The sequence below is a fragment of the Anomaloglossus baeobatrachus genome, chromosome 11, assembly GCF_048569485.1.
Source record: "Anomaloglossus baeobatrachus isolate aAnoBae1 chromosome 11, aAnoBae1.hap1, whole genome shotgun sequence".
In the NCBI taxonomy this organism is placed as follows: Eukaryota; Metazoa; Chordata; class Amphibia; order Anura; family Aromobatidae; genus Anomaloglossus; species Anomaloglossus baeobatrachus.
The window spans coordinates 88,789,696-88,861,784 of NC_134363.1; the positions used below are offsets into that span (position 1 = coordinate 88,789,696).

General features: G+C 48.5%; 2 pseudogenes; one reads left to right on the plus strand and one right to left on the minus strand.

The window, feature by feature from the left end:
* Positions 1-39,504: 39,504 nt before the first annotated feature.
* Positions 39,505-39,711, minus strand: LOC142257314 (U2 spliceosomal RNA; annotated as a pseudogene).
* Positions 39,712-56,311: 16,600 nt separating this feature from the next.
* On the plus strand, positions 56,312-56,486 carry LOC142257319 (U2 spliceosomal RNA; annotated as a pseudogene).
* The last annotated feature ends 15,603 nt before the right edge of the window (positions 56,487-72,089 follow it).

The following is a 72,089-nucleotide window of genomic DNA, read 5'->3' on the forward strand; positions in this document are numbered from 1 at the left end:
CTTCTTTTCCGCTTCAGCACTACATCCCCAGGTTGGAAGGAACCGGCAGGCGCCTTCTTGTTGAAGCACTGCTCCTGTTGTCCCCGACTCCGGCACAAGTTCTTTTCAACATACTCCTGGACCTGTCGGTACTGTGTCCTCCGCCGAGTGTCCCATTCAGCTGTCGACAGGAGTGCTTCTGAAGCTTCCAAGCCCATTTCCAGATCCACTGGTAGCCGGCCGGGACGAGCTCTCATCAGGTATGCTGGAGTGCATTTCGTAGAGCTGGAAGGGATGTTGTTGTACATATCGACCAGGTCAGGTAGCTTCTCCAGCCACAGGTTCCGCTCTTCCAGTGGTAACGTCTTGAGGAGGCCCAGGACCAAGTGGTTCATCTTTTCACAAATGCCATTGGTTTGGGCGTGGTAAGGCGTGGTCCGGATTTTCTTGCAGCCGTACAACTGGCAGAATTCCTGGAATACCTCTGCTTCAAAGGCCGGACCCTGGTCGGTAAGCACCCTCTCCGGGTACCAATGCGGTCAACAGAAATAAGCCTGGAAAGCCTTAGCAGCGGTGCGGCCGGTTAAGTCCTTAACTGGGACAACCACCAGGAACCTCGAGTAGTGGTCTACGATGGTCAGAGCGTAGGTGTACCCACTTCGGCTGGGGGTGAGCTTTACATGGTCAAGGGCAACCAGCTCCAGCGGTTGGTGTGTAATGATCGGGTGTAGGGGTGCCTTCTGGCTGGCCTCGTCCTTCCTTCTCAATGCGCAAGGGCCACATTCTCGGCACCAGGCCTCCACAGATTCCCGCATTCCACTCCAATAGAACCGCTCTCTTAACAACATCTCTAGCTTCTTCCACCCGAAGTGCACTGCACCATCATGGTATGCTTGCAGGACGGTGGGCACGTTAGCCTGGGGAATCACCAGCTGGCGGATCTTCTCGTGAGTCTTTGGATTAATCAGCTCGCGATACAACTTCCCCTGGTGTAGGTATAGCCGGGTCCGTTCTTGCCACAGACGTTGGGCTTCGGCAGGGGCAGCAGGGTCTATCCCAGCAGAACCCTGTTCCACTAGAGTCTTGACCAGGCGGACAGCAGGTGCCTGGTCCTGAGCTTCCTGCCAGTCCTGTCGGGGCAGCGGATCCAGGTTCACCCGTTGTTGGTAGACGTGCACCTTCTCAGTGAATGGCCGGTGAAATGCAGGCAACTCGATCTCTTCGAGGTCATCATCCTCTGGCCCCTCTTCCGACAGGTGGGGCATCCGGGAGAGTGCATTGGCATTGACGTTGGTACGGCCGGCCCGGTACTTGATGGTGAAATCGTAGTTGGCTAACCTGGTCACCCACCGCTGCTCCAACGCGCCCAGCTTGGCCGTATCTAGATGGGTCAGCAGGTTATTGTCTGTGTACGCGGTGAACTTGGCTGCTGCCAGGTAATGGCGGAACCGCTCGGTGATAGCCCACACCAGTGCCAAGAGCTCAAGCTTGAAGGAGATGTAGTTCTCAGGGTTCCTCTCAGTCGGTCGGAGTTTTCGGCTAGCATAAGCTATTACCTTTTCCCTTCTGTCTTGGACCTGGGATAGAACAGCCCCCAAGCCCACATTGCTGGCGTCGGTGTAGAGGATGAATGGGCGGCTGTAGTCAGGGTACGGTAGGATTTCCTCTCCGGTCAGGGCTGTTCTCAGCTGGCGGAAGGATTCCTCATGCTTTTCTTCCCACACCAATGGGGCTACTAGGGATCTACCACCCTTGGTCTGTCCTACGAGGAGGTCTTGCATGGGGGCAGCCATCTTTGTGTACCCCTTAATGAAGCGACGGTAATATCCCACCAGGCCCAGAAACTGCCTCACTTCCCTCACTGTGGTCGGTCTCGGCCAGTCTTGGATGGCGGTGATCTTCTCGGGGTTGGGGGCGACACCTTCCGCACCAACCACATGTCCTAGGTACTGCACTCTGGGTTTCAGCAGATGACACTTTGAGGGCTTCAACTTCATCCCATACTTGGCAAGGGACGCGAACACCTCGGCTAGGTGCTCCAGGTGGGCTTCATACGTCTGTGAGTACACAATCACATCATCCAAGTACAGCAAAACGGTTCCATAGGCAGTCTTCTCTCGGTCTTCCGGTGCCACGGCCACCTGCCAGTACCCGCTGGTGAGGTCAAGGGTGGAGAAGTAGTTAGCGGTTCTCAGCGAGGCCAGGGACTCTTTGATGCGGGGCAGAGGGTAAGCATCCTTATGCGTTATCTGGTTAATCTTCCGGTAATCCACACACATCCGCATGGTGCCATCCTTCTTCTTAACCAGCACCAACGGAGCGGCCCAGGGACTACAGCTGTCCCTAATAACCCCTGCCTCCTTCATGTTCCTCAACATGTCTTTGGCGCATTGGTAGTGCGCAGGGGGAATAGGCCTGTATCTCTCTTTAATAGGGGAGTGTGTACCGGTAGGGATGTGGTGTTGAACCCCTTTAATCTGCCCAAAATCTAGAGGGTGCTTGCTAAAAACCCGCTCATACTCCTGTACCACCCGGTATACCCCTTCCTTGTGGTGTATGGGGGTATCATCAGTGCCGACATGTAGCTCTCGATACCACTCGCCTAACTCCCCCAGGGATGAGTGGGAACCGGCAGCAGGCGGTGTGACCGGGGGAACGGCTTCATGGATCGTGTGGGGATCTAGAGTGAGCAATTTGGCAAGGGTAGCGTACCGGGTGGTGCATGAATGCACACATATTGGTTTTATAATCTTATTGTATTACTTTATATTCTTATTTCACTTGTGCATATCTCCACCATAATCCTGGCTAAGAAATATAGCTTTTTTTGGGGTACACAGGTAGTAAGGTCTTCTTTCTATTTCTTTAGGGGTGATATAGCCTGGTGGAACTCTAGACCTCTAACATTATATATGCACCCTTTTTCTTTATGGTTCTTGGACACCTTATAACATTCTTCCATACATATATATCTTTCTCATAAATTATAAATAATTAGGCATTTTTATATATTTTATTTACATTTTCATAAATAACTTTTTACAAAGCATGGGGGACATTCTCACATACATATAATTTTCATGTACGCATTCTGAAAATTGACGCATAAACCGTACACACTCCTTTTTGTAACAATTTCTATAACTCATTCGCTGAACTCTCATCCCGGATATTCATTCTTACACCGAATTTCCTGTTATAACACAACATTCATGATTTTTATTCAATTTATTTTTATTTTTTAGGTTTATTAGTAGTGATGAGCGAGTACTAAAAAGCTCGGGTGCTCGAAGCTCGGGCCGAGACTCCCAAGATACTCGTGTACTCGGCCCGAGCACCGAGCCCAATGTTATCCTATGGGAGACCCGAGTATTTTTGTGAAATGACCACCGGCAGCATGTAGAAACCCTAAAAATGGCACAAAAGTCTCCGAAGAGTGCTCAAATGACATGGCAACAGCATGGGGAAGACCCCTTGAAGCATTTATCACTCAAAAGTCACAGCTGTGAATAATTTTGTCCGCGTTTTACGCCATTTTTACGGACTCACCAGAAAACCTTCCAAAATGACACCAAAATGATTTTTCATAGCGGAAATGTTAAGGGCACATACCCAATAGTGAGATAGAGCTAATGTATGTTACTTTTTGAGATCAATACATGAAAGATTTTACGTAAAACATTGTGTGGCACTCCGATGTCCCTGAGAAGAGATGTACATAAAGGCCTCTGAGTCTAATGTGCCCATTTTGAGGAACTGAGTCTTTGTAGTATTTTCCTTTGCCAGGGCAGTCCAAAATTGTGAGGTTCACCAATACCCCTGCATACAGACGTGCATGATGGCCTGTAAACCTGAAGTGCCCATTGTAAGGAAGTGGGTCTATTGTAGTATAGCCCTTAGGCAGGGCAGCCAAAAATTGGGAGGCTCCACGTTGTCCCTGGATAGAGACGTGCATGAGGGCCTCAAAACATTAAGTGTCCAGTGTCAGGAAGTGGGTGTATTATAGTATAGCCCTTAGGCAGGGCAGCCAAAAATTGGGAGGCTCCACGTTGTCCCTGGATAGAGACGTGCATGAGGGCCTGTAAACCTGAAGTGCCCATTGGAAGGAAGTGGGTCTTTTGTAGTATAGCCCTTTGGCAGGGCAGCCAAAAATTGGGAGGCTCCACGTTGTCCCTGGATAAAGACGTGCATGAGGGCCTCAAAACATTAAGTGTCCATTGTCAGGAAGTGGGTGTATTATAGTATAGCCCTTAGGCAGGGCAGCCAAAAATTGGGAGGCTCCACGTTGTCCCTGGATAGAGACGTGCATGAGGGCCTGTAAACCTGAAGTGCCCATTGGAAGGAAGTGGGTCTTTTGTAGTATAGCCCTTTGGCAGGGCAGCCAAAAATTGGGAGGCTCCACGTTGTCCCTGGATAGAGACGTGCATGAGGGCCTCAAAACATTAAGTGTCCATTGTCAGGAAGTGGGTGTATTATAGTATAGCCCTTTGGCAGGGCAGCCAAAAATTGGGAGGCTCCACGTTGTCCCTGGATAGAGACGTGCATGAGGGCCTCAAAACATTAAGTGTCCATTGTCAGGAAGTGGGTGTATTATAGTATAGCCCTTAGGCAGGGCAGCCAAAAATTGGGAGGCTCCACGTTGTCCCTGGATAGAGACGTGCATGAGGGCCTCAAAACATTAAGTGTCCATTGTCAGGAAGTGGGTCTTTTGTAGTATAGCCCTTTGGCAGGGCAGCCAAAAATTGGGAGGCTCCACGTTGTCCCTGGATAGAGACGTGCATGAGGGCCTCAAAACATTAAGTGTCCATTGTCAGGAAGTGGGTGTATTATAGTATAGCCCTTAGGCAGGGCAGCCAAAAATTGGGAGGCTCCACGTTGTCCCTGGATAGAGACGTGCATGAGGGCCTCAAAACATTAAGTGTCCATTGTCAGGAAGTGGGTCTTTTGTAGTATAGCCCTTTGGCAGGGCAGCCAAAAATTGGGAGGCTCCACGTTGTCCCTGGATAGAGACGTGCATGAGGGCCTCAAAACATTAAGTGTCCATTGTCAGGAAGTGGGTGTATTATAGTATAGCCCTTTGGCAGGGCAGCCAAAAATTGGGAGGCTCCACGTTGTCCCTGCATAGAGACGTGCATGAGGGCCTCAAAACATTGTTCCCATTGCAAAGGAGCGGGTCTCCTGTCGTTGTAATGTCCATTCTGCAAAGAATGGGCGAAAAAATTTACCACTGGGGGTATACCTGAAACAAAGGCCTAACTCTTGTAACGGTCATCATGGTGGCGCATGAGGAGAAGGAGGAGCAGTCCAGCGATTATCCAAAGTCCAGAAGTGTGTACCCATGGGTGACTGGAGGTACATGGCAAATTCCCGTTACAAACTTTAAATTCCGCTCTCATTTGCTGGTGGTGTGGTGAAGTCCGGCCCAATCCAACCCTTGTTCGTCTTGATCAGAGTCAGCCTGTCAGCATTTTCAGTTGACAGGCGGGTGCGTTTATCTGTAATGATTCCACCTGCGGCACTAAAAACACGCTCTGACAAAACGCTAGCGGCAGGGCAGGCCAGGACTTCCAAGGCGTAGAGAGCCAATTCATGCCACGTGTCCACCTTGGATACCCAATAATTGTAAGGCACAGAGGAATGTCGGAGTACAGTTGTTCGATCTGCAAGGTACTCCTTGAGCATCTGGGCAAACTTAGGATTTCTTGTGGCACTACCCCGCACCTCAGGGGCTGTGGTACGTGAGGGGCTGAGAAAACTGTCCCACATCTTAAAGACTGTTCCCCTACCTCTGGCGGATTGGACTTGTGCCTCTCTCGGCTGTACGCCTTGGTTGTCCACTGATTCCTGACCTATGCCGCTAGCGTTTTGTGAGGGGAATGCTTTGCCTACTTCCGTGACTATGGCCTTCCGGAACTGCTGCATTTTGGTTGACCTCTCCGCCTCGGGAATAAGAGACATAAAGTTCTCCTTGTAGCGTGGGTCTAACAGTGTTACCAACCAGTAATGATTGTCGGCCAAGATGTTCTTAACGCGAGGGTCACGAGACAGGCAGCTTACCATAAAGTCAGCCATGTGCGCCAGACTCTTAACAGCCAGGACTTCAGTAGCCTGACCAACACGTTGACTGAACATGCTGTCCTCCTCCTCCTCCTCCTCCTCCTCCTCATCTACCCTGTCCTCTGGCCAGCCACGCTGAACCGAGGATATGACTGGTGTGCATGTCATATCCTCAATTTGGCCGGAGATTTGCTCCATGTCTTCATCCTCCTCCTCGTCATAGTCCTCCACTGCACGTTGTGATGAGACGAGGCTGGGCTGTGTGTTATCACCCACACCCACTACTGTTTCTTGCTGCAACTCATCGCGCTCCGCCTGCAATGCATCATGTTTGGTTTTGAGCAGAGACCGTTTTAGAAGGCAGAGTAGCGGTATGGTGACGCTAATAATGGCGTCATCACCACTCACCATCTTGGTGGAGTCCTCAAAGTTTTGGAGGATGGTACATAGGTCGGACATCCATCTCCACTCCTCAGGTGTTATGTGTGGAGTTTGACCCATTTCCCGACGGCTTAGGTGATGCAGGTACTCAACAACTGCCCTCTTCTGCTCACATATCCTGACCAACATGTGCAGAGTTGAATTCCAACGCGTGGGGACATCACACACCAGTCTGTGAGCCGGAAGATGCAAACTGCGCTGAAAGCCGGCAAGGCCGGCTGAAGCAGTAGGTGACTTTCGAAAATGTGAAGACAGGCGGCGAACTTTTACCAGCAGATCAGACAGCTCTGGGTATGACTTTAGAAACCGCTGAACCACGAGGTTGAGCACATGGGCCACGCATGGAACATGTGTCAGCTGGCCTCGCCTCAAAGCCGCCACCAGGTTCCGGCCATTGTCACACACGACCTTTCCTGGCTTTAGGTTCAGAGGTGTGAGCCAGTGATCTGCCTGCTGTTTCAGAGCTGTCCACAGCTCTTCTGCATTGTGGGGTTTGTCACCTATGCAGATTAGCTTCAGCACAGCCTGTTGCCGCTTCGCCGAGGCAGTGCTGCAGTGCTTCCAGCTTGGGACTGGTGTGGAGGGTACAGTGGATGAGGATGCGCAGGAGGAGGAGGAGGCTGAAGAGCATGACATTCCGGAGCTGTAGAGTGTGGGTGAAACACTGACTGAGGTAGGGCCTGCAAACCTTGGTGTGGGAAGGACGTGTTCCGTCCCTCGCTCAGACTGGGTCCCAGCTTCCACAATATTAACCCAGTGTGCCGTCAACGAGATGTAGCGGCCTTGCCCACAAGCACTTGTCCACGTGTCTGTGGTTAGGTGGACTTTGGGTGAAACAGCGTTGTTCAGGGCACGTGTGATGTTTTGTGACACGTGGTTATGCAACGCGGGGACGGCACACCGGGAGAAATAGTGGCGGCTGGGGACCGAGTAACGTGGGACAGCTGCCGCCATCAGGCCGCGGAATGCTTCTGTCTCCACCAGCCTAAAAGGCAACATTTCCAGCGCAAGCAGTCGCGAAATGTTAGCATTTAGAACTGTGGCATGTGGGGTGTTGGCAGTGTATTTGCGCCTGCGTTCAAAGGTTTGCTGAATGGATAACTGAACGCTGCGCTGGGACAAGGACGTGCTTGATGATGGTGTTATTTCTGAGTAGGCAACTGCAGGTGCAGGACCGGAGGAGGCTTGTTCGCAGGCAGCATGGACAGGGGATTGGCTCGCATGCACAACCAGCGAAGACGTAGCAGTGACATTAGCAAGCACTGCTCCTCGACTCTGTTGTACTTCCCACAGAGTCGGGTGCTTGGCTGACATGTGCCTGATCATGCTGGTGGTGGTCAGGCTGCTAGTTTTGGTACCCCTGCTGATGCTGGCACGCCAGGTGTTGCAAATGGCCTTTTTAGAATCATCTGGATCCAACTTAAAAAACTGCCAGACTCGGGAAGACCTAACATTTGTACAGGCACCTTGTGTCGTGTTGTTGTTCCGGGGAACGGTTGCCTGACTTCTGCCTGGAGCCACCACCCTGCTTCTTACTGCCTGTTGGGATGCTACGCCTCCCTCCCCCTGTGCACTGCTGTCCTCGCTCTGCATATCCTCCTGCCAGGTTGGGTCAGTTACTGGATCATCCACCACGTCGTCTTCCTCTTCCGCACCCTGCTCCTCCTCCTGACTTCCTGACAATTGTGTCTCATCATCGTCCACCCCTTGTTGAGACACGTTGCCAACTTCATGAGAACGTGGCTGCTCAAATATTTGGCCATCTGTACATACGATCTCCTCATGACCCACTTCAACATGAGCTGGCGAGAGGCCAGAATGTGCGAATGGAAACGTGAACAGCTCTTCCGAGTGTCCAAGTGTGGGATCATTAATGTCCGAGGACGTGTACTCAGCCTTGTGGTAGGAAGGAGGATCAGGTTCTGAAATGTGCGGTGCAGTATCACGGCTACTGACACTTGACCGTGTGGAAGACAGAGTGTTTGTGGTGGTGCCAATCTGACTGGAAGCATTATCCGCTATCCAACTAACAACCTGTTGACACTGGTCTTGGTTCAAGAGCGGTGTACTGCTGCGGTCCCCAAGAATTTGGGACAGGACGTGCGAGCGACTAGATGTGGCCCTTTGTTGTGGCAAAATTAGAGCTTGCCCACGACCTCGGCCTCTGCCTGCACCACCATCACGTCCACTTCCTTGTTCCTTGCCAACGCCCTTGCGCATTTTGCAATGCTGTGCTGACGTGTATTCACTAGACTTGGGCGTTATATCAAAGTTTGTGCAAATTGTGCACCTGTACGCTGCCACCGACAGGCACACACGTGCGGTTTTTAAATGCAAGCACGGACGCACTAAGAACCTAACAGGTTTTAGGAGCAAAAATTAATGACGAGAACTCTGACACTATCAGCCACTGCTGACTGACGTGTATTATACACTACACTTGTGCGTTATATAATAGTTTGGTAAAAACGCACACAAGTGCACCTGTACGCTGCCACCGACAGGCACACACGTGCGGTTTTTAAATGCAAGCACGGACGCACTAAGAACCTAACACAGGTTTTAGGAGCAAAAATTAATGACGAGAACTCTGACACTATCAGCCACTGCTGACTGACGTGTATTATACACTACACTTGTGCGTTATATAATAGTTTGGTAAAAACGCACACAAGTGCACCTGTACGCTGCCACCGACAGGCACACACGTGCGGTTTTTAAATGCAAGCACGGACGCACTAAGAACCTAACACAGGTTTTAGGAGCAAAAATTAATGACGAGAACTCTGACACTATCAGCCACTGCTGACTGACGTGTATTATACACTACACTTGTGCGTTATATAATAGTTTGGTAAAAACGCACACAAGTGCACCTGTACGCTGCCACCGACAGGCACACACGTGCGGTTTTTAAATGCAAGCACGGACGCACTAAGAACCTAACACAGGTTTTAGGAGCAAAAATTAATGACGAGAACTCTGACACTATCAGCCACTGCTGACTGACGTGTATTATACACTACACTTGTGCGTTATATAATAGTTTGGTAAAAACGCACACAAGTGCACCTGTACGCTGCCACCGACAGGCACACACGTGCGGTTTTTAAATGCAAGCACGGACGCACTAAGAACCTAACACAGGTTTTAGGAGCAAAAATTAATGACGAGAACTCTGACACTATCAGCCACTGCTGACTGACGTGTATTATACACTACACTTGTGCGTTATATAATAGTTTGGTAAAAACGCACACAAGTGCACCTGTACGCTGCCACCGACAGGCACACACGTGCGGTTTTTAAATGCAAGCACGGACGCACTAAGAACCTAACACAGGTTTTAGGAGCAAAAATTAATGACGAGAACTCTGACACTATCAGCCACTGCTGACTGACGTGTATTATACACTACACTTGTGCGTTATATAATAGTTTGGTAAAAACGCACACAAGTGCACCTGTACGCTGCCACCGACAGGCACACACGTGCGGTTTTTAAATGCAAGCACGGACGCACTAAGAACCTAACACAGGTTTTAGGAGCAAAAATTAATGACGAGAACTCTGACACTATCAGCCACTGCTGACTGACGTGTGTTATACACTACACTTGTGCGTTATATAATAGTTTGGTAAAAACGCACACAAGTGCACCTGTACGCTGCCACCGACAGGCACACACGTGCGGTTTTTAAATGCAAGCACTGACGCACTAAGAACCTAACACAGGTTTTAGGAGCAAAAATTAATGACGAGAACTCTGACACTATCAGCCACTGCTGACTGACGTGTATTATACACTACACTTGTGCGTTATATAATAGTTTGGTAAAAACGCACACAAGTGCACCTGTACGCTGTCACCGACAGGCACACACGTGCGGTTTTTAAATGCAAGCACGGACGCACTAAGAACCTAACAGGTTTTAGGAGCGACAATTGCTGAGAAGTCTGACACTATCAGGACTGTTTTAGACTGTGTACACCAGCCCCAGATATGATGAAGGCTGGTATACGGTCACCACTAGGAATGGCTATATACCCTGCCTGCCTGCCTGCCTGCCTGTATACTGCTACAATAGTCCTGACAAGGACTCTTTTGGTCACTAGCCTGTATTCCAACCTGGCTATACCCTGCCTGTATACAGCAACAATAGTCCTGAGAAGGACTCTGCTACTGTACTCTGACCTGGCTATACCCTGCCTGCCTGTATACAACTAGAATAGTCCTGAGAAGGACTTTTGGTCACACTGTTTGCAGCCCTGCTACGGAAATAGCTATAAAGGGCCGCAAACCTTTCCCTGAAGCAGCGACCCTCTCCCTGCACTGACTGTCTGGATAGCTGTGAGCAGAGCACAGCGCGCCCGCCGGTATAAAGGCTCGGTCACGCTGTGCAGGCCGGCCAATCACTGCAATTCCACAACTAACAGGGCTGTGGCATTGCAGTGGTCTGCCAGCCAATCCCTGCATGAGGGCTGGCTCTCAAAAGAGCGCCAACATGCAGGGATGAAGACCACGAGTACAGCACGAGTATCGCGAGATTACTCGGTCCCCGTCGAGTAGACCGAGTACAGTGATACTCGTGCGAGTACCGAGTAGTAACAAGCATGCTCGCTCATCACTATTTATTAGTAAAATGGCTTACACTCCCCTTTTTTCCACTTTTTTCTTCACTACTTTTATAAAGAAATTTTTCCTTTCTTTATTCTTAATGCAATTTTATATAGCAACACCACCATTTTTTGCCACGAACATAATTTTTCTTGTCCGTCATCCCGTTCACCCTTACAGGGTTGTGGACAGATGCACTTGTCACTACACTTCTAAGACTCAATACAGGGTCTGGAGCTCAATGCTCCCTTTTTGTTTTTTTTTTCTTCTTTTTTTTCTTTTTTTCATTTTGTCCTTCTTCTTCTTTTTCTGATTTTTGTCTCAAAAAGCTGATGAAATTTGAAACACTATACCCCAGTGATTTTATAAATGTTTCTCAGTTGAGAACTTTTATGGCCGGTATTGTAACAGTTGACCATCCCGGCAGTATTTGAAATACAGCAGTCAGTCCTCTGACGTAGCTCCATATGTGTATATATAGAGGTTCTTCCTCCTTTGATTGCATACTGTTCTTTTTTTGCCCTGATGAAGGAGACAGTGATCTCTGAAACACATTGACCGGAAAAAAGAATAAAGAGATGAAATAATTAACATCAGTTTCCTTTGGTGACAGCGCGGCACGCACCCGATTTTCCTCCTATACGTTATTGCTCTTCTACTAGGGGCTGCGGCTGTCGCCATTTGTAACGTGCATTTAGGGGTTGTGACTGGCACAACCTTAATAGGTGAGTGCAACTACTATTAATTATTTGTTACCTTACCAGGTAAGACCCTAATTTGTGCGTCTGCTCCAGAGTTATTTCCCTGATTATTAATATCTGACAGGCAGTGATTGATCCTGCATTCTCACCTTCCTCTCTGTTGCACATTCTTATTGTTCCTATATGCTCTCTATTTCCATCAGACTTTTTTTGCCCTTCGGTGGGGCTCTAACATATGTGCACCATTTATTATTTATTTTTATGGATTCCTTTCTTTTTTCATGCTAGCGTTCATTATGCAGTAGTCATTCATGATATATCTTATATTTGTGAATCCATTAGGGCTCTATATGTCTGGTGCATCACATTGGGTCTTTTCAGTGCACAATAGGCACCTTTTTTCTGTTATGCTCTGCTGCCACCTTATGGACATCCTATCAGTGATGCCAGAAAAAAATGGACATGTCTCCGTGCAGCAATCACGGACACGCGGGTACGCCGCACGGAGACACGTGCAGTGAAAAATCACTGATGTGTGAGCAGACCCATTCATTATAATGGATCTGCGTATCTCAGTGATTCTGTTATGTTTATGTGAAGCCCCGCTAGCATGTGTCGGTGCATTACCTTCAGGGACTCCACGTGGATGGAACAGTCTGGTCACAGGTAGGGAACCTTCTTTTAGGATTGTCGTGACGCCACTCTCAGAATTGCGGTCAGCGGGGACCGCCACTGCAGATTAAGGGATGCCTGGGGCTGATGGTGGGTGCAGTCAGTATATTAGCCCCCTGAGAGTGAGGCAAGCCCCAGGCCCCGGTGTATGTGTGTGGGACCACAGGTCGCAGAATGACTCAAACACAGTCCAAGAAGTCTTTCAACGTGTTTACTCACTGTTTGGAGGTCACGGTGAGATGCCCGGGCGACACTGTGATAACCAGGGTGAACCAGGAATTCCAGGAGGCCGTTCTGAGGGTAGCTGTCCACTCGCCTTCCTTGCACTCTTTCTGTTTTAGGAGGATCCTTTGCTTGAAGCGTGGTAGGACCCCTCCAGGGAAGCTGTTACCACCCTGCTCCCCTCTCTCTGGCTCGTCTGTCGGCAGCGTGGCCTTGGTGGGATGGCTTCTGGCCCTGTCCCCTTATGGGCCTGGTGATTGCTGCTTGGCTCGAGCTCTGTGTAGTCGTGGTGAGGGCATGAAGTACCCCCCCCCCACCTGTAGGTTAAGCAGCTCTGGATGATCTGCTGCCTGTACTGGGGATCTAGTTCCCCTTTTGTGCTCGGATACCGGGATCTCCGTACTCAGCCACCCTTCTCTCTGGATGATTTTCAGGCCGACCCACGGTACTCCTTTCTCCCCCGCTTTCAGCTACTGCACTCCTCAGGACCTGTCTGACACGAGAGCCCTCTGCTCCCTTCCACACACTTCAACTTCTTCCTCTAGACTCCCCTCCTCCTCTCTCTCTCTCTCTGGCCTGCTTCCTAGCAACCAGCCCCTGAACACACCCCCAGCTGGGAATTGAAAGTTAACCCCTTCTGGCTACCCAAGGGTCCCCTCTGGTGATGTGGGAGACCTGGTCACTATATGTTTGTGTGTGCACCTCATCCTGGCCTTTGGAGATTACCTGGAAGCATTGTTCCCGCATGGGTGCAATACTCTGTGGTGCCTGACCAGGTCAGGGGCGCCACATTCCCCCTTAGTTATCATCAGCACGTCCTCGGGCTGCAAAGACAAGGGAAAGAAAAAGGTAAATACAAACTTTTCCCACACAGGGGCAATTATTTACATTTAAACATGCCAGGTACCATTCCACCACCAACCACCCACATGTCCGAACCCCACCCAAAAACCTCCAGGAGGTAGGTCGCCGGTCCTTTTGGTGACCAGGTCTGGGCCATCACATTCCCCAGACCTTTCCTCCAATCTTCCTCTCCTGAGGAGGGTGGTGTAAGGTAGGCCCCATAAACAGGCGTACCCGCTTCCGAGTGTTGGAGGGCAGGCCCCATAAACAGGCGTGCCCCCTTGTTGGTGCAGAGCCATGCCCCTCAACAGGCAGACTCTGGGGTTGATACCAAGGAGGCAACTTTTTACAATGCAAAGTTTGTGGTTAAAGCCAGTTCATAACCAGTGGTCTAACATTTTAAGGAGGTCTCACAATAGTCCTTGTGGGCACATTTCGCTTAAACGTTACTTAACTATAACAGGTTAAACATTACATTTCATACCGTCACTTTGAACTAAACTGTACTTTCTCTATAGCGTAATGGGAGCTGACCAAAGTTGCTGCGGGTTGATCTACGCAGTACTATACTGTCATCTATCTGAGGTTGTGCCCTCCCACCCGATGTATGTGTCTCAATGTGAATAATAGGTGTACTATGTATTGATGCCAGTGCATGGTCTTCTGCTTCAGCTACATTTGGCTCTTCCAGGTTCTGAACAGGTTCTTCTGGGTCTCTTACTTCTCCAGATTGAGGGAATGTAATAACCGGAATAACTACTGCTCCATTGTATTGAGGCCAACTTGCTGGAAAATCTCCAAGTACAGTATGGATCATCTTTTCTTTTGGTTCTTGAACTGGCAAAGGGTTGGGAATTTCTTCAGGGATTCTTAGTTGTTCAGGACATTTCTTTAAGCGATCCCTAGAAACGACAGCTGTTGTTTTTCCTCCATCTTTGCTGATAAGGCATGTCTTTTCATTGCTAAGCGTCGATGGTAACACAGTATAGGGTTCTTCTTCCCAGTGATTGTCAAGTTTATGACGTCTTCTCTTTCTTTTGAGAACTATATCTCCTGGCATCAAAGGAACAGCAGGTGCTTTTCGATTGTAGGCCTTTTCTTGTTTCTCACGCTGCTGAGTCAGGCTTCGCTCCACACACTCTTGTACTTTCTTGTATTGGGCTTGGCGGTTGGAATCCCAATCAGCACCTTGTAGATGGTCTTCAGGGGTTTCAACTCCCATTTCCAGATCTACTGGCAATCTCCCTGGTCTGGCCCTCATCAGATATGCCGGTGTACAGTTCGTGGAACTCACAGGGATGTTGTTATACATGTCCACTAGATCGGGCAGTTTTTCCGGCCACTGACTTCGTTCTTCTAGTGGGAGCGTCTTCAGGAGATCGAGAATGATGTGGTTCATCTTCTCACACATGCCATTGGTCTGGGGATGGTAAGGCGTAGTACGGATCTTCTGGCAGCCGTACAGGTTACAAAACTCCTTAAACACTTCAGCTTCAAAGGCTGGTCCTTGGTCAGTGAGCACTTGATCTGGATAGCCATGTGGTCGACAGAAGTGTGTCTGGAAAGCTTTGGCTGCAGTTTGACCTGTCAAGTCCTTGACTGGTACTACCACCAGGAATCTGGAGTAGTGGTCAACCATAGTGAGAGCGTAGTTGTAGCCTTGTCTGCTGGGTGCCAACTTTACATGGTCCAGGGCCACGATCTCCAGGGGCCGTTTAGTTTGGATTGGCTGGAGGGGTGCTCTCTGGCTGTGCTGGTCCTTTCTTCTAAGATTGCAGGGCCCGCAGTTTCGACACCACTTCTCTAGGGCAGATCTCATGCCCACCCAGTAGAATCTTACTTTAAGTAGGGCCTCCAGTTTCTTCCAACCAAAGTGGCCTGCACCATTGTGATAGGCTTCTAGCACCATCCTCGTATCCTTCTGTGGTACAATCACTTGCCACACCTTCTCATGCGTCCTCGGGTCAATGATGCTCCTGTAAAGTTTGTCTTGATAGATGAATAATCGACCCCTCTCCTTCCATAGGTACTGTGCCTCAGGTGGGGCTCCTTTGTCAAGGCTGGCGCCAGGCTGGCTGATCAGTTTCTTTACCAAGCCTACCGCTGGATCATTTTCCTGGGTCTCCTTCCAGTTGTAGTGAGGTAGTGGGTTCAGGGTCACCTCTTGGCGGTTGGCACGCGACTGCCGACACTGTTTTGCTCCATGGCGATGGAACGCTGGCAGCTCAATCTCTTCAAGATCATCTACATCTTCACCCTCGTCTGCTAGGTGAGGCATCCTGGACAGAGCATCTGCGTTGCCGTTCTTGCGGCCAGCTCGATACTTGACAGTAAAGTCATAATTCGCCAGTCGGGCTACCCAACGCTGCTCCATGGCACCCAACTTAGCAGTATCCAAGTGGGTCAGGGGGTTGTTGTCCGTGAAGACAGTGAATTTGGTGGCTGCCAGGTAGTGCTTGAACCGCTCTGTGATAGCCCATACCATGGCCAGGAACTCTAGCTTGAATGAGCTATAATTTTCTGGGTTTCTTTCAGTAGGCCTGAGCTTCCTGCTGGCGTAAGCAATCACACGCTCTTTGCCTCCCTGCACCTGTGAAAGCACTGCTCCCAGTCCCACATTACTGGCATCTGTGTACAGTACGAATGGCAGACCGTAGTCAGGGTAGGCTAGGATCTCTTCACCCGTCAAGGCCCCTTTCATTTGTCTGAAGGAGTGTTCTTCTGCTTCTCCCCAGTGAAATGGCGGGCCGGAGATCTTTCCTTTCTTCTTTGGGTGGCCTACCAGGAGCTCTTGCAAAGGCGCTGCCATTTTCGTGTAGCCCTTGATGAACCTTCTGTAGTAGCCTACCAAGCCAAGGAACTGACGTACCTCCCGAACGGTAGTAGGTGTGGGCCATTCCTGGATGACTGTGACCTTCTCTGGGTCCGGCGCTACTCCTTCTGCACTGACCACGTGACCTAGGTACTGGACCTTTGGCTTCAGTAAATGGCACTTGGATGGTTTCAGCTTCATTCCATATCGGGATAGTGCTTCAAAGACTTCAGCCAGGTGTTTCAGGTGGTCCTCGTAGGTCTTGGAGTACACGATGACATCATCCAGGTAGAGCAGGACGGTCTCAAAGTTGAGGTGCCCTAGGCAGCATTCCATAAGCCTCTGGAAGGTCCCGGGGGCATTGCAGAGTCCAAATGGCATGCTGTTGAACTCACAGAGGCCCATTGGGGTGGTGAAGGCCGTCTTCTCCCGATCTTCCTCTGCTACAGATACTTGCCAGTAGCCACTAGTAAGATCTAGGGTAGAAAAGTAGTTGGAGGTTTTTAAGGCAGCGAGGGATTCCTCTATCCTTGGCAAAGGGTAGGCATCCTTGTGTGTTATCTGATTTATCCGTCTGTAATCCACACACATCCTCATCGTGCCATCCTTCTTTCTCACCAGGACCAGGGGAGCTGCCCAGGGGCTGCAACTGTCCCTTATGACGCCTGCCTCCTTCATGTCCTTCAGCATGTCCTTTGTGCGCTGGTAATGGGCTGGTGGAATAGGCCTATGTCTTTCCTTAATGGGAGGATGACTGCCTGTGGGTATGTGATGTTGCACCCCTTTGATCCTACCAAAGTCTAGTGGGTTCTTACTAAAGACCTGCTCGTATTCCTGCACGACCCTGTAAACCCCATGTTTCTGGTAGTCGGGTGTAGAGTCAGTCCCCACGTGTAGTTTCTGGCACCAATCCTCTAACTGCTTTTGGGAGGTCTCGCCCTCTTTTGAGTCAGCTTGTGTCAGGGGACCTACAGGTGTTATGGCGTCATCTGAGCATGTAAACAGTTTGGCTATGGTAGCGTACCTTGGTAGTCTGGCTTCCTCCTCCCCACAGTTCAACACTCGTACAGGCACTCGTCCCTTGTGTACATCAACTACCCCCCTGGCTGTCAGAATCGTGGGCCAGTGGTCTGAATGAGTGGGCTCTAGTACAGCCTGGTAATCCTGTCCTCTGAGACCTACCGCTGCTCTACACCACATCATCATTTCACTCCGTGGGGGTATCACAATGGGGTTAGCATCCATCACCCGTACACTACCAATCTCACCGCCAGTCTGTTTTACCTGTTGCTTCCTCAGAATGATTCGGATCTCCTTTTGCAAGGCTCTTTGCGACCTGCCCTCAGCACCCTCAACAATCTGGTGAAGCAACAACAACACTTCCCCTAGGCAATTTTCTATGACATTAGTGCCTAAAATCATTTGCGGGTTCCTTTCTCTAATATCAGTGTCCACAACAATCAGTCCTTGTCCCTTCATTTCCTGCCTTCCCACCTTTATGGTTACCTCTTTGACCCCGATCTGGTCTATAGGTTGTCCGTTGGCAGCATAGATGGTGAGGGAGGGGTCCGGTGGTCGGAGATCGTCGTCCGACCAGAACCTACGATAAAGGACATACGGGATCGTGGTGACCTGAGAGCCGGTGTCCAATAATGCCGGGGTAGGGATCCCGTCCAGGACGATGGACAGGACAGGACGTCCACCCACGTACTGATCACAGCAGCGACCTGGGCCTGATCTTCTTAATCCTGAGGACTGGCCCCCGGCCCCAGGTTTGGCTCGTTTAAAGGACAGGCCCTTGCATAGTGTCCTGCCTCCTGGCAACGACGACAGATGGGTTGTCCAGATGAGTCATAGCGATCACTGCTCCTGCCTCGGGTTGGGGGACCTCTTCTCCTCCGCATCCAAGGGACGTCCTCTGGGTTGTCAGCTAGCAGGATCCGATGAGGGACTTTGGTCTCTGAGGGCAACTGCATTGCTTTCAGGATTTGTGCGACGTCCTTAGTGAGCTGTTGCACCTGGGAGGATAGCGTACTTATGGTCTCTGCTGGCGCGTTGAGTCCTTTTGCAGTTATTAGGGTCTGCGAGGAGGATTCCGCTCCTGCAGCCGTGGAACTGGCAGGCCATGCTGGTGCGACGGGGTCTGTGTCCACAGGAGGTTGGAGTGCTTTCACTGCCCTGTCTTTCAGAATGGCAAAGTCCACATCAGGGTGTTCCAGGGACCACAGCTTCATCTGCTTCCCATCCTCAGGAGAGCGCAGGCCCCGCAAGAATTGTTCCTTCATCATCCGGTTTCCTTCCTGATCACTGACAGGGTCCACCAGCTTGAGAGCCCGTAGTGCAGCCTGCAGCCTGAGGGCATAGGCTCTTATGCTATCTTGGGGCTTCTGCCGGCAGTTATAGAAGTCCGTCCTCAGCTCTCCCTCGGTGCGGTGTTCAAAAGCGGCTGCTAGTTTGGCAAAGATGGTCTCAACAGAGCTCCGGTCATCATTGGTCCAGGACTCAGCTTCCAATTCTGCTGCTTCAGTCAATTGTCCCAGCACCACAGCGGCCCTCTGCTTACCAGTCATCGCATGCATGTCTAGCAGGGTGTTGATCTTCTTCTTAAACCCGGTCAGCGTGTCTATCTTACCGGCGTATTGGGGCAGCCATTGCGCTCCTGGGACATACAGCAAGGAAACTGGCATTATGGGGGAGATTTCGGCCGGCGCAGCTGCGACCGCGGCACCGGCACCAGGCGCTGCTGCGTCCAGCGCGACGGGGGCTGGGATCGCTTGGGCTGCGTCGCCCTGACCAGGGGCATTACCTCCTGCAGCGTCCATTTTTCTTCAGAAAATCTGCGCGCTCTCTTTCCACTTCCTGGGTCAGTACGCTCTCCGAATTGTGGGGATTCTGGGGCGGCCACACCTCTTCGTGGGCGGTGCTCTTCTCCCTCGCGCGGGCTGCAGCGCGCGCTTTTGAAGATGGCAATATGGCGGCGGTTCAATTTTTGCGGTCGGACCTCTGAGGCACACGGTCACCTGTCTGAACAGGTCTAGTCCTTATCCTGTTCGTGACGCCAGAAGTTGTGAAGCCCCGCTAGCATGTGTCGGTGCATTACCTTCAGGGACTCCACGTGGATGGAACAGTCTGGTCACAGGTAGGGAACCTTCTTTTAGGATTGTCGTGACGCCACTCTCAGAATTGCGGTCAGCGGGGACCGCCACTGCAGATTAAGGGATGCCTGGGGCTGATGGTGGGTGCAGTCAGTATATTAGCCCCCTGAGAGTGAGGCAAGCCCCAGGCCCCGGTGTATGTGTGTGGGACCACAGGTCGCAGAATGACTCAAACACAGTCCAAGAAGTCTTTCAACGTGTTTACTCACTGTTTGGAGGTCACGGTGAGATGCCCGGGCGACACTGTGATAACCAGGGTGAACCAGGAATTCCAGGAGGCCGTTCTGCGGGTAGCTGTCCACTCGCCTTCCTTGCACTCTTTCTGTTTTAGGAGGATCCTTTGCTTGAAGCGTGGTAGGACCCCTCCAGGGAAGCTGTTACCACCCTGCTCCCCTCTCTCTGGCTCGTCTGTCGGCAGCGTGGCCTTGGTGGGATGGCTTCTGGCCCTGTCCCCTTATGGGCCTGGTGATTGCTGCTTGGCTCGAGCTCTGTGTAGTCGTGGTGAGGGCATGAAGTACCCCCCCCCACCTGTAGGTTAAGCAGCTCTGGATGATCTGCTGCCTGTACTGGGGATCTAGTTCCCCTTTTGTGCTCGGATACCGGGATCTCCGTACTCAGCCACCCTTCTCTCTGGATGATTTTCAGGCCGACCCACGGTACTCCTTTCTCCCCCGCTTTCAGCTACTGCACTCCTCAGGACCTGTCTGACACGAGAGCCCTCTGCTCCCTTCCACACACTTCAACTTCTTCCTCTAGACTCCCCTCCTCCTCTCTCTCTCTCTCTGGCCTGCTTCCTAGCAACCAGCCCCTGAACACACCCCCAGCTGGGAATTGAAAGTTAACCCCTTCTGGCTACCCAAGGGTCCCCTCTGGTGATGTGGGAGACCTGGTCACTATATGTTTGTGTGTGCACCTCATCCTGGCCTTTGGAGATTACCTGGAAGCATTGTTCCCGCATGGGTGCAATACTCTGTGGTGCCTGACCAGGTCAGGGGCGCCACATTTAAAAAAAAGCACAAACGTACCAGAATCACTGACGTGTGAAACAGGCCTTATAGTGTTTTGATTTATGTATGTATTATACAACTTCTGTGGATCTTGTATGAGTGACTTTTCTTCATTTTATTGGATTGTTTTAAAATATTGAAATAAAGTCACGCTTCCTATGCATCCTTTTGTATTCTGATTGGCTACTATAATACAGTTTTTAGGCACTGAGATCGATACCAGAGGCATGGTCTTCCGCTTACCAGAGGATAAGCTCAAAAGGCTAAGGGACATAATAGAAGGGTTTAGTGCTGTTAATAAGGTGGCATTAAGATAAATGAAATATATCTTCTCGGTCTTCTCGTTTTCTTGCTGAGTTGTGCCAATGGACAGAGTTTTTTCTAGACATTTGCTATTGGAAACTCAGGGAACCAAAGCTCCTGGATAGAGTTGAGCGCGGTTCGTGGTTCGTGGTTCTCCAGTTCTAGGCTCGAGTGATTTTGGGGCATGTTCTAGATCGAACTAGAACTCGAGCTTTTTGCAAAAGCTCGATAGTTCTAGAAACGTTCGAGAACGGTTCTAGCAGCCAAAAAACAGCTAAATCATAGCTTGGTTTCTGCTGTAATAGTGTAAGTCACTCTGTGAATCAAACTATTATCACATTTCAGTGTATAGTGTGCGTGAACAGCGCCTTCAGATCACTGCTGTTTCTATAATGGCGATCGCCATTTTTTTTTTTTTTTCTTGTCTTCCTTCCCTAAGTGCGCGCGTCTTGTGGGGCGGGCCAGCATGTCAGCCAATCACAGACACACACACAGCTAAGTTGACTTTGAGCCAGAGAAGCAACGGCATGTGTGATAGGATCTGCATGTCACATGTCCCTGCATTATAAAACCGGACATTTTCTTCACGGACGCCATTATCTGCCTTCTGCGTCTTTGGTGTCAGACATCACTGTCGCAGCTCCGTCCTCCTGAGTCCTATAGCCGATACAGCTGTATGCGCTGCATACACAGCGTTAGACAGCATAGGGAGAGCACTTTATAGCAGTCCTTTTAAGGGCTCAAACCGGCAGGGTCAGAGAGCCATAGGTGACAGGTCCTGCAAACAGCAACAGCATCTGTGTAGCCAAGGTCAGGGATTTCCTCCCTGCATTTCACCATTAGGAGGGAATAGAAAGGCAGGCTTCCATTCCTCTACCCAGAGCACCACAATCCTGCCACTGTACCCTCCTGTCCTCTGCACACTCCAACTCATTATAACTAAGCCATTATACTAGCAAACACTCAGTGTACCTAGTGGCATCCTATCTGTGGCTATTGGACTTTGCTATAGTCCCACTAGTGCAAAGACATTTGCAGAGCACGTCTGCCTGCATTGCACACTCCAACTTTTTTAAACTAAGCAATTTTACTAGCAAACACTCAGTGTACCTAGTGGCATCCTATACGTGGCTATTGGACTTTGCTATAGTCCGACTAGTGCCAAGACATTTGCAGAGCGCATCTGCCTGCGTTGCACACTCCAACTAATTTTAACTTAGCCATTATACTAGCAAACACTCAGTGTACCTAGTGGCATCCTATACGTGGCTATTGGACTTTGCTATAGTCCCACTAGTGCCAAGACATTTGCAGAGCGCATCTGCCTGCGTTGCACACTCCAACTAATTATAAGTAAGCCATTATACTAGCAAACACTCAGTGTACCTAGTGGCATCCTATCTGTGGCTATTGGACTTTGCTATAGTCCCACTAGTGCAAAGACATTTGCAGAGCATGTCTGCCTGCATTGCACACTCCAACTTTTTTAAACTAAGCAATTTTACTAGCAAACACTCAGTGTACCTAGTGGCATCCTATACGTGGCTATTGGACTTTGCCATAGTCCCACTAGTGCCAAGACATTTGCAGAGCGCATCTGCCTGCGTTGCACACTCCAACTAATTATAAGTAAGCCATTATACTAGCAAACACTCAGTGTACCTAGTGGCATCCTATCTGTGGCTATTGGACTTTGCTATAGTCCCACTAGTGCAAAGACATTTGCAGAGCACGTCTGCCTGCATTGCACACTCCAACTTTTTTAAACTAAGCAATTTTACTAGCAAACACTCAGTGTACCTAGTGGCATCCTATACGTGGCTATTGGACTTTGCTATAGTCCCACTAGTGCCAAGACATTTGCAGAGCGCATCTGCCTGCGTTGCACACTCCAACTAATTATAAGTAAGCCATTATACTAGCAAACACTCAGTGTACCTAGTGGCATCCTATACGTGGCTATTGGACTTTGCCATAGTCCCACTAGTGCCAAGACATTTGCAGAGCGCATCTGCCTGCGTTGCACACTCCAACTAATTATAAGTAAGCCATTATACTAGCAAACACTCAGTGTACCTAGTGGCATCCTATCTGTGGCTATTGGACTTTGCTATAGTCCCACTAGTGCCAAGACATTTGCAGAGCGCATCTGCCTGCGTTGCACACTCCAACTAATTATAAGTAAGCCATTATACTAGCAAACACTCAGTGTACCTAGTGGCATCCTATCTGTGGCTATTGGACCTTGCTATAGTCCCACTAGTGCCAAGACATTTGCAGAGCGCATCTGCCTGCGTTGCACACTCCAACTAATTATAAGTAAGCCATTATACTAGCAAACACTCAGTGTACCTAGTGGCATCCTATACGTGGCTATTGGACCTTGCTATAGTCCCACTAGTGCCAAGACATTTGCAGAGCGCATCTGCCTGCGTTGCACACTCCAACTAATTATAAGTAAGCCATTATACTAGCAAACACTCAGTGTACCTAGTGGCATCCTATACGTGGCTATTGGACCTTGCTATAGTCCCACTAGTGCCAAGACATTTGCAGAGCGCATCTGCCTGCGTTGCACACTCCAACTAATTATAAGTAAGCCATTATACTAGCAAAAACTCAGTGTACCTAGTGGCATCCTATCTGTGGCTATTGGACTTTGCTATAGTCCCACTAGTGCAAAGACATTTGCAGAGCACGTCTGCCTGCATGCCTGCATTGCACACTCCAACTTTTTTAAACTAAGCAATTTTACTAGCAAACACTCAGTGTACCTAGTGGCATCCTATACGTGGCTATTGGACTTTGCTATAGTCCCACTAGTGCCAAGACATTTGCAGAGCGCATCTGCCTGCGTTGCACACTCCAACTAATTTTAACTTAGCCATTATACTAGCAAACACTCAGTGTACCTAGTGGCATCCTATACGTGGCTATTGGACTTTGATATAGTCCCACTAGTGCAAAGACATTTGCAGAGCACGTCTGCCTGCATTGCACACTCCAACTTTTTTAAACTAAGCAATTTTACTAGCAAACACTCAGTGTACCTAGTGGCATCCTATACGTGGCTATTGGACTTTGCTATAGTCCCACTAGTGCCAAGACATTTGCAGAGCGCATCTGCCTGCGTTGCACACTCCAACTAATTTTAACTTATCCATTATACTAGCAAACACTCAGTGTACCTAGTGGCATCCTATACGTGGCTATTGGACATTGCTATAGTCCCACTAGTGCCAAGACATTTGCAGAGCGCATCTGCCTGCGTTGCACACTCCAACTAATTATAAGTAAGCCATTATACTAGCAAACACTCAGTGTACCTAGTGGCATCCTATACGTGGCTATTGGACCTTGCTATAGTCCCACTAGTGCCAAGACATTTGCAGAGCGCATCTGCCTGCGTTGCACACTCCAACTAATTATAAGTAAGCCATTATACTAGCAAACACTCAGTGTACCTAGTGGCATCCTATACGTGGCTATTGGACTTTGCTATAGTCCCACTAGTGCCAAGACATTTGCAGAGCGCATCTGCCTGCGTTGCACACTCCAACTAATTATAAGTAAGCCATTATACTAGCAAACACTCAGTGTACCTAGTGGCATCCTAAACGTGGCTATTGGACCTTGCTATAGTCCCACTAGTGCCAAGACATTTGCAGAGCGCATCTGCCTGCGTTGCACACTCCAACTAATTATAAGTAAGCCATTATACTAGCAAACACTCAGTGTACCTAGTGGCATCCTATCTGTGGCTATTGGACTTTGCTATAGTCCCACTAGTGCCAAGACATTTGCAGAGCGCATCTGCCTGCGTTGCACACTCCAACTAATTATAAGTAAGCCATTATACTAGCAAACACTCAGTGTACCTAGTGGCATCCTATACGTGGCTATTGGACTTTGCTATAGTCCCACTAGTGCCAAGACATTTGCAGAGCGCATCTGCCTGCGTTGCACACTCCAACTAATTATAAGTAAGCCATTATACTAGCAAACACTCAGTGTACCTAGTGGCATCCTATACGTGGCTATTGGACTTTGCATTAGTCCCACTAGTGCCAAGACATTTGCAGAGCGCATCTGCCTGCGTTGCACACTCCAACTAATTTTAACTTAGCCATTATACTAGCAAACACTCAGTGTACCTAGTGGCATCCTATACGTGGCTATTGGACTTTGCTATAGTCCCACTAGTGCCAAGACATTTGCAGAGCGCATCTGCCTGCGTTGCACACTCCAACTAATTATAAGTAAGCCATTATACTAGCAAACACTCAGTGTACCTAGTGGCATCCTATACGTGGCTATTGGACTTTGCTATAGTCCCACTAGTGCCAAGACATTTGCAGAGCGCATCTGCCTGCGTTGCACACTCCAACTAATTTTAAGTAAGCCATTATACTAGCAAACACTCAGTGTACCTAGTGGCATCCTATCTGTGGCTATTGGACTTTGCTATAGTCCCACTAGTGCCAAGACATTTGCAGAGCGCATCTGCCTGCGTTGCACACTCCAACTAATTATAAGTAAGCCATTATACTAGCAAACACTCAGTGTACCTAGTGGCATCCTATACGTGGCTATTGGACTTTGCTATAGTGCTATATCCTTGATAAAGACCTAAAAACAAGGTTGAAACGTTGGATAATGGCTTACTTATAATTAGTTGGAGTGTGCAACGCAGGCAGATGCGCTCTGCAAATGTCTTGGCACTAGTGGGACTATAGCAAAGTCCAATAGCCACGTATAGGATGCCACTAGGTACACTGAGTGTTTGCTAGTATAATGGCTTACTTATAATTAGTTGGAGTGTGCAACGCAGGCAGATGCGCTCTGCAAATGTCTTGGCACTAGTGGGACTATAGCAAAGTCCAATAGCCACGTATAGGATGCCACTAGGTACACTGAGTGTTTGCTAGTATAATGGCTTACTTATAATTAGTTGGAGTGTGCAACGCAGGCAGATGCGCTCTGCAAATGTCTTGGCACTAGTGGGACTAATGCAAAGTCCAATAGCCACGTATAGGATGCCACTAGGTACACTGAGTGTTTGCTAGTATAATGGCTTACTTATAATTAGTTGGAGTGTGCAACGCAGGCAGATGCGCTCTGCAAATGTCTTGGCACTAGTGGGACTATAGCAAAGTCCAATAGCCACGTATAGGATGCCACTAGGTACACTGAGTGTTTGCTAGTATAATGGCTTACTTATAATTAGTTGGAGTGTGCAACGCAGGCAGATGCGCTCTGCAAATGTCTTGGCACTAGTGGGACTATAGCAAAGTCCAATAGCCACAGATAGGATGCCACTAGGTACACTGAGTGTTTGCTAGTATAATGGCTTACTTATAATTAGTTGGAGTGTGCAACGCAGGCAGATGCGCTCTGCAAATGTCTTGGCACTAAAGGGACTATAGCAAGGTCCAATAGCCACGTATAGGATGCCACTAGGTACACTGAGTGTTTGCTAGTATAATGGCTTACTTATAATTAGTTGGAGTGTGCAACGCAGGCAGATGCGCTCTGCAAATGTCTTGGCACTAGTGGGACTATAGCAAAGTCCAATAGCCACGTATAGGATGCCACTAGGTACACTGAGTGTTTGCTAGTATAATGGCTTACTTATAATTAGTTGGAGTGTGCAACGCAGGCAGATGCGCTCTGCAAATGTCTTGGCACTAGTGGGACTATAGCAAGGTCCAATAGCCACGTATAGGATGCCACTAGGTACACTGAGTGTTTGCTAGTATAATGGCTTACTTATAATTAGTTGGAGTGTGCAACGCAGGCAGATGCGCTCTGCAAATGTCTTGGCACTAGTGGGACTATAGCAAAGTCCAATAGCCACGTATAGGATGCCACTAGGTACACTGAGTGTTTGCTAGTATAATGGCTAAGTTAAAATTAGTTGGAGTGTGCAACGCAGGCAGATGCGCTCTGCAAATGTCTTGGCACTAGTGGGACTATAGCAAAGTCCAATAGCCACGTATAGGATGCCACTAGGTACACTGAGTGTTTGCTAGTAAAATTGCTTAGTTTAAAAAAGTTGGAGTGTGCAATGCAGGCAGACGTGCTCTGCAAATGTCTTTGCACTAGTGGGACTATAGCAAAGTCCAATAGCCACAGATAGGATGCCACTAGGTACACTGAGTTTTTGCTAGTATAATGGCTTACTTATAATTAGTTGGAGTGTGCAACGCAGGCAGATGCGCTCTGCAAATGTCTTGGCACTAGTGGGACTATAGCAAGGTCCAATAGCCACAGATAGGATGCCACTAGGTACACTGAGTGTTTGCTAGTATAATGGCTTACTTATAATTAGTTGGAGTGTGCAACGCAGGCAGATGCGCTCTGCAAATGTCTTGGCACTAGTGGGACTATAGCAAGGTCCAATAGCCACGTATAGTATGCCACTAGGTACACTGAGTGTTTGCTAGTATAATGGCTTACTTATAATTAGTTGGAGTGTGCAACGCAGGCAGATGCGCTCTGCAAATGTCTTGGCACTAGTGGGACTATAGCAAGGTCCAATAGCCACGTATAGGATGCCACTAGGTACACTGAGTGTTTGCTAGTATAATGGCTTACTTATAATTAGTTGGAGTGTGCAACGCAGGCAGATGCGCTCTGCAAATGTCTTGGCACTAGTGGGACTATAGCAAAGTCCAATAGCCACAGATAGGATGCCACTAGGTACACTGAGTGTTTGCTAGTAAAATTGCTTAGTTTAAAAAAGTTGGAGTGTGCAATGCAGGCAGACGTGCTCTGCAAATGTCTTTGCACTAGTGGGACTATAGCAAAGTCCAATAGCCACAGATAGGATGCCACTAGGTACACTGAGTGTTTGCTAGTATAATGGCTTACTTATAATTAGTTGGAGTGTGCAACGCAGGCAGATGCGCTCTGCAAATGTCTTGGCACTAGTGGGACTATAGCAAAGTCCAATAGCCACGTATAGGATGCCACTAGGTACACTGAGTGTTTGCTAGTAAAATTGCTTAGTTTAAAAAAGTTGGAGTGTGCAATGCAGGCAGACGTGCTCTGCAAATGTCTTTGCACTAGTGGGACTATAGCAAAGTCCAATAGCCACAGATAGGATGCCACTAGGTACACTGAGTGTTTGCTAGTATAATGGCTTACTTATAATTAGTTGGAGTGTGCAACGCAGGCAGATGCGCTCTGCAAATGTCTTGGCACTAGTGGGACTATAGCAAAGTCCAATAGCCACGTATAGGATGCCACTAGGTACACTGAGTGTTTGCTAGTATAATGGCTAAGTTAAAATTAGTTGGAGTGTGCAACGCAGGCAGATGCGCTCTGCAAATGTCTTGGCACTAGTCGGACTATAGCAAAGTCCAATAGCCACAGATAGGATGCCACTAGGTACACTGAGTGTTTGCTAGTATAATGGCTTACTTATAATTAGTTGGAGTGTGCAACGCAGGCAGATGCGCTCTGCAAATGTCTTGGCACTAGTGGGACTATAGCAAGGTCCAATAGCCACGTATAGGATGCCACTAGGTACACTGAGTGTTTGCTAGTATAATGGCTTACTTATAATTAGTTGGAGTGTGCAACGCAGGCAGATGCGCTCTGCAAATGTCTTGGCACTAGTGGGACTATAGCAAGGTCCAATAGCCACGTATAGGATGCCACTAGGTACACTGAGTGTTTGCTAGTATAATGGCTTACTTATAATTAGTTGGAGTGTGCAACGCAGGCAGATGCGCTCTGCAAATGTCTTGGCACTAGTGGGACTATAGCAAAGTCCAATAGCCACAGATAGGATGCCACTAGGTACACTGAGTGTTTGCTAGTATAATGGCTTACTTATAATTAGTTGGAGTGTGCAACGCAGGCAGATGCGCTCTGCAAATGTCTTGGCACTAGTGGGACTATAGCAAAGTCCAATAGCCACGTATAGGATGCCACTAGGTACACTGAGTGTTTGCTAGTAAAATTGCTTAGTTTAAAAAAGTTGGAGTGTGCAATGCAGGTAGACGTGCTCTGCAAATGTCTTGGCACTAGTGGGACTATAGCAAAGTCCAATAGCCACAGATAGGATGCCACTAGGTACACTGAGTGTTTGCTAGTATAATGGCTTACTTATAATTAGTTGGAGTGTGCAACGCAGGCAGATGCGCTCTGCAAATGTCTTGGCACTAGTGGGACTATAGCAAAGTCCAATAGCCACGTATAGGATGCCACTAGGTACACTGAGTGTTTGCTAGTAAAATTGCTTAGTTTAAAAAAGTTGGAGTGTGCAATGCAGGCAGACGTGCTCTGCAAATGTCTTTGCACTAGTGGGACTATAGCAAAGTCCAATAGCCACAGATAGGATGCCACTAGGTACACTGAGTGTTTGCTAGTATAATGGCTTACTTATAATTAGTTGGAGTGTGCAACGCAGGCAGATGCGCTCTGCAAATGTCTTGGCACTAGTGGGACTATAGCAAAGTCCAATAGCCACGTATAGGATGCCACTAGGTACACTGAGTGTTTGCTAGTAAAATTGCTTAGTTTAAAAAAGTTGGAGTGTGCAATGCAGGCAGACGTGCTCTGCAAATGTCTTTGCACTAGTGGGACTATAGCAAAGTCCAATAGCCACAGATAGGATGCCACTAGGTACACTGAGTGTTTGCTAGTATAATGGCTTACTTATAATTAGTTGGAGTGTGCAACGCAGGCAGATGCGCTCTGCAAATGTCTTGGCACTAGTGGGACTATAGCAAAGTCCAATAGCCACGTATAGGATGCCACTAGGTACACTGAGTGTTTGCTAGTATAATGGCTAAGTTAAAATTAGTTGGAGTGTGCAACGCAGGCAGATGCGCTCTGCAAATGTCTTGGCACTAGTCGGACTATAGCAAAGTCCAATAGCCACGTATAGGATGCCACTAGGTACACTGAGTGTTTGCTAGTAAAATTGCTTAGTTTAAAAAAGTTGGAGTGTGCAATGCAGGCAGACGTGCTCTGCAAATGTCTTTGCACTAGTGGGACTATAGCAAAGTCCAATAGCCACAGATAGGATGCCACTAGGTACACTGAGTGTTTGCTAGTATAATGGCTTAGTTATAATGAGTTGGAGTGTGCAGAGGACAGGAGGGTACAGTGGCAGGATTGTGGTGCTCTGGGTAGAGGAATGGAAGCCTGCCTTTCTATTCCCTCCTAATGGTGAAATGCAGGGAGGAAATCCCTGACCTTGGCTACACAGATGCTGTTGCTGTTTGCAGGACCTGTCACCTATGGCTCTCTGACCCTGCCGGTTTGAGCCCTTAAAAGGACTGCTATAAAGTGCTCTCCCTATGCTGTCTAACGCTGTGTATGCAGCGCATACAGCTGTATCGGCTATAGGACTCAGGAGGACGGAGCTGCGACAGTGATGTCTGACACCAAAGACGCAGAAGGCAGATAATGGCGTCCGTGAAGAAAATGTCCGGTTTTATAATGCAGGGACATGTGACATGCAGATCCTATCACACATGCCAATGCTTCTCTGGCTCAAAGTCAACTTAGCTGTGTGTGTGTCTGTGATTGGCTGACATGCTGGCCCGCCCCACAAGACGCGCGCACTTAGGGAAGGAAGACAAGAAAAAAAAAAAAAAATGGCGATCGCCATTATAGAAACAGCAGTGATCTGAAGGCGCTGTTCACGCACACTATACACTGAAATGTGATAATAGTTTGATTCACAGAGTGACTTACACTATTACAGCAGAAACCAAGCTATGATTTAGCTGTTTTTTGGCTGCTAGAACCGTTCTCGAACGTTTCTAGAACTATCGAGCTTTTGCAAAAAGCTCGAGTTCTAGTTCGATCTAGAACATGCCCCAAAATCACTCGAGCCTAGAACTGGAGAACCACGAACCACGAACCGCGCTCAACTCTATCCAGGAGCTTTGGTTCCCTGAGTTTCCAATAGCAAATGTCTAGAAAAAACTCTGTCCATTGGCACAACTCAGCAAGAAAACGAGAAGACCGAGAAGATATATTTCATTTATCTTAATGCCACCTTATTAACAGCACTAAACCCTTCTATTATGTCCCTTAGCCTTTTGAGCTTATCCTCTGGTAAGCGGAAGACCATGCCTCTGGTATCGATCTCAGTGCCTAAAAACTGTATTATAGTAGCCAATCAGAATACAAAAGGATGCATAGGAAGCGTGACTTTATTTCAATATTTTAAAACAATCCAATAAAATGAAGAAAAGTCACTCATACAAGATCCACAGAAGTTGTATAATACATACATAAATCAAAACACTATAAGGCCTGTTTCACACGTCAGTGATTCTGGTACGTTTGTGCTTTTTTTTAAACATAACAGAATCACTGAGATACGCAGATCCATTATAATGAATGGGTCTGCTCACACATCAGTGATTTTTCACTGCACGTGTCTCCGTGCGGCGTACCCGCGTGTCCGTGATTGCTGCACGGAGACATGTCCATTTTTTTCTGGCATCACTGATAGGATGTCCATAAGGTGGCAGCAGAGCATAACAGAAAAAGGTGCCTATTGTGCACTGAAAAGACCCAATGTGATGCACCAGACATATAGAGCCCTAATGGATTCACAAATATAAGATATATCATGAATGACTACTGCATAATGAACGCTAGCATGAAAAAAGAAAGGAATCCATAAAAATAAATAATAAATGGTGCACATATGTTAGAGCCCCACCAAAGGACAAAAAAAGTCTGATGGAAATAGAGAGCATATAGGAACAATAAGAATGTGCAACAGAGAGGAAGGTGAGAATGCAGGATCAATCACTGCCTGTCAGATATTAATAATCAGGGAAATAACTCTGGAGCAGACGCACAAATTAGGGTCTTACCTGGTAAGGTAACAAATAATTAATAGTAGTTGCACTCACCTATTAAGGTTGTGCCAGTCACAACCCCTAAATGCACGTTACAAATGGTGACAGCCGCAGGCCCTAGTAGAAGAGCAATAACGTATAGGAGGAAAATCGGGTGCGTGCCGCGCTGTCACCAAAGGAAACTGATGTTAATTATTTCATCTCTTTATTCTTTTTTCCGGTCAATGTGTTTCAGAGATCACTGTCTCCTTCATCAGGGCAAAAAAAGAACAGTATGCAATCAAAGGAGGAAGAACCTCTATATATACACATATGGAGCTACGTCAGAGGACTGACTGCTGTATTTCAAATACTGCCGGGATGGTCAACTGTTACAATACCGGCCATAAAAGTTCTCAAGTGATATATTGAGAAACATTTATAAAATCACTGGGGTATAGTGTTTCAAATTTCATCAGCTTTTTGAGACAAAAATCAGAAAAAGAAGAAGAAGAAGGACAAAATGAAAAAAAGAAAAAAAAGAAGAAAAAAAAAACAAAAAGGGAGCATTGAGCTCCAGACCCTGTATTGAGTCTTAGAAGTGTAGTGACAAGTGCATCTGTCCACAACCCTGTAAGGGTGAACGGGATGACGGACAAGAAAAATTATGTTCGTGGCAAAAAATGGTGGTGTTGCTATATAAAATTGCATTAAGAATAAAGAAAGGAAAAATTTCTTTATAAAAGTAGTGAAGAAAAAAGTGGAAAAAAGGGGAGTGTAAGCCATTTTACTAATAAATAGTGATGAGCGAGCATGCTTGTTACTACTCGGTACTCGCACGAGTATCACTGTACTCGGTCTACTCGACGGGGACCGAGTAATCTCGCGATACTCGTGCTGTACTCGTGGTCTTCATCCCTGCATGTTGGCGCTCTTTTGAGAGCCAGCCCTCATGCAGGGATTGGCTGGCAGACCACTGCAATGCCACAGCCCTGTTAGTTGTGGAATTGCAGTGATTGGCCGGCCTGCACAGCGTGACCGAGCCTTTATACCGGCGGGCGCGCTGTGCTCTGCTCACAGCTATCCAGACAGTCAGTGCAGGGAGAGGGTCGCTGCTTCAGGGAAAGGTTTGCGGCCCTTTATAGCTATTTCCGTAGCAGGGCTGCAAACAGTGTGACCAAAAGTCCTTCTCAGGACTATTCTAGTTGTATACAGGCAGGCAGGGTATAGCCAGGTCGGAGTACAGTAGCAGAGTCCTTCTCAGGACTATTGTTGCTGTATACAGGCAGGGTATAGCCAGGTTGGAATACAGGCTAGTGACCAAAAGAGTCCTTGTCAGGACTATTGTAGCAGTATACAGGCAGGCAGGCAGGCAGGCAGGCAGGGTATATAGCCATTCCTAGTGGTGACCGTATACCAGCCTTCATCATATCTGGGGCTGGTGTACACAGTCTAAAACAGTCCTGATAGTGTCAGATAGTGTCATTAATTTTTGCTCCTAAAACCTGTGTTAGGTTCTTAGTGCGTCCGTGCTTGCATTTAAAAACCGCACGTGTGTGCCTGTTGGTGGCAGCGTACAGGTGCACTTGTGTGCGTTTTTACCAAGTGTCTTCGGAGACTTTTGTGCCATTTTTAGGGTTTCTACATGCTGCCGGTGGTCATTTCACAAAAATACTCGGGTCTCCCATAGGATAACATTGGGCTCGGTGCTCGGGCCGAGTACACGAGTATCTTGGGAGGCTCGGCCCGAGCTTCGAGCACCCGAGCTTTTTAGTACTCGCTCATCACTACTAATAAACCTAAAAAATAAAAATAAATTGAATAAAAATCATGAATGTTGTGTTATAACAGGAAATTCGGTGTAAGAATGAATATCCGGGATGAGAGTTCAGCGAATGAGTTATAGAAATTGTTACAAAAAGGAGTGTGTACGGTTTATGCGTAAATTTTCAGAATGCGTACATGAAAATTATATGTATGTGAGAATGTCCCCCATGCTTTGTAAAAAGTTATTTATGAAAATGTAAATAAAATATATAAAAATGCCTAATTATTTATAATGTATGAGAAAGATATATATGTATGGAAGAATGTTATAAGGTGTCCAAGAACCATAAAGAAAAAGGGTGCATATATAATATTAGAGGTCTAGAGTTCCACCAGGCTATATCACCCCTAAAGAAATAGAAAGAAGACCTTACTACCTGTGTACCCCAAAAAAAGCTATATTTCTTAGCCAGGATTATGGTGGAGATATGCACAAGTGAAATAAGAATATAAAGTAATACAATAAGATTATAAAACCAATATGTGTGCATTCATGCACCACCCGGTACGCTACCCTTGCCAAATTGCTCACTCTAGATCCCCACACGATCCATGAAGCCGTTCCCCCGGTCACACCGCCTGCTGCCGGTTCCCACTCATCCCTGGGGGAGTTAGGCGAGTGGTATCGAGAGCTACATGTCGGCACTGATGATACCCCCATACACCACAAGGAAGGGGTATACCGGGTGGTACAGGAGTATGAGCGGGTTTTTAGCAAGCACCCTCTAGATTTTGGGCAGATTAAAGGGGTTCAACACCACATCCCTACCGGTACACACTCCCCTATTAAAGAGAGATACAGGCCTATTCCCCCTGCGCACTACCAATGCGCCAAAGACATGTTGAGGAACATGAAGGAGGCAGGGGTTATTAGGGACAGCTGTAGTCCCTGGGCCGCTCCGTTGGTGCTGGTTAAGAAGAAGGATGGCACCATGCGGATGTGTGTGGATTACCGGAAGATTAACCAGATAACGCATAAGGATGCTTACCCTCTGCCCCGCATCAAAGAGTCCCTGGCCTCGCTGAGAACCGCTAACTACTTCTCCACCCTTGACCTCACCAGCGGGTACTGGCAGGTGGCCGTGGCACCGGAAGACCGAGAGAAGACTGCCTATGGGACCGTTTTGCTGTACTTGGATGATGTGATTGTGTACTCACAGACGTATGAAGCCCACCTGGAGTACCTAGCCGAGGTGTTCGCGTCCCTTGCCAAGTATGGGATGAAGTTGAAGCCCTCAAAGTGTCATCTGCTGAAACCCAGAGTGCAGTACCTAGGACATGTGGTTGGTGCGGAAGGTGTCGCCCCCAACCCCGAGAAGATCACCGCCATCCAAGACTGGCCGAGACCGACCACAGTGAGGGAAGTGAGGCAGTTTCTGGGCCTGGTGGGATATTACCGTCGCTTCATTAAGGGGTACACAAAGATGGCTGCCCCCATGCAAGACCTCCTCGTAGGACAGACCAAGGGTGGTAGATCCCTAGTAGCCCCATTGGTGTGGGAAGAAAAGCATGAGGAATCCTTCCGCCAGCTGAGAACAGCCCTGACCGGAGAGGAAATCCTAGCGTACCCTGACTACAGCCGCCCATTCATCCTCTACACCGACGCCAGCAATGTGGGCTTGGGGGCTGTTCTATCCCAGGTCCAAGACAGAAGGGAAAAGGTAATAGCTTATGCTAGCCGAAAACTCCGACCGACTGAGAGGAACCCTGAGAACTACATCTCCTTCAAGCTTGAGCTCTTGGCACTGGTGTGGGCTATCACCGAGCGGTTCCGCCATTACCTGGCAGCAGCCAAGTTCACCGCGTACACAGACAATAACCTGCTGACCCATCTAGATACGGCCAAGCTGGGCGCGTTGGAGCAGCGGTGGGTGACCAGGTTAGCCAACTACGATTTCACCATCAAGTACCGGGCCGGCCGTACCAACGTCAATGCCAATGCACTCTCCCGGATGCCCCACCTGTCGGAAGAGGGGCCAGAGGATGATGACCTCGAAGAGATCGAGTTGCCTGCATTTCACCGGCCATTCACTGAGAAGGTGCACGTTTACCAACAACGGGTGAACCTGGATCCGCTGCCCCGACAGGACTGGCAGGAAGCTCAGGACCAGGCACCTGCTGTCCGCCTGGTCAAGACTCTAGTGGAACAGGGTTCTGCTGGGATAGACCCTGCTGCCCCTGCCGAAGCCCAACATCTGTGGCAAGAACGGACCCGGCTATACCTACACCAGGGGAAGTTGTATCGCGAGCTGATTAATCCAAAGACTCACGAGAAGATCCGCCAGCTGGTGATTCCCCAGGCTAACGTGCCCACCGTCCTGCAAGCATACCATGATGGTGCAGTGCACTTCGGGTGGAAGAAGCTAGAGATGTTGTTAAGAGAGCGGTTCTATTGGAGTGGAATGCGGGAATCTGTGGAGGCCTGGTGCCGAGAATGTGGCCCTTGCGCATTGAGAAGGAAGGACGAGGCCAGCCAGAAGGCACCCCTACACCCGATCATTACACACCAACCGCTGGAGCTGGTTGCCCTTGACCATGTAAAGCTCACCCCCAGCCGAAGTGGGTACACCTACGCTCTGACCATCGTAGACCACTACTCGAGGTTCCTGGTGGTTGTCCCAGTTAAGGACTTAACCGGCCGCACCGCTGCTAAGGCTTTCCAGGCTTATTTCTGTTGACCGCATTGGTACCCGGAGAGGGTGCTTACCGACCAGGGTCCGGCCTTTGAAGCAGAGGTATTCCAGGAATTCTGCCAGTTGTACGGCTGCAAGAAAATCCGGACCACGCCTTACCACGCCCAAACCAATGGCATTTGTGAAAAGATGAACCACTTGGTCCTGGGCCTCCTCAAGACGTTACCACTGGAAGAGCGGAACCTGTGGCTGGAGAAGCTACCTGACCTGGTCGATATGTACAACAACATCCCTTCCAGCTCTACGAAATGCACTCCAGCATACCTGATGGGAGCTCGTCCCGGCCGGCTACCAGTGGATCTGGAAATGGGCTTGGAAGCTTCAGAAGCACTCCTGTCGACAGCTGAATGGGACACTCGGCGGAGGACACAGTACCGACAGGTCCAGGAGTATGTTGAAAAGAACTTGTGCCGGAGTCGGGGACAACAGGAGCAGTGCTTCAACAAGAAGGCGCCTGCCGGTTCCTTCCAACCTGGGGATGTAGTGCTGAAGCGGAAAAGAAGGGCCCACAAGCTGGATGATCAATGGGAAAAAACCCCGTATGTAGTCCAGCCCACAGGATGTGAGAATGGGAAGGCCTACCAGATCAGCCGTGACCAGGGGGGGACTTTGGCCACGGTTTCCCGAGACCACCTGAAGAAGTGCCCACCAGCATTGAGAGTAGCGGATGAGGCTCCAGTTCCCAGTCCAGTGGAGAAGGAAAAAGAGGTAATCCACACCATGATGGGTGATTTTCCAGCAGACTGGCCTACACAGAACGGTGCGGTGATCCTTCCAGTGATACTGTTCCCACAACCCGTGGATGAAGAAATGATGGAAACGGTTAACCGCGAGCCAGTGCCCAGGGATGTACCTGTACCCAGCTCCCCTACGCCTCCGCCTGCCCCACATGATAGCAGGGAGGAGGAACTGACTGTTCCCTCTGCCCCACTGCCTGTCACCACTGACACCGGACCCCGAAGGTCCACTCGCCCCAACCTAGGTAGACCCCCACTTAGGTACAGGGAAACTACTCTTTAAAAGGGGGGGGCTTTATGTGTTGAGTGTACCAGTTTGAAAGTTTTAAATGATAAGTAAAGATGATCAACCAAAGAAGTTTACCTGATTGAACCGTGATTAAACCGGCCGTTGCCGGCAACTGTTGTCCCCGTAGGGACTGTGCAACCATTGCGTAAGGAACTGCTTACGGACAAGCCCGAGAACTTGCAGGGCAACCACAAACTTAGTGCAATGTAAATAAAAATGTTTGTTGGCTTGACACCGTTACCGCCTCCGGAGAGGCTGATTTGGGAGGATGGGCCTGGAGGAAAGGGATGGCCTAGGCCCGCCACTACCGTAACCGGTGGCGATCCTCCGGGGGTTCAGGGGTCCCCTTGGACGTGGGCCCCCTGAAAGAGACAGAACCCGCTCGGGCAACTTGGTGCTGGACTGGGGTCAAGGGGTGCTGCCCGCTTCTTAGGGGCAGCATCAGGGCCAGGTTGTTTGGGTGGGAGAAGAGCGGAAGCTGTACCGTTGTAAAATGTTTATGATGCTTTTACATGTTTTACCGTTTTATTCTTTTTCAGTTGTGAAAATAAAACCGGTGATGGACGGGCAGCCCGCGGACGGTCTGCATTTTACTATAGGGGAATGTGGCGCCCTGGACAAGCCAGGTCGTCACAGGTACTACACCAACACACTCTACACTCCGGCTAGGCACACCGAAGCTAAACACAAATCCTAGTTGCCTTCCTCCAGGGGCTGATGTCCACACCAGGGGGTGGGCCAGGCGGTTGATCCCACCCACCGAGGAGTTCACAGTCCTGGAGGCGGGAAAAGGAGTCAGATTAGAGATCAGTTTTGGAGTTAGAGAAGTGAAGAGGAGAGGAGACTGACCGTGTCCGGGTGTGTGGCCCGGGCACTCAGCAAGGTTGGCAGACGGTGGTGACCTTCTGCAGGAGAGGCTGATTGGAGTGAACCGTACGGACCGGGGATGGGCGGTGGCCCGCCGGTACCAGATCGGGGAGTGTAGAGAAGCCAGCACCATCCGGCAGGGCCTACGGACCCCGACCAGGCTAGGAGTCGCCGTAAAACCGGTCAAATCCGTTAGCGACAGGAACCTCCAGGGTTTCCCAGCAGTCAAGACCCGATTGAAGGCAACAGCTCACACCGTAGAGGGAAGCACAGTCACCGCCAAGGCTACAGTTCCCAGGGCCAGAGCCTGCGGGCAAAAGGGGCTCCCTCAGCATCCATCCAAGCTGGGGAGCGGGTTACCGGTGGGAAGCCCGCTAGATTTTGGGGGAATAAAAGGGGTCCAACACCACATCCCCACAGGTGCACACCCACCCATCAAAGAGAGCTATAAGCCAATACCACCTTCACATTGCCAGTGTACCAAGGACATGTTGAGCAACATGAAGGCGGCTGGGGTTATCCGTGACAGTTGTAGCCTTTGGGCAGCTCTGTTGATCCTGTTAAAAAAGAAGGACGGCACCACTCCCCGTATTGAGGAATCGCTAGCTGCATTGAGAACTGCAAATTATTTTTCTACCCTTGATCTCACTAGTCACTATTGGCAAGTGTCCGTTGCTGAGGCAGACCGGGAGAAGACCGCCTTCGCCACCCCTATGGGTCTCTGCGAGTTCAAAAGCATGCCCTTCGAGCTGTGCAATGCGCCAGGAACCTTCCAGAGGCTGATGGAATGCTGCTTGGGACAAGATTTTAGGGTGTATAAAAAGGGAGATTAGATCCCGTGATCCCAACGTATTGTTACACCTCTATAAATCACTTGTAAGGCTACATCTGGAATATGGGAACCAGTTTTGGGCTCCACATTTTAATAAGGACATTCAGAAGTTAGAGTCAGTTCAAAGGTGGGCAACTAGACTACTACAAGGAATGGAAGGCCTCCCATATGATGACAAGTTGAAAAAGTTATTAAGTGATTATTGGCTGCAATGGGGCTTTCTGGCTGGTGCCAGCCTCTCTTCTTAGCACACAGGAACCACAATCCCTACACCATGCTTCAATGGATTCTCTCATCCCAGCCCAGTAAAACTACATATTTTACACAGTCATAAGCAGCCAAAAGGGATCTATTCTATTCAATTGCAAATGATCTAGATAAGACTGAGAATAAGATACTGCACGGGACATAGCAGAGTTGGTCAAGTTGAGTGGAGATGAGTTTGCTATTTGGCACAGCTTTTTGCATCAATAAAGCAAGTAAAAGGTGTGAAAGATAAAAAAAAGGGTGAAAGTGTGAAAAGTGAATTGGCCAAATTGAGGTGCATATAAAGTTTTTGCTTTCTTTCAATTCACTAATGGGGCTCATTTGAATCAGGTGAATTGAGTTCTGCTTTTGGAAACTGGGTTAAGAAGGGGTGCACCGGTCCTGGAGGTACTGCAATACCAGGTCAATGCGTGCAGTGGACAGAGCAAGATTTTTTCCATCTCCTTGTTCTAAAAATCCATTTAATATATGGTCCCCAGAGAGGGGACGTATCAGATATTAAACTGATAAGAACAGATTTAATTTTTTTTTTTTTCTGTTTATCAGTAGGACTTCAAAATAACAAAGGTGATCGCCTCCCGTTGCCTGGGAACCGTCCAGGCACAAGAGGGCTATGTGTCACCAGAAGGCGCACACACTTCCTCAAGGCCGGCAGACGTGCAATCCCAGGCACCTTCCAGTACCGACCAAGGTAGCGTCCTCCGAAACTACACTTGATCTTAGCCAAAAGGCCGAGAAGCTATAACCCGAATTGGTTACGGCCTTGAGTGGCACCCTGGCCTATACCGGACACATCTTAGGGAGAGGGAGACAAACCCACGCCTACAGAAGACATTTTGTCACCCAAGCCAACCCTTGAAAAGGCTGTTTTGCAGAGCAAAAACAAGAAGAATGGTGCTTTTTGCAGCCTTCCGCCCACTGCAATGAATCTGAATAACTCCTCCTTTTGGACACAAGCACCTCCCCTCCCCCTTGCAGTCTTTCCAATTCATGATACAAAAAGACGGACGGACAGGACAGGACAGGACAGGCTGCCTGACTTTCCGTCACTGCCACCCTTTGCCATCCTTGCCCGTAGAAAGCCCTTTCATCATCCCCAAACCCTAATCTTTTCCCTTCCCTTCCCAGATGCGTCTCACTCCCTTTCATTAGGAAGTGAGCGCAGCCTTTTCTCCGTTCTGCACATGCGCGACGTTAAACACAAATGCGCAGGCGTGCGTTCCATTACCCTCACTGCATTCCACTCCCATACAGGAAGTGGGCGCAGCTATTACTACGGTCGCACATAAAAGAACCCACGGCCACCACTGCACATAGCTGACTCCACCACAGGACACCCACTTCTACACCAACGCAGGTAAGACAGGATCGGCACCTCTATGCTCCCGTTACAATCAGGCTCAGTCACCATGTGATAACGCTCTCAACTCTTTAGTTGCAGGCTCCCCTTGCTTCACCTCCACTGGCTGTGCTGCCATTTCCTCTCCCACCTGGAAGGTATACTTTATTCCACTATTTTCCTGTTTCTCTCTTCCCCCTTTTCCCATAACCTACTTTTATCTGCATTTGTGGGGTATCTATATGCTATTTACATCATAGTTTTATTCATTAATATGGAAGGGAAGAGTGCCCATGAGAGTGTTGAACTGCGGAGAGCAAGAGATTAAGCTGCTCCGATTTGCCACCATTGATAAGCTGTTCTCAGTAGATACACATGCTATCCAAACAGCAGCATCCACCATTGCTTCAGCCCACCCATTCAGTGACAGCTCACCAAGTCAGCCAGAGGAGTGGTGTAAGGAATTACACGTAGGCACTGACTCCACACCTTCACATCACAAGAAGGGGGTCTACAGGCTAGTGCAAGAATACGAGCAAGTCTTCAGCAAACATCCGCTAGACTTTTGAAGAATAAAAGGGGTCAAACACTACATCCCCACAAGTGCACACCCACCCATCAAAGAGAGATATAAGCCAAAACTACCTGCACATTACCAGTGTACCAAGGACATGTTGAGCAACATGAAGGAGGCTGGGGTTATCCGTGACAGTTGTAGCCTCTGGGCAGCTCCGTTGGTCCTGTTAAAGAAGAAGGACAGCACCACTCCCCTGTATTGAGGAATAGCTAGCTGCATTGAGAACTGCAAATTATTTTTCTACCCTTGATCTCACTAGTCGCTATTGGCAAGTGTCCGTTGCTGAGGCAGACCGGGAGAAGACCGCCTTTGCCACCCCGATGGGTCTCTGCGAGTTCAAAAGCATGCCCTTCGAGCTGTGCAATTTGCCAGGAACCTTCCAGAGGCTGATGGAATGCTGCTTGGGACACCGAAACTTTGAAACGGTACTGCTATACCTTTATGATGTTATTGTTTATTCTAAAGCAAACAAGATTTTAGGGTGTATAAAAAGGGAGATTAGATCCGGTGATCCCAACGTATTGTTACCCCTCTATAAATCACTTGTAAGGCCACATCTGGAATATGGGGTAAAGTCCTGAGCAGGTTGATAACCATTGGTTTGAGCATGGTAGGGTGTAGTGCGCATCTTCCTGCATCGGTAAAAGCTGCAGAAGTCCTTGAAGATTTCCGCTTCAAAGGCTGTGCCTTGATCTGTGAGGACTCTCTCTGAGTAGCCATGAGGTCTGCATAAGTGTGCTTGGAAGACCTTCGCTGCAGTATGGGCCATTAGATCTTTGACTTGTACCACAACCATAAATCTCGAGTAGTTGTCTACCATCGTAAGTGCATACGTGAGCTCGCCTCGATATTCTGCAACAAAACTCCCTTTTTCGATTTCAGTTTCAGCAAACACTCCTCTTCCTGTAGAAAATATTTATCATTACCTAAGACAGTCATTCTAATGCATGACAATATTAAGGCAATTTAGTTAAAACTTGTTTTAACTCACCTTTAAGGGGATTGATGTATTTCATGGTCAATCCAGGTTTGTCAGTGATGGCACTGACATAATGTATGGCGTCTTTTTCGGGCGTTATCCTTTGCCTTTTCATTGTGAAAATCCAGTTGCCTATATCAAAGCAAATTCTACTACTTGTAAAGTATGCAGAAAATGAAATGTAGAACATATAACATCAACTGCTTAGGAACGCATCATAGGTTAGTACTTAAAAGGATATTGTCATGTTCTAGTCATAATGCAAGCTGGACATTTTTCATGTTACCCTGTAATCGCCGGCCTGTTCTAATGCTCACAAGCCAAGATATAGGCTCAGCTGCTAAGGCTTCCCTCTGCCTTCTGAATGAAACTTGAATATGTCTGGGTCACTGTGTATATAGCAGGTGCTCAGAAAAAATAAGAGTCAATTCAATAGAAATAGCTCTGGCACACTATAGTGATCAATAACGTAAGAAAAGAACTCTTGGAATGCTGAAAATTCTTTATTTGTGCAAAAAGATAATTCATCCAACGTTTCGACCTTGTTTTTAGGTCTTTATCAAGGATAAAGTTATCTAAGATCATAAAGGGTTACAAAACCATATAAACACGTAATTAGTACATAGTACAACATAACAGTACAATATATTGCTACTTGAGAGTACAATGGGTCAAATGACCATGATGCACATACAAAAAATTTTTCCAAAGCCATAGTGAAAACATTTGTACTGAGGAAAGAAAATTTCCACATGACCTATCTGGAGAAACATTCTGGATCAAACAACCAAAAATAGTCAAGCAGGTAAATACACACCTATATGGATAACAGGATGATATGTGTTCAATTGTATAGCGTCATTGCCATTAAGGTACAAATGGAAAACTTGCAATCCTATATAGTGAAGGAAATGAACACATATCATATCAAAGAACACAGGAACATGGGTGTGAGAAAAACCTCAATGTTTATACTTTGTTCTTTATAATGGTGTGAACATGTATATGTCTCAGTACCTTATGCACTTGAGAATTCTAGTGAGTAGATCATGAAAGCCTATTTCAGAACTGGAATCGGTAAATAATTGTAGGTGGAATCTAAATGAAAAGATGGTACAAGTGTTATCATGACACGTGGGCTATAACACAATGGACCGTGTGACAAAGAAGAAAGGAGAGAAAGAAGAGGAAGAAAATGCAACTACCTGTAACATTACGTGATAGTCACTGGTAAGTATCACTTGACAATTCAAGTGAAAAAGGATTCCTTTATTAAAGGGTTCTCAGTCGCCTCAGGATCATGAAATACTAGGGTAAATGATATGAGAATGGGTAAGAAGCACCACTAAAGGAAATATGAGATGCAGGACATATATCTATAAACCCCTGAACTACATGATAGAAATAAAAAGAAGAAAAAAGAAAAAAAAGAAGAAAGAAGAAGAACACATAGAATGCGGAAAGAGAATGGGTACAACTACCTGAGTTACTGCAGGGAGGCCCCTGGTTGGTATTGTGAGGGTTAGTGGAATTCCTTCACTGAAGGGTTCTCAGTTGCCTCAGGTTCGTGAAAAATGCTATAGACAAATAATGCCCAGAGAAAAGGGGTTCATATACAGCGAATAATGGTAATACAAGGTACATGTGTCACATGTAATAGTATATATATATATATTGTACTAAGCTCTACACCAGAAATAGAAAGTAGTCCCTCTGCCTTCTGTCTAGGTGCCCTGAGTTATGTCCTGTAAACTGTCACAGGGACCCAGACACACATGTGTAGTAGGGGAATATCCCTGCTGAGATGCCAGTGCTAGAGCACTCGTTTGCTGTGGAGTTGAACGCTATGTGAGCAGTTCTTACCTTCAATGAGCAGAAGTCTCTTTTTTCAGATTTCAATATCTCTGTGGGTATCTGGCAGAAATATGGAATACTCTTTACTGCTAAGACCCTGTACACCACTCCCACTAAAGGGGGCTTTACACGCTGCGACATCGCTAATGCGGAGTCGTTGGGGTCACGGAATTTGTGACGCACATCCGGCCGCATTAGCGATGTTGCTGCGTGTGACACCGATGAGCGATTTTGCATCGCTGCAAAAACGTGCAAAATCGCTCATCGGTGACATGGGTCTCCATTCTCGATTATCGTTACTGCAGCAGTAACGATGTAGTTCGTCGCTCCTGCGGCAGCACACATCGCTCCGTGTGACACCGCAGAAACGAGGAACCTCTCCTTACCTGCCTCCCAGCCGCTATGAGGAAGGAAGGAGGTGGGCGGGATGTTCCGGCCACTCATCTCCGCCCCTCCGCTGCTATTGGGCGGTCGCTCAGTGACGTCGCTGTGACGCCGCACGGACCGCCCCCTTAGAAAGGAGGCGGTTCGCCGGTCACAGCGACGTCGCCGGGCAGGTAAGTATGTGTGACGGGTCTGGTCGGTGTTGTGCAGCATGGGCAGCGATTTGCCCGTGTCGCGCAACAGATGGGGGCGGGTATCCACACTAGCGATATCGGGACCGATATCGCAGTGTGTAAAGTAGCCTTTAATAAACTGTGTAAAGGATTTTAAGTAAAAATCCACAATAAACCAGCGCTAGATGGGTTTTTATAATTTTATTAATAGACCACAAATAAAAAATGTTTTGCTATCCTTGTTTCAAGACAGAGTATTTGATAATATACAATACACTGATTATTACTAAAACCAAGGACCACATAAAACAAGGACCACATAAAATAAAAAATGAAAGTAATGAGAATAAAATTCTTTTGTATAACCAATTAACTTCGAGGTGATACAATATTCACATTGATTTAGTTTTACCAGTCTAATGTAATGCCCCGGCCGGTGGCATATATTTTGTTTGGTTAATAATTTAGACTTATACAATGAAAGATGTACTATACCACCCCTGGCTAACTTACAAGTTTTAAGTTGTACAATATAAGTTTGCGACGTTATATTCGCCCCCAGGGCCTGGGGGAATAAACCTCACAACAACTTGACCGCAAAAAACACCCCGGATTTCTCCGTTGATTAGGCTGGAACCGCTATGTACAGGATTGACCTGTTAGACTTCCAGAGCGGACGTTTTGAGGCCAGTGGCCGCGACTAGTGCTGGCTCTGGGGGAGATGTATGGTTACCGACATCCCTCTTTACAGAGCCTTTATAACACTTCACAAGGCCACAAACCAGCCGGTCCCGTATTCTCCCAAATGTACTTTCGAAATCAAGCAGTACGAAGCCACTGAAAGCACCAAGATGTTGGCTGCGGACAACAATAAGATCAGCGGTAACTACTCTGCCTCTCCAGCGGGCAGTCCAGACCGTATCCAGTGTCAGCTGACTGATTCCACACAGGAGGAAGTTGCTTGGCAGGTTAGCACCACACAAGGCTCCGATCCGCTTCCAAACGAGCAATGCAGAACCGCTGGAGGTACCAATGTATCCTGGTTGCAGACAAAGGAAATGTCAGCGGTAACCTCTCAACCTCTCCAGCAGGCAATCCGTACCGTGTCCAGTGGAAGCCGGTTGATTCCACACGAGGGAGAGATTACTTGGCAGGTTATCACCGCACAGGTGAGGTAGGCAAAAACAGAGTCCTGATCCGACGCGCGTTTCGGGGGCGTGTAACGGCCCCCTTCCTCAAGGATAACTCAGCTGTTGCCTAGAGCACTATTTATGCATATATTTAATTGGTTATAATTTGCATAAAATTAAACAATGTTTAAATTCAACCAACATTCAATGACCACTACATATATCAATTTGTGAAAGACCGTTCATAATAGCCATATAATATAATTATGTGCAAAGGTTTTTCTAAAGGTTTTTCTAAAAAGACCTATATATAGCCTTGCTTGTATCATCATATACTGGGAAGACAATGTGTATATATGCATATGCTTTTTTTCAACAATAAATTTAACAAAAGGACATCATAAAGGTGTAATATAAATTTGCTATAATATGAAAAGCCCCTTATATCTACATCAACCTTGGGCAAGTGAAGCACCAATTTTAATATATATTATGCATATATACACATATATCTCCATGACAATCGCTTTTTTTTTTTTTTTTTTTTTCCTTCTCTCCGTATTATTATCAGTACCTATTACTCCTCTACCTATAAAAATATAAATTAATTAAAAGCAAACAGTTCTATATCATTATTGAGTCCATATGGTTTCAAGGTGTTCAATTCAAAAATCCATTGGCTTTCTGCTCGTGACATTTTTTTAATGAAATCGCCACCTCTCCAATCCTTAGTTATTTTTTGTACGCCCCATACTTGGGATCCTTTAAAGGACCCTCCATGTTTTAACACATAATGTCTGGATAGGGGGTGCTTAGTACATTTATTTTTAACACTTCTAATGTGCTCACCCACCCTTTTCCATAGGGGTCTAATAGTTCTCCCAATGTATTTTTTCTGACAGGGACATTGAATGCAATATACTACTCCCTTTGATTGACATGTAATAAATTCTCTAATCATGACTTCTGACTGCCCCTGTAAGAAGGATTTCCGTGAAATATTTTTTGTATTCTTACATACTATACAGCTTTTGCATGGAAAAAAACCTTTCAGGCCAAATAATCCTCCCTTATTAGGTGCTGTAAGATTACGTATGGTGGGTGCCACTAAATTGCCAATATTGTTTGCCTTCCTATATATGAATATAACGTCGCAAACTTATATTGTACAACTTAAAACTTGTAAGTTAGCCAGGGGTGGTATAGTACATCTTTCATTGTATAAGTCTAAATTATTAACCAAACAAAATATATGCCACCGGCCGGGGCATTACATTAGACTGGTAAAACTAAATCAATGTGAATATTGTATCACCTCGAAGTTAATTGGTTATACAAAAGAATTTTATTCTCATTACTTTCATTTTTTATTTTATGTGGTCCTTGTTTTATGTGGTCCTTGGTTTTAGTAATAATCAGTGTCTTGTATATTATCAAATACTGTCTTGAAACAAGGATAGCAAAAAATTTTTTATTTGTGGTCTATTAATAAAATTATAAAAACCCATCTAGCGCTGGTTTATTGTGGATTTTTACTTAAAATCCTTTACACAGTTTATTAAAGGCTACTTTACACACTGCGATATCGGTCCCGATATCGCTAGTGTGGATACCCGCCCCCATCTGTTGCGCGACACGGGCAAATCGCTGCCCATGCTGCACAACACCGACCAGACCCGTCACACATACTTACCTGCCCGGCGACGTCGCTGTGACCGGCGAACCGCCTCCTTTCTAAGGGGGCGGTCCGTGCGGCGTCACAGCGACGTCACTGAGCGACCGCCCAATAGCAGCGGAGGGGCGGAGATGAGTGGCCAGAACATCCCGCCCACCTCCTTCCTTCCTCATAGCGGCTGGGAGGCAGGTAAGGAGAGGTTCCTCGTTTCTGCGGTGTCACACAGAGCGATGTGTGCTGCCGCAGGAGCGACGAACTACATCGTTACTGCTGCAGTAACGATAATCGAGAATGGAGACCCATGTCACCGATGAGCGATTTTGCACGTTTTTGCAGCGATGCAAAATCGCTCATCGGTGTCACACGCAGCAACATCGCTAATGCGGCCGGATGTGCGTCACAAATTCCGTGACCCCAACGACTCCGCATTAGCGATGTCGCAGCGTGTAAAGCCCCCTTTAGTGGGAGTGGTGTACAGGGTCTTAGCAGTAAAGAGTATTCCATATTTCTGCCAGATACCCACAGAGATATTGAAATCTGAAAAAAGAGACTTCTGCTCATTGAAGGTAAGAACTGCTCACATAGCGTTCAACTCCACAGCAAACGAGTGCTCTAGCACTGGCATCTCAGCAGGGATATTCCCCTACTACACATGTGTGTCTGGGTCCCTGTGACAGTTTACAGGACATAACTCAGGGCACCTAGACAGAAGGCAGAGGGACTACTTTCTATTTCTGGTGTAGAGCTTAGTACAATATATATATATATACTATTACATGTGACACATGTACCTTGTATTACCATTATTCGCTGTATATGAACCCCTTTTCTCCGGGCATTATTTGTCTATAGCATTTTTCACGAACCTGAGGCAACTGAGAACCCTTCAGTGAAGGAATTCCACTAACCCTCACAATACCAACCAGGGGCCTCCCTGCAGTAACTCAGGTAGTTGTACCCATTCTCTTTCCGCATTCTATGTGTTCTTCTTCTTTCTTCTTTTTTTTCTTTTTTCTTCTTTTTATTTCTATCATGTAGTTCAGGGGTTTATAGATATATGTCCTGCATCTCATATTTCCTTTAGTGGTGCTTCTTACCCATTCTCATATCATTTACCCTAGTATTTCATGATCCTGAGGCGACTGAGAACCCTTTAATAAAGGAATCCTTTTTCACTTGAATTGTCAAGTGATACTTACCAGTGACTATCACGTAATGTTACAGGTAGTTGCATTTTCTTCCTCTTCTTTCTCTCCTTTCTTCTTTGTCACACGGTCCATTGTGTTATAGCCCACGTGTCATGATAACACTTGTACCATCTTTTCATTTAGATTCCACCTACAATTATTTACCGATTCCAGTTCTGAAATAGGCTTTCATGATCTACTCACTAGAATTCTCAAGTGCATAAGGTACTGAGACATATACATGTTCACACCATTATAAAGAACAAAGTATAAACATTGAGGTTTTTCTCACACCCATGTTCCTGTGTTCTTTGATATGATATGTGTTCATTTCCTTCACTATATAGGATTGCAAGTTTTCCATCTGTACCTTAATGGCAATGACGCTATACAATTGAACACATATCATCCTGTTATCCATATAGGTGTGTATTTACCTGCTTGACTATTTTTGGTTGTTTGATCCAGAATGTTTCTCCAGATAGGTCATGTGGAAATTTTCTTTCCTCAGTACAAATGTTTTCACTATGGCTTTGGAAAAATTTTTTGTATGTGCATCATGGTCATTTGACCCATTGTACTCTCAAGTAGCAATATATTGTACTGTTATGTTGTACTATGTACTAATTACGTGTTTATATGGTTTTGTAACCCTTTATGATCTTAGATAACTTTATCCTTGATAAAGACCTAAAAACAAGGTCGAAACGTTGGATGAATTATCCTTTTGCACAAATAAAGAATTTTCAGCATTCCAAGAGTTCTTTTCTTACGTTATTGATCACTATAGTGTGCCAGAGCTATTTCTATTGAATTGACTCTTATTTTTTCTGAGCACCTGCTATATACACAGTGACCCAGACATATTCAAGTTTCATTCAGAAGGCAGAGGGAAGCCTTAGCAGCTGAGCCTATATCTTGGCTTGTGAGCATTAGAACAGGCCGGCGATTACAGGGTAACATGAAAAATGTCCAGCTTGCATTATGACTAGAACATGACAATATCCTTTTAAGTACTAACCTATGATGCGTTCCTAAGCAGTTGATGTTATATGTTCTACATTTCATTTTCTGCATACTTTACAAGTAGTAGAATTTGCTTTGATATAGGCAACTGGATTTTCACAATGAAAAGGCAAAGGATAACGCCCGAAAAAGACGCCATACATTATGTCAGTGCCATCACTGACAAACCTGGATTGACCATGAAATACATCAATCCCCTTAAAGGTGAGTTAAAACAAGTTTTAACTAAATTGCCTTAATATTGTCATGCATTAGAATGACTGTCTTAGGTAATGATAAATATTTTCTACAGGAAGAGGAGTGTTTGCTGAAACTGAAATCGAAAAAGGGAGTTTTGTTGCAGAATATCGAGGCGAGCTCACGTATGCACTTACGATGGTAGACAACTACTCGAGATTTATGGTTGTGGTACAAGTCAAAGATCTAATGGCCCATACTGCAGCGAAGGTCTTCCAAGCACACTTATGCAGACCTCATGGCTACTCAGAGAGAGTCCTCACAGATCAAGGCACAGCCTTTGAAGCGGAAATCTTCAAGGACTTCTGCAGCTTTTACCGATGCAGGAAGATGCGCACTACACCCTACCATGCTCAAACCAATGGTTATCAACCTGCTCAGGACTTTACCCCATATTCTAGATGTGGCCTTACAAGTGATTTATAGAGGGGTAACAATACGTTGGGATCACCGGATCTAATCTCCCTTTTTATACACCCTAAAATCTTGTTTGCTTTAGAATAAACAATAACATCATAAAGGTATAGCAGTACCGTTTCAAAGTTTCGGTGTCCCAAGCAGCATTCCATCAGCCTCTGGAAGGTTCCTGGCAAATTGCACAGCTCGAAGGGCATGCTTTTGAACTCGCAGAGACCCATCGGGGTGGCAAAGGCGGTCTTCTCCCGGTCTGCCTCAGCAACGGACACTTGCCAATAGCGACTAGTGAGATCAAGGGTAGAAAAATAATTTGCAGTTCTCAATGCAGCTAGCTATTCCTCAATACAGGGGAGTGGTGCTGTCCTTCTTCTTTAACAGGACCAACGGAGCTGCCCAGAGGCTACAACTGTCACGGATAACCCCAGCCTCCTTCATGTTGCTCAACATGTCCTTGGTACACTGGTAATGTGCAGGTAGTTTTGGCTTATATCTCTCTTTGATGGGTGGGTGTGCACTTGTGGGGATGTAGTGTTTGACCCCTTTTATTCTTCAAAAGTCTAGCGGATGTTTGCTGAAGACTTGCTCGTATTCTTGCACTAGCCTGTAGACCCCCTTCTTGTGATGTGAAGGTGTGGAGTCAGTGCCTACGTGTAATTCCTTACACCACTCCTCTGGCTGACTTGGTGAGCTGTCACTGAATGGGTGGGCTGAAGCAATGGTGGATGCTGCTGTTTGGATAGCATGTGTATCTACTGAGAACAGCTTATCAATGGTGGCAAATCGGAGCAGCTTAATCTCTTGCTCTCCGCAGTTCAACACTCTCATGGGCACTCTTCCCTTCCATATTAATGAATAAAACTATGATGTAAATAGCATATAGATACCCCACAAATGCAGATAAAAGTAGGTTATGGGAAAAGGGGGAATAGAGAAACAGGAAAATAGTGGAATAAAGTATACCTTCCAGGTGGGAGAGGAAATGGCAGCACAGCCAGTGGAGGTGAAGCAAGGGGAGCCTGCAACTAAAGAGTTGAGAGCGTTATCACATGGTGACTGAGCCTGATTGTAACGGGAGCATAGAGGTGCCGATCCTGTCTTACCTGCGTTGGTGTAGAAGTGGGTGTCCTGTGGTGGAGTCAGCTATGTGCAGTGGTGGCCGTGGGTTCTTTTATGTGCGACCGTAGTAATAGCTGCGCCCACTTCCTGTATGGGAGTGGAATGCAGTGAGGGTAATGGAACGCACGCCTGCGCATTTGTGTTTAACGTCGCGCATGTGCAGAACGGAGAAAAGGCTGCGCTCACTTCCTAATAAAAGGGAGTGAGACGCATCTGGGAAGGGAAGGGAAAAGATTAGGGTTTGGGGATGATGAAAGGGCTTTCTACGGGCAAGGATGGCAAAGGGTGGCAGTGACGGAAAGTCAGGCAGCCTGTCCTGTCCTGTCCTGTCCGTCCGTCTTTTTGTATCATGAATTGGAAAGACTGCAAGGTGGAGGGGAGGTGCTTGTGTCCAAAAGGAGGAGTTATTCAGATTCATTGCAGTGGGCGGCGGCTGCAAAAAGCACCATTCTTCTTGTTTTTGCTCTGCAAAACAGCCTTTTCAAGGGTTGGCTTGGGTGACAAAATGTCTTCTGTAGGCGTGGGTTTGTCTCCCTCTCCCTAAGATGTGTCCGGTATAGGCCAGGGTGCCACTCAAGGCCGTAACCAATTCGGGTTATAGCTTCTCGGCCTTTTGGCTAAGATCAAGTGTAGTTTCGGAGGACGCTACCTTTGTCGGTACTGGAAGGTACCTGGGATTGCACGTCTGCCGGCCTTGAGGAAGTGTGTGCGCCTTCTGGTGACACATAGCCCTCTTGTGCCTGGACGGTTCCCAGGCAACGGGAGGCGATCACCTTTGTTATTTTGAAGTCCTACTGATAAACAGAAAAAAAAAAAAATTTAAATCTGTTCTTATCAGTTTAACCCCTTCAGCCCCCAGCCTGTTTTCACCTTAAAGACCCGGCCATTTTTTGCAATTTTGACCAGTGTCACTTTGACAGGTTATAACTCTGGAACACTTCAACGGATCCTGGCGATTCTGACATTGTTTTTTCGTGACATATTGTACTTCATGTCAGTGGTAAATTTAGGCCGATATGTTTTGCGTTTATTTGTGAAAATTTCGGAAATTTAGCGAAAATTTTGAAAATTTTGCAATTTTCAAAATTTGAAATTTTATGCCCATAAATCTGAGAAATATGTCACACAAAAAAGTTACTAAATAACATTTCCCACATGTCTACTTTACACCAGCGCAATTTTTGAAAAAAAAAAAAATTCCGTTAGGAAGTTAGAAGGGTTCAAAGTTCATCACCAATTTCTCATTTTTCCAACAAAATTTACAAAAAAAAATTGTTTAGGTACCACATCACATTTGGAGTGATTTGAGAAACCTAGGCGACAGAAAATACCCAAAAGTGACCCAATTCTAAAATCTGCACCCCTCACTCTGCTCAAAACCACATCCAAGCAGTTTATTAACCCTTTAGGAGCTTCACAGCAACCAAAGCAATGTAGACGAAAAAATGAAAATTTTACTTTTTTAACACAAAAATGTTACTTTAGCCATAAAAATTAGTATTTTCACAAGGGTATCAGGAAAAATGCATCATAAAATGTATCGTGCATTTTCTCCTGAGTACGCAGATACCCCATATGTGGTGGTAATCAAATGTTTGGGCGCACGGCAGGACTCGGAAGGCAAGGAGCGCAATTTGAATTTTTGAGTGCAAAATTAGCTGCACTCATTAGCGGACGCCATGTCGGGTTTGAAGACCCCCTGAGGTGCCTAAACAATGGAGCTCCCCCACAAATGACCCCATTTTGGAAACTAGAGCCCTCAAATATTTTTTCTAGATGTTTGATGTGCACTTTGAACCCCTGGGGGCTTCACAGAAGTTTATAACGTTGAGCCCTGAAAAGAAAAAAAAATTTTTTTACCACAAAACTGTTGCTTCAACCAGGTAGCTTTTTTTATCACAAGGGTATCAGGAAAAAATGCACCATAAAATTTATGGTGCATTTTCTCCTGAGTACGCAGATACCCCATATGTGGTGGAAATCAAATGTTTGGGCGCACGGCAGGACTCGGAAGGCAAGGAGCGCCATTTCACAGCAAAATTGGTTGGAATTATTAGCGGACGCCATGTTTCATTTGGAGACCCCCCTGAAGTGCCTAAACAATGGAGCTCCCCCACAATTGACCCCATTTTGGAAACTAGACCCCTCATGGAATTTATCTAGCTGTTTAGTGAGCACTTTGAACCCCTGGAGGCTTCACAAGCGTTTGTAATGTTCAGCCGTGAAAATATTTTATTCTTTTTTTTACCACAAAATTGTTTTTTCAAACAGGTAGCTTTTTTTTCCACAAGGGTATCAGAAAAAAATGCACCATAAAATGTATTGTGCAATTTCTCCTGAGTACGACGATACCTCATATGTGGTGGAAATCAATTGTTTGGGCGTACGGCGGGGCTCAGAAGAGAAGGAGCGCCATTTCACAGTAAAATTGATTGGAATTATTAGCAGACGCCATGTTTCATTTGGAGACCCCCCTGAGGTGCCTAAACAATGGAGCTCCCCCACATGTGATCCCATTTTGGAAACTAGCCCCCCCCCCAATACAAAAAAAATTAGTTTGGCGAAATAAAAAATACAGACATCAGTAAAAAAAAAAAAAAAAAAGAGCGCCTGCCACTAAGACCAGTGCCAAACGTGAGAGCAATGCACGAGTCTCGTATCGCATCATCCACTGCAGTCTGGAAGCGAGCAACTGCGCAAGATAATGCGATGCGAGAGGGCGGGGCGGCAGATGAGAAAGAGCGCAGCGGATGGAAGATGGGAAAGGGCGCAGCGGGTGGAAGATGGGAAAGGGCGCAGCGGGTGGAAGATGGGAAAGGGCGCAGCGGATGGAAGATGGGAAAGGGCGCAGCGGGTGGAGGAGCGGCAGAGGATGGGAAAGGGCGCAGCGGATGGATGATGGGAAATGGCGCAGCGGATGGAGGAGCGGCAGAGGATGGGGGGGTGAGATGGGGATACCTACCTTACAGGATGGATCTAGGCAGCAGAATCACAGCAGACAGAAGAGGCAGCAGATGAAGGAGGGTGAAAAGGATGGGAGAGAGCAGGCAGCAGATCAGGGAGGGGGGCAGAGTCTGATGGGAGGGGGGAGGCAGCACATGGGGGGGGAGGCAGCACATGGAGGGAGGGGGGAGGCAGCACATGGGGGGGGAGGCAGCACATGGGGGGGGGCAGCACATGGGGGGGGGAGGCAGCACATGGGGGGGGGAGGCAGCACATGGGGGGGAGGCAGCACATGGGGGGGGAGGCAGCACATGGGGGGAGGCAGCACATGGGGGGGGAGGCAGCACATGGGGGGGGAGGCAGCACATGGGGGGGGAGGCAGCACATGGGGGGGGAGGCAGCACATGGGGGGGAGGCAGCACATGGGGGGGAGGCAGCACATGGGGGGGGGAGGCAGCACATGGGGGGGGGAGGCAGCACATGGGGGGGGGAGGCAGCACATGGGGGGGGGGAGGCAGCACATGGGGGGGGAGGCAGCACATGGGGGGGGAGGCAGCACATGGGGGGGGAGGCAGCACATGGGGGGGAGGCAGCACATGGGGGGGAGGCAGCACATGGGGGGGAGGCAGCACATGGGGGGGGGAGGCAGCACATGGGGGGGAGGCAGCACATGGGGGGGGAGGCAGCACATGGGGGGGAGGCAGCACATGGGGGGGAGGCAGCACATGGGGGGGAAGGCAGCACATGGGGGGGAAGGCAGCACATGGGGGGAAGGCAGCACATGGAGGGAGGGGGGAGGCAGCACATGGGGGGGAGGCAGCACATGGGGGGGAGGCAGCACATGGGGGGGAGGCAGCACATGGGGGGAGGCAGCACATGGGGGGAGGCAGCACATGGAGGGGGGAAGGCAGCACATGGAGGGGGGGAGGGGGGAGGCAGCACATGGAGGGGGGGAGGGGAGGCAGCACATGGAGGGGGGGAGGGGAGGCAGCACATGGAGGGGGGAAGGGGAGGCAGCACATGGAGGGGGGAAGGGGAGGCAGCACATGGAGGGGGGGAGGGGAGGCAGCACATGGAGGGGGGGAGGCAGCACATGGAGGGGGGGAGGGGGGGAGGGGAGGCAGCACATGGAGGGGGGGAGCCGATTAGGTGCAGTGGCAGCCGATGGAGGCGGCGGCCGATCGGGTGCAGCGGCGGCTGAAAAAGGTGGGTGCGACTGAAAGGGGACGGTGGCGACCAGGGACAGCGGCGTGGCGGGCAGCAGAGGTGGATCGGCGGGCAGGGACAGCGGCGGGAACAGCGGCGTGGCGGGCAGGGACAGCGGCGTGTAAAGCGGCGTGGCGACCAGCGGTGGATCGGCGGGGAGCGGCGGTGGATCTCGGCGGGGAGCGGCGGTGGATCTCGGCGGGGAGCGGCGGTGGATCTCGGCGGGGAGCGGCGGTGGATCTCGGCGGGGAGCGGCGGTGGATCTCGGCGGTGGATCTCGGCGGGGAGCGGCGGTGGATCTCGGCGGGGAGCGGCGGTGGATCTCGGCGGGGAGCGGCGGTGGATCTCGGCGGGGAGCGGCGGTGGATCTCGGCGGGGAGCGGCGGTGGATCTCGGCGGGGAGCGGCGGTGGATCTCGGCGGGGAGCGGCGGTGGATCTCGGCGGGGAGCGGCGGGGGATGGGGGTGCTATAACTTACCGATGGGCACCTGCAGCGACCGCTCTCATCAGCTTTCACGGATGGAGTGAAGCTGAGGGTAGCGGTGACGGCACAAGATCCACAGTGATTGGGAGAGATCGGTCACAAGGCCGGTCTCTTCAATCAGAGCTGGGGGCGGGTGAAACAAAGTTCACCCAGCTCCAGCCAGTCATCAGTGCTACAGCAGCACTGATTATGGCTGGATTGCAATGTGTTAGCCATTTTCAATGGCTGACACATTACAGTGACTGTAATTGGCTGAGCGGCGTTCGTCAGCCAATCACAGCCTCTGTAGGTTCGGGGAGGAGGCACCACCCCTCCTGAGGTCAGGCAGAGGTCCCCTCCTTCCCGAATCCACCGTTTAGGTAAACAAATTTCACTCCCAGGGGCTCCGGGACCGCGATTTCGCCAGGACGTACTGAGTACGTCATGGGTCGTTTAGCACCATGTGACCATGACGTACTCAGTACGTCCAAGGTCGTTAAGGGGTTAATATCTGATACGTCCCCTCTCTGGGGACCATATATTAAATGGATTTTTAGAACAAGGAGATGGAAAAAATCTTGCTCTGTCCACTGCACGCATTGACCTGGTATTGCAGTACCTCCAGGACCGGTGCACCCCTTCTTAACCCAGTTTCCAAAAGCAGAACTCAATTCACCTGATTCAAATGAGCCCCATTAGTGAATTGAAAGAAAGCAAAAACTTTATATGCACCTCAATTTGGCCAATTCACTTTTCACAGTTTCACCCTTTTTTTTATCTTTCACACCTTTTACTTGCTTTATTGATGCAAAAAGCTGTGCCAAATAGCAAACTCATCTCCACTCAACTTGACCAACTCTGCTATGTCCCGTGCAGTATCTTATTCTCAGTCTTATCTAGATCATTTGCAATTGAATAGAATAGATCCCTTTTGGCTGCTTATGACTGTGTAAAATATGTAGTTTTACTGGGCTGGGATGAGAGAATCCATTGAAGCATGGTGTAGGGATTGTGGTTCCTGTGTGCTAAGAAGAGAGGCTGGCACCAGCCAGAAAGCCCCATTGCAGCCAATAATCACTTAATAACTTTTTCAACTTGTCATCATATGGGAGGCCTTCCATTCCTTGTAGTAGTCTAGTTGCCCACCTTTGAACTGACTCTAACTTCTGAATGTCCTTTTTAAAATGTGGAGCCCAAAACTGGTTCCCATATTCCAGATGTAGCCTTACAAGTGATTTATAGAGGTGTAACAATACGTTGGGATCACGGGATCTAATCTCCCTTTTTATACACCCTAAAATCTTGTCCCAAGCAGCATTCCATCAGCCTCTGGAAGGTTCCTGGCGCATTGCACAGCTCGAAGGGCATGCTTTTGAACTCGCAGAGACCCATAGGGGTGGCGAAGGCGGTCTTCTCCCGGTCTGCCTCAGCAACGGACACTTGCCAATAGTGACTAGTGAGATCAAGGGTAGAAAAATAATTTGCAGTTCTCAATGCAGCTAGCGATTCCTCAATACGGGGAGTGGTGCCGTCCTTCTTTTTTAACAGGATCAACAGAGCTGCCCAAAGGCTACAACTGTCACGGATAACCCCAGCCGCCTTCATGTTGCTCAACATGTCCTTGGTACACTGGCAATGTGAAGGTGGTATTGGCTTATAGCTCTCTTTGATGGGTGGGTGTGCACCTGTGGGGATGTGGTGTTGGACCCCTTTTATTCCCCCAAAATCTAGCGGGCTTCCCACCGGTAACCCGCTCCCCAGCTTGGATGGATGCTGAGGGAGCCCCTTTTGCCCGCAGGCTCTGGCCCTGGGAACTGTAGCCTTGGCGGTGACAGTGCTTCCCTCTACGGTGTGAGCTGTTGCCTTCAATCGGGTCTTGACTGCTGGGAAACCCTGGAGGTTCCTGTCGCTAACGGATTTGACCGGTTTTACGGCGACTCCTAGCCTGGTCGGGGTCCGTAGGCCCTGCCGGATGGTGCTGGCTTCTCTTCACTCCCCGATCTGGTACCGGCGGGCCACCGCCCATCCCCGGTCCGTACGGTTCACTCCAATCAGCCTCTCCTGCAGAAGGTCACCACCGTCTGCCAACCTTGCTGAGTGCCCGGGCCACACACCCGGACACGGTCAGTCTCCTCTCCTCTTCACTTCTCTAACTCCAAAACTGATCTCTAATCTGACTCCTTTTCCCGCCTCCAGGACTGTGAACTCCTCGGTGGGTGGGATCAACCGCCTGGCCCACCCCCTGGTGTGGACATCAGCCCCTGGAGGAAGGCAACTAGGATTTGTGTTTAGCTTCGGTGTGCCTAGCCGGAGTGTAGAGTGTGTTGGTGTAGTACCTGTGACGACCTGGCTTGTCCAGGGCGCCACATTCCCCTATAGTAAAATGCAGACCGTCCGCGGGCTGCCCGTCCATCACCGGTTTTATTTTCACAACTGAAAAAGAATAAAACGGTAAAACATGTAAAAGCATCATAAACATTTTACAACGGTACAGCTTCCGCTCTTCTCCCACCCAAACAACCTGGCCCTGATGCTGCCCCTAAGAAGCGGGCAGCACCCCTTGACCCCAGTCCAGCACCAAGTTGCCCGAGCGGGTTCTGTCTCTTTCAGGGGGCCCACGTCCAAGGGGACCCCTGAACCCCCGGAGGATCGCCACCGGTTACGGTAGTGGCGGGCCTAGGCCATCCCTTTCCTCCAGGCCCATCCTCCCAAATCAGCCTCTCCGGAGGCGGTAACGGTGTCAAGCCAACAAACATTTTTATTTACATTGCACTAAGTTTGTGGTTGCCCTGCAAGTTCTCGGGCTTGTCCGTAAGCAGTTCCTTACGCAATGGTTGCACAGTCCCTACGGGGACAACAGTTGCCGGCAACGGCCGGTTTAATCACGGTTCAATCAGGTAAACTTCTTTGGTTGATCATCTTTACTTATCATTTAAAACTTTCAAACTGGTACACTCAACACATAAAGCCCCCCCCTTTTAAAGAGTAGTTTCCCTGTACCTAAGTGGGGGTCTACCTAGGTTGGAGCGAGTGGACCTTCGGGGTCCGGTGTCAGTGGTGACAGGCAGTGGGGCAGAGGGAACAGTCAGTTCCTCCTCCCTGCTATCATGTGGGGCAGGCGGAGGTGTAGGGGAGCTGGGTACAGGTACATCCCTGGGCACTGGCTCGTGGTTAACCGTTTCCATCATTTCTTCATCCACGGGTTGTGGGAACAGTATCACTGGAAGGATCACCGCACCGTTCTGTGTAGGCCAGTCTGCTGGAAAATCACCCATCATGGTGTGGATTACCTCTTTTTCCTTCTCCACTGGACTGGGAACTGGAGCCTCATCCGCTACTCTCAATGCTGGTGGGCACTTCTTCAGGTGGTCTCGGGAAACCGTGGCCAAAGTCCCCCCCTGGTCACGGCTGATCTGGTAGGCCTTCCCATTCTCCCATCCTGTGGGCTGGACTACATACGGGGTTTTTTCCCATTGATCATCCAGCTTGTGGGCCCTTCTTTTCCGCTTCAGCACTACATCCCCAGGTTGGAAGGAACCGGCAGGCGCCTTCTTGTTGAAGCACTGCTCCTGTTGTCCCCGACTCCGGCACAAGTTCTTTTCAACATACTCCTGGACCTGTCGGTACTGTGTCCTCCACCGAGTGTCCCATTCAGCTGTCGACAGGAGTGCTTCTGAAGCTTCCAAGCCCATTTCCAGATCCACTGGTAGCCGGCCGGGACGAGCTCTCATCAGGTATGCTGGAGTGCATTTCGTAGAGCTGGAAGGGATGTTGTTGTACATATCGACCAGGTCAGGTAGCTTCTCCAGCCACAGGTTCCGCTCTTCCAGTGGTAACGTCTTGAGGAGGCCCAGGACCAAGTGGTTCATCTTTTCACAAATGCCATTGGTTTGGGCGTGGTAAGGCGTGGTCTGGATTTTCTTGCAGCCGTACAACTGGCAGAATTCCTGGAATACCTCTGCTTCAAAGGCCGGACCCTGGTCGGTAAGCACCCTCTCCGGGTACCAATGCGGTCAACAGAAATAAGCCTGGAAAGCCTTAGCAGCGGTGCGGCCGGTTAAGTCCTTAACTGGGACAACCACCAGGAACCTCGAGTAGTGGTCTACGATGGTCAGAGCGTAGGTGTACCCACTTCGGCTGGGGGTGAGCTTTACATGGTCAAGGGCAACCAGCTCCAGCGGTTGGTGTGTAATGATCGGGTGTAGGGGTGCCTTCTGGCTGGCCTCGTCCTTCCTTCTCAATGCGCAAGGGCCACATTCTCGGCACCAGGCCTCCACAGATTCCCGCATTCCACTCCAATAGAACCGCTCTCTTAACAACATCTCTAGCTTCTTCCACCCGAAGTGCACTGCACCATCATGGTATGCTTGCAGGACGGTGGGCACGTTAGCCTGGGGAATCACCAGCTGGCGGATCTTCTCGTGAGTCTTTGGATTAATCAGCTCGCGATACAACTTCCCCTGGTGTAGGTATAGCCGGGTCCGTTCTTGCCACAGACGTTGGGCTTCGGCAGGGGCAGCAGGGTCTATCCCAGCAGAACCCTGTTCCACTAGAGTCTTGACCAGGCGGACAGCAGGTGCCTGGTCCTGAGCTTCCTGCCAGTCCTGTCGGGGCAGCGGATCCAGGTTCACCCGTTGTTGGTAGACGTGCACCTTCTCAGTGAATGGCCGGTGAAATGCAGGCAACTCGATCTCTTCGAGGTCATCATCCTCTGGCCCCTCTTCCGACAGGTGGGGCATCCGGGAGAGTGCATTGGCATTGACGTTGGTACGGCCGGCCCGGTACTTGATGGTGAAATCGTAGTTGGCTAACCTGGTCACCCACCGCTGCTCCAACGCGCCCAGCTTGGCCGTATCTAGATGGGTCAGCAGGTTATTGTCTGTGTACGCGGTGAACTTGGCTGCTGCCAGGTAATGGCGGAACCGCTCGGTGATAGCCCACACCAGTGCCAAGAGCTCAAGCTTGAAGGAGATGTAGTTCTCAGGGTTCCTCTCAGTCGGTCGGAGTTTTCGGCTAGCATAAGCTATTACCTTTTCCCTTCTGTCTTGGACCTGGGATAGAACAGCCCCCAAGCCCACATTGCTGGCGTCGGTGTAGAGGATGAATGGGCGGCTGTAGTCAGGGTACGGTAGGATTTCCTCTCCGGTCAGGGCTGTTCTCAGCTGGCGGAAGGATTCCTCATGCTTTTCTTCCCACACCAATGGGGCTACTAGGGATCTACCACCCTTGGTCTGTCCTACGAGGAGGTCTTGCATGGGGGCAGCCATCTTTGTGTACCCCTTAATGAAGCGACGGTAATATCCCACCAGGCCCAGAAACTGCCTCACTTCCCTCACTGTGGTCGGTCTCGGCCAGTCTTGGATGGCGGTGATCTTCTCGGGGTTGGGGGCGACACCTTCCGCACCAACCACATGTCCTAGGTACTGCACTCTGGGTTTCAGCAGATGACACTTTGAGGGCTTCAACTTCATCCCATACTTGGCAAGGGACGCGAACACCTCGGCTAGGTGCTCCAGGTGGGCTTCATACGTCTGTGAGTACACAATCACATCATCCAAGTACAGCAAAACGGTTCCATAGGCAGTCTTCTCTCGGTCTTCCGGTGCCACGGCCACCTGCCAGTACCCGCTGGTGAGGTCAAGGGTGGAGAAGTAGTTAGCGGTTCTCAGCGAGGCCAGGGACTCTTTGATGCGGGGCAGAGGGTAAGCATCCTTATGCGTTATCTGGTTAATCTTCCGGTAATCCACACACATCCGCATGGTGCCATCCTTCTTCTTAACCAGCACCAACGGAGCGGCCCAGGGACTACAGCTGTCCCTAATAACCCCTGCCTCCTTCATGTTCCTCAACATGTCTTTGGCGCATTGGTAGTGCGCAGTGGGAATAGGCCTGTATCTCTCTTTAATAGGGGAGTGTGTACCGGTAGGGATGTGGTGTTGAACCCCTTTAATCTGCCCAAAATCTAGAGGGTGCTTGCTAAAAACCCGCTCATACTCCTGTACCACCCGGTATACCCCTTCCTTGTGGTGTATGGGGGTATCATCAGTGCCGACATGTAGCTCTCGATACCACTCGCCTAACTCCCCCAGGGATGAGTGGGAACCGGCAGCAGGCGGTGTGACCGGGGGAACGGCTTCATGGATCGTGTGGGGATCTAGAGTGAGCAATTTGGCAAGGGTAGCGTACCGGGTGGTGCATGAATGCACACATATTGGTTTTATAATCTTATTGTATTACTTTATATTCTTATTTCACTTGTGCATATCTCCACCATAATCCTGGCTAAGAAATATAGCTTTTTTTGGGGTACACAGGTAGTAAGGTCTTCTTTCTATTTCTTTAGGGGTGATATAGCCTGGTGGAACTCTAGACCTCTAACATTATATATGCACCCTTTTTCTTTATGGTTCTTGGACACCTTATAACATTCTTCCATACATATATATCTTTCTCATAAATTATAAATAATTAGGCATTTTTATATATTTTATTTACATTTTCATAAATAACTTTTTACAAAGCATGGGGGACATTCTCACATACATATAATTTTCATGTACGCATTCTGAAAATTTACGCATAAACCGTACACACTCCTTTTTGTAACAATTTCTATAACTCATTCGCTGAACTCTCATCCCGGATATTCATTCTTACACCGAATTTCCTGTTATAACACAACATTCATGATTTTTATTCAATTTATTTTTATTTTTTAGGTTTATTAGTAGTGATGAGCAAGTACTAAAAAGCTCGGGTGCTCGAAGCTCGGGCCGAGCCTCCCAAGATACTCGTGTACTCGGCCCGAGCACCGAGCCCAATGTTATCCTATGGGAGACCCGAGTATTTTTGTGAAATGACCACCGGCAGCATGTAGAAACCCTAAAAATGGCACAAAAGTCTCCGAAGAGTGCTCAAATGACATGGCAACAGCTTGGGGAAGACCCCTTGAAGCATTTATCACTCAAAAGTCACAGCTGTGAATAATTTTGTCCGCGTTTTACGCCATTTTTACGGACTCACCAGAAAACCTTCCAAAATGACACCAAAATGATTTTTCATAGCGGAAATGTTAAGGGCACATACCCAATAGTGAGATAGAGCTAATGTATGTTACTTTTTGAGATCAATACATGAAAGATTTTACGTAAAACATTGTGTGGCACTCCGATGTCCCTGAGAAGAGACGTACATAAAGGCCTCTGAGTCTAATGTGCCCATTTTGAGGAACTGAGTCTTTGTAGTATTTTCCTTTGCCAGGGCAGTCCAAAATTGTGAGGTTCACCAATGCCCCTGCATACAGACGTGCATGATGGCCTGTAAACCTGAAGTGCCCATTGTAAGGAAGTGGGTCTATTGTAGTATAGCCCTTAGGCAGGGCAGCCAAAAATTGGGAGGCTCCACGTTGTCCCTGGATAGAGACGTGCATGAGGGCCTCAAAACATTAAGTGTCCAGTGTCAGGAAGTGGGTGTATTATAGTATAGCCCTTAGGCAGGGCAGCCAAAAATTGGGAGGCTCCACGTTGTCCCTGGATAGAGACGTGCATGAGGGCCTGTAAACCTGAAGTGCCCATTGGAAGGAAGTGGGTCTTTTGTAGTATAGCCCTTTGGCAGGGCAGCCAAAAATTGGGAGGCTCCACGTTGTCCCTGGATAGAGACGTGCATGAGGGCCTCAAAACATTAAGTGTCCATTGTCAGGAAGTGGGTGTATTATAGTATAGCCCTTAGGCAGGGCAGCCAAAAATTGGGAGGCTCCACGTTGTCCCTGGATAGAGACGTGCATGAGGGCCTGTAAACCTGAAGTGCCCATTGGAAGGAAGTGGGTCTTTTGTAGTATAGCCCTTTGGCAGGGCAGCCAAAAATTGGGAGGCTCCACGTTGTCCCTGGATAGAGACGTGCATGAGGGCCTCAAAACATTAAGTGTCCATTGTCAGGAAGTGGGTGTATTATAGTATAGCCCTTTGGCAGGGCAGCCAAAAATTGGGAGGCTCCACGTTGTCCCTGGATAGAGACGTGCATGAGGGCCTCAAAACATTAAGTGTCCATTGTCAGGAAGTGGGTGTATTATAGTATAGCCCTTAGGCAGGGCAGCCAAAAATTGGGAGGCTCCACGTTGTCCCTGGATAGAGACGTGCATGAGGGCCTCAAAACATTAAGTGTCCATTGTCAGGAAGTGGGTCTTTTGTAGTATAGCCCTTTGGCAGGGCAGCCAAAAATTGGGAGGCTCCACGTTGTCCCTGGATAGAGACGTGCATGAGGGCCTCAAAACATTAAGTGTCCATTGTCAGGAAGTGGGTGTATTATAGTATAGCCCTTAGGCAGGGCCGCCAAAAATTGGGAGGCTCCACGTTGTCCCTGGATAGAGACGTGCATGAGGGCCTCAAAACATTAAGTGTCCATTGTCAGGAAGTGGGTCTTTTGTAGTATAGCCCTTTGGCAGGGCAGCCAAAAATTGGGAGGCTCCACGTTGTCCCTGGATAGAGACGTGCATGAGGGCCTCAAAACATTAAGTGTCCATTGTCAGGAAGTGGGTGTATTATAGTATAGCCCTTTGGCAGGGCAGCCAAAAATTGGGAGGCTCCACGTTGTCCCTGCATAGAGACGTGCATGAGGGCCTCAAAACATTGTTCCCATTGCAAAGGAGCGGGTCTCCTGTCGTTGTAATGTCCATTCTGCAAAGAATGGGCGAAAAAATTTACCACTGGGGGTATACCTGAAACAAAGGCCTAACTCTTGTAACGGTCATCATGGTGGCGCATGAGGAGAAGGAGGAGCAGTCCAGCGATTATCCAAAGTCCAGAAGTGTGTACCCATGGGTGACTGGAGGTACATGGCAAATTCCCGTTACAAACTTTAAATTCCGCTCTCATTTGCTGGTGGTGTGGTGAAGTCTGGCCCAATCCAACCCTTGTTCGTCTTGATCAGAGTCAGCCTGTCAGCATTTTCAGTTGACAGGCGGGTGCGTTTATCTGTAATGATTCCACCTGCGGCACTAAAAACACGCTCTGACAAAACGCTAGCGGCAGGGCAGGCCAGGACTTCCAAGGCGTAGAGAGCCAATTCATGCCACGTGTCCACCTTGGATACCCAATAATTGTAAGGCACAGAGGAATGTCGGAGTACAGTTGTTCGATCTGCAAGGTACTCCTTGAGCATCTGGGCAAACTTAGGATTTCTTGTGGCACTACCCCGCACCTCAGGGGCTGTGGTACGTGAGGGGCTGAGAAAACTGTCCCACATCTTAAAGACTGTTCCCCTACCTCTGGCGGATTGGACTTGTGCCTCTCTCGGCTGTACGCCTTGGTTGTCCACTGATTCCTGACCTATGCCGCTAGCGTTTTGTGAGGGGAATGCTTTGCCTACTTCCGTGACTATGGCCTTCCGGAACTGCTGCATTTTGGTTGACCTCTCCGCCTCGGGAATAAGAGACATAAAGTTCTCCTTGTAGCGTGGGTCTAACAGTGTTACCAACCAGTAATGATTGTCGGCCAAGATGTTCTTAACGCGAGGGTCACGAGACAGGCAGCTTACCATAAAGTCAGCCATGTGCGCCAGACTCTTAACAGCCAGGACTTCAGTAGCCTGACCAACACGTTGACTGAACATGCTGTCCTCCTCCTCCTCCTCCTCCTCATCTACCCTGTCCTCTGGCCAGCCACGCTGAACCGAGGATATGACTGGTGTGCATGTCATATCCTCAATTTGGCCGGAGATTTGCTCCATGTCTTCATCCTCCTCCTCGTCATAGTCCTCCACTGCACGTTGTGATGAGACGAGGCTGGGCTGTGTGTTATCACCCACACCCACTACTGTTTCTTGCTGCAACTCATCGCGCTCCGCCTGCAATGCATCATGTTTGGTTTTGAGCAGAGACCGTTTTAGAAGGCAGAGTAGCGGTATGGTGACGCTAATAATGGCGTCATCACCACTCACCATCTTGGTGGAGTCCTCAAAGTTTTGGAGGATGGTACATAGGTCGGACATCCATCTCCACTCCTCAGGTGTTATGTGTGGAGTTTGACCCATTTCCCGACGGCTTAGGTGATGCAGGTACTCAACAACTGCCCTCTTCTGCTCACATATCCTGACCAACATGTGCAGAGTTGAATTCCAACTCGTGGGGACATCACACACCAGTCTGTGAGCCGGAAGATGCAAACTGCGCTGAAAGCCGGCAAGGCCGGCTGAAGCAGTAGGTGACTTTCGAAAATGTGCAGACAGGCGGCGAACTTTTACCAGCAGATCAGACAGCTCTGGGTATGACTTTAGAAACCGCTGAACCACGAGGTTGAGCACATGGGCCACGCATGGAACATGTGTCAGCTGGCCTCGCCTCAAAGCCGCCACCAGGTTCCGGCCATTGTCACACACGACCTTTCCTGGCTTTAGGTTCAGAGGTGTGAGCCAGTGATCTGCCTGCTGTTTCAGAGCTGTCCACAGCTCTTCTGCATTGTGGGGTTTATCACCTATGCAGATTAGCTTCAGCACAGCCTGTTGCCGCTTCGCCGAGGCAGTGCTGCAGTGCTTCCAGCTTGGGACTGGTGTGGAGGGTACAGTGGATGAGGATGCGCAGGAGGAGGAGGAGGCTGAAGAGCATGACATTCCGGAGCTGTAGAGTGTGGGTGAAACACTGACTGAGGTAGGGCCTGCAAACCTTGGTGTGGGAAGGACGTGTTCCGTCCCTCGCTCAGACTGGGTCCCAGCTTCCACAATATTAACCCAGTGTGCCGTCAACGAGATGTAGCGGCCTTGCCCACAAGCACTTGTCCACGTGTCTGTGGTTAGGTGGACTTTGGGTGAAACAGCGTTGTTCAGGGCACGTGTGATGTTTTGTGACACGTGGTTATGCAACGCGGGGACGGCACACCGGGAGAAATAGTGGCGGCTGGGGACCGAGTAACGTGGGACAGCTGCCGCCATCAGGTCGCGGAATGCTTCTGTCTCCACCAGCCTAAAAGGCAACATTTCCAGCGCAAGCAGTCGCGAAATGTTAGCATTTAGAACTGTGGCATGTGGGGTGTTGGCAGTGTATTTGCGCCTGCGTTCAAAGGTTTGCTGAATGGATAACTGAACGCTGCGCTGGGACAAGGACGTGCTTGATGATGGTGTTATTTCTGAGTAGGCAACTGCAGGTGCAGGACCGGAGGAGGCTTGTTCGCAGGCAGCATGGACAGGGGATTGGCTCGCATGCACAACCAGCGAAGACGTAGCAGTGACATTAGCAAGCACTGCTCCTCGACTCTGTTGTACTTCCCACAAAGTCGGGTGCTTGGCTGACATGTGCCTGATCATGCTGGTGGTGGTCAGGCTGCTAGTTTTGGTACCCCTGCTGATGCTGGCACGCCAGGTGTTGCAAATGGCCTTTTTAGAATCATCTGGATCCAACTTAAAAAACTGCCAGACTCGGGAAGACCTAACATTTGTACAGGCACCTTGTGTCGTGTTGTTGTTCCGGGGAACGGTTGCCTGACTTCTGCCTGGAGCCACCACCCTGCTTCTTACTGCCTGTTGGGATGCTACGCCTCCCTCCCCCTGTGCACTGCTGTCCTCGCTCTGCATATCCTCCTGCCAGGTTGGGTCAGTTACTGGATCATCCACCACGTCGTCTTCCTCTTCCGCACCCTGCTCCTCCTCCTGACTTCCTGACAATTGTGTCTCATCATCGTCCACCCCTTGTTGAGACACGTTGCCAACTTCATGAGAACGTGGCTGCTCAAATATTTGGCCATCTGTACATACGATCTCCTCATGACCCACTTCAACATGAGCTGGCGAGAGGCCAGAATGTGCGAATGGAAACGTGAACAGCTCTTCCGAGTGTCCAAGTGTGGGATCATTAATGTCCGAGGACGTGTACTCAGCCTTGTGGTAGGAAGGAGGATCAGGTTCTGAAATGTGCGGTGCAGTATCACGGCTACTGACACTTGACCGTGTGGAAGACAGAGTGTTTGTGGTGGTGCCAATCTGACTGGAAGCATTATCCGCTATCCAACTAACAACCTGTTGACACTGGTCTTGGTTCAAGAGCGGTGTACTGCTGCGGTCCCCAAGAATTTGGGACAGGACGTGCGAGCGACTAGATGTGGCCCTTTGTTGTGGCAAAATTAGAGCTTGCCCACGACCTCGGCCTCTGCCTGCACCACCATCACGTCCACTTCCTTGTTCCTTGCCAACGCCCTTGCGCATTTTGCAATGCTGTGCTGACGTGTATTCACTAGACTTGGGCGTTATATCAAAGTTTGTGCAAATTGTGCACCTGTACGCTGCCACCGACAGGCACACACGTGCGGTTTTTAAATGCAAGCACGGACGCACTAAGAACCTAACAGGTTTTAGGAGCAAAAATTAATGACGAGAACTCTGACACTATCAGCCACTGCTGACTGACGTGTATTATACACTACACTTGTGCGTTATATAATAGTTTGGTAAAAACGCACACAAGTGCACCTGTACGCTGCCACCGACAGGCACACACGTGCGGTTTTTAAATGCAAGCACGGACGCACTAAGAACCTAACAGGTTTTAGGAGCAAAAATTAATGACGAGAACTCTGACACTATCAGCCACTGCTGACTGACGTGTATTATACACTACACTTGTGCGTTATATAATAGTTTGGTAAAAACGCACACAAGTGCACCTGTACGCTGCCACCGACAGGCACACACGTGCGGTTTTTAAATGCAAGCACGGACGCACTAAGAACCTAACACAGGTTTTAGGAGCAAAAATTAATGACGAGAACTCTGACACTATCAGCCACTGCTGACTGACGTGTATTATACACTACACTTGTGCGTTATATAATAGTTTGGTAAAAACGCACACAAGTGCACCTGTACGCTGCCACCGACAGGCACACACGTGCGGTTTTTAAATGCAAGCACGGACGCACTAAGAACCTAACACAGGTTTTAGGAGCAAAAATTAATGACGAGAACTCTGACACTATCAGCCACTGCTGACTGACGTGTATTATACACTACACTTGTGCGTTATATAATAGTTTGGTAAAAACGCACACAAGTGCACCTGTACGCTGCCACCGACAGGCACACACGTGCGGTTTTTAAATGCAAGCACGGACGCACTAAGAACCTAACACAGGTTTTAGGAGCAAAAATTAATGACGAGAACTCTGACACTATCAGCCACTGCTGACTGACGTGTATTATACACTACACTTGTGCGTTATATAATAGTTTGGTAAAAACGCACACAAGTGCACCTGTACGCTGCCACCGACAGGCACACACGTGCGGTTTTTAAATGCAAGCACGGACGCACTAAGAACCTAACACAGGTTTTAGGAGCAAAAATTAATGACGAGAACTCTGACACTATCAGCCACTGCTGACTGACGTGTGTTATACACTACACTTGTGCGTTATATAATAGTTTGGTAAAAACGCACACAAGTGCACCTGTACGCTGCCACCGACAGGCACACACGTGCGGTTTTTAAATGCAAGCACTGACGCACTAAGAACCTAACACAGGTTTTAGGAGCAAAAATTAATGACGAGAACTCTGACACTATCAGCCACTGCTGACTGACGTGTATTATACACTACACTTGTGCGTTATATAATAGTTTGGTAAAAACGCACACAAGTGCACCTGTACGCTGCCACCGACAGGCACACACGTGCGGTTTTTAAATGCAAGCACGGACGCACTAAGAACCTAACAGGTTTTAGGAGCGACAATTGCTGAGAAGTCTGACACTATCAGGACTGTTTTAGACTGTGTACACCAGCCCCAGATATGATGAAGGCTGGTATACGGTCACCACTAGGAATGGCTATATACCCTGCCTGCCTGCCTGCCTGCCTGTATACTGCTACAATAGTCCTGACAAGGACTCTTTTGGTCACTAGCCTGTATTCCAACCTGGCTATACCCTGCCTGTATACAGCAACAATAGTCCTGAGAAGGACTCTGCTACTGTACTCTGACCTGGCTATACCCTGCCTGCCTGTATACAACTAGAATAGTCCTGAGAAGGACTTTTGGTCACACTGTTTGCAGCCCTGCTACGGAAATAGCTATAAAGGGCCGCAAACCTTTCCCTGAAGCAGCGACCCTCTCCCTGCACTGACTGTCTGGATAGCTGTGAGCAGAGCACAGCGCGCCCGCCGGTATAAAGGCTCGGTCACGCTGTGCAGGCCGGTCAATCACTGCAATTCCACAACTAACAGGGCTGTGGCATTGCAGTGGTCTGCCAGCCAATCCCTGCATGAGGGCTGGCTCTCAAAAGAGCGCCAACATGCAGGGATGAAGACCACGAGTACAGCACGAGTATCGCGAGATTACTCGGTCCCCGTCGAGTAGACCGAGTACAGTGATACTCGTGCGAGTACCGAGTAGTAACAAGCATGCTCGCTCATCACTATTTATTAGTAAAATGGCTTACACTCCCCTTTTTTCCACTTTTTTCTTCACTACTTTTATAAAGAAATTTTTCCTTTCTTTATTCTTAATGCAATTTTATATAGCAACACCACCATTTTTTGCCACGAACATAATTTTTCTTGTCCGTCATCCCGTTCACCCTTACAGGGTTGTGGACAGATGCACTTGTCACTACACTTCTAAGACTCAATACAGGGTCTGGAGCTCAATGCTCCCTTTTTGTTTTTTTTTTCTTCTTTTTTTTCTTTTTTTCATTTTGTCCTTCTTCTTCTTTTTCTGATTTTTGTCTCAAAAAGCTGATGAAATTTGAAACACTATACCCCAGTGATTTTATAAATGTTTCTCAATATATCACTTGAGAACTTTTATGGCCGGTATTGTAACAGTTGACCATCCCGGCAGTATTTGAAATACAGCAGTCAGTCCTCTGACGTAGCTCCATATGTGTATATATAGAGGTTCTTCCTCCTTTGATTGCATACTGTTCTTTTTTTGCCCTGATGAAGGAGACAGTGATCTCTGAAACACATTGACCGGAAAAAAGAATAAAGAGATGAAATAATTAACATCAGTTTCCTTTGGTGACAGCGCGGCACGCACCCGATTTTCCTCCTATACGTTATTGCTCTTCTACTAGGGGCTGCGGCTGTCGCCATTTGTAACGTGCATTTAGGGGTTGTGACTGGCACAACCTTAATAGGTGAGTGCAACTACTATTAATTATTTGTTACCTTACCAGGTAAGACCCTAATTTGTGCGTCTGCTCCAGAGTTATTTCCCTGATTATTAATATCTGACAGGCAGTGATTGATCCTGCATTCTCACCTTCCTCTCTGTTGCACATTCTTATTGTTCCTATATGCTCTCTATTTCCATCAGACTTTTTTTGTCCTTCGGTGGGGCTCTAACATATGTGCACCATTTATTATTTATTTTTATGGATTCCTTTCTTTTTTCATGCTAGCGTTCATTATGCAGTAGTCATTCATGATATATCTTATATTTGTGAATCCATTAGGGCTCTATATGTCTGGTGCATCACATTGGGTCTTTTCAGTGCACAATAGGCACCTTTTTCTGTTATGCTCTGCTGCCACCTTATGGACATCCTATCAGTGATGCCAGAAAAAAATGGACATGTCTCCGTGCAGCAATCACGGACACGCGGGTACGCCGCACGGAGACACGTGCAGTGAAAAATCACTGATGTGTGAGCAGACCCATCTATATATATAATTGCCTTATTCTGTCTGTCTGTCTGTCTGTCTGTCTATCTGTCGGTCTGTCTGTCTGTCATGCTCCGAAATTGTGTCCTTACGGTGACACAAAGCTGATTGGCCGCTGGGCTCGCCATGGCCCCGCCCCCCCACACGGATTGGCCTCTCGCCCCGGCTCTCTGCAGGCCCCGCCCCCCTCACGCAATGCACGCTCGCTCTGGCCCAACTGACACGGGGCTCCGATTCCCAGGTGAGTACACACACACACATCAGATCACACTCACTCTCACACACACCTCACACACCACATCCACACATCACAACATGCTGGGATATCGCTTGCTTCTACACCGGCTCCGTCAGGATCCCGGCAGCGCCAGACATAACCTTGCGATGCTGGGATCTTAACGGAGGCCGTGAACGCTGGTAACCATTATACACATCGGGTAACTAAGGTCCCTTAGTTACCCGATGTGTATCATAGTTACCAGTGTACACCGGCTCACACTCACTCTCACACACACCTCACACACACATCACATTGCATCCACACATCAAGGTCCTGCAGCTGCGGAAAATACAGACACATAACAGCACACACACATAAC